Genomic DNA, 71,835 nt, shown 5'->3' with positions numbered 1-71,835 from the left:
TCTCTTTCTCTCTCTAAGTCTGCGCGCGCGTGTGTGTATATGCGTATGTGTGTGTGTGTGTGAGAGAGAGAGAGAGAGAGAGAGAGAGAGAGAGAGAGTATAGTTTGTGTTTTTTGTGTTAGAGAGAGAGAGAGAGAGAGAGAGAGAGAGAGAGAGAGAGAGAGAGAGAGAGATATTGTGTGTGTGTGTGTGTGTCTGTGACTGTGTGTGAGAGAGAGAGAGAGAGAGAGGGAGATATTGTGTGTGTATGTGTGTGTGTGTGTGTGTGTGTGAGAGAGAGAGAGAGAGAGAGAGAGAGAGAGAGAGAGTGTATGTATGTGAATATATGTGTATGTGTGTATATATGTGTGTGTATGTGTGTATGTGCATGTGTCAATTTGGTATCCACAGTGACAGCAGTTAATATACTTTCGAATTCTTTCTTCGGCGCTTTCCCATTTTTTCCCCTGTCAAATATTCATACCTACGTCCGTCAATTTCACATCACAAATTGTTTTCATGATTCAAAATTCACCTGGCAATGTAATTCGCGTTGTATTTAACTCCTGCCAATTCCTAGAGTGGATGAAATTCGCACATATTTCTCCGCCATTTTCAGGAATCGAATTGTCTGAATTTCATTTGTTTTCCACGAATTATTTCCATAATTTGATTTAATTGACGCTAATTGCGATGGTATTGACCTAGTGTTCAGGGTTGCAGGCCTGTTTATCTGCTAGAATGTAAGCATTTTGAAAAAAAAAAATATATATATATTATATATGTATATATATGTAAAGACAAAATCCAAGAGAAACAATGGAGTACTGCAAGGCCTTTCGACTTCTTGTCCTTTACTTTGCAGGCTGAAGAAATATGAAGATAAGTTTACAAAGAAAGCTCGTATAAATGACAGATGGGGATTACAAAGGAAAAAATATGTACCTGGAATCCAACACAATTCCAGGTACACATTTTTTCCTACGAACATTGTCACCCATCTCTCTGCTTCGCCTACTTTTGCAGTCAGATCACTCAGCAGAACCACCTTTTCCAGTTGTCCAATCCCAGACAGGCAGTTTTAGGCTCCATCTTTCTTTATGAGGTATTATGGGTCATGCATTATTTTGTCTCTGTCAGACTCAATTATACCCATTCACTCCATGATCTAACACTACCTACTTTTGCATTCAAGTCATCCAGCGCAGCCACCCTTGCTAGTTCTCTAAACAGTGACTATCACGTACGTTTCTTCTGCCACACTCAGTTCAACTGTATAAGCCTCGACCTATTGGATTATTTCAACATTCTGTAAGCCACGCCCAGGTGCAATCACCCCTTCTCTTTCCAAATCCTGCAGATCTTTCTATTTTACATGTATACTTCTACAAAGGGAAGGGAGGTATTAATTTTATGTTGAGAAACTGCCAAGACTTCAATTCATTCTCATCAGAGTTTCCAATACAAATTAAAAATAACACCTACTGTATGTCACTGGGAATACAAATTGTGCCTTATAGACACAATACATGTTTTCGATGTTACAATTCTCCTTTTATTTTGAATAATTTACTTTCTTTTTTCTATCTATTTATGAATTTCTTAGTTTATTCTTTATTTCCGTGTTTCCTATTACCTACTTTTACTACTTTCTAATGAACACCATTCTTTGGAAGTTCAACTGAATTTCAAGTCAATGGTGGGCTTGTTCCATATGGACAGGGTTCATCTTCTGAATAATAATAATAATAATAATAATAATAATAATAATAATAATAATAATAATAATAATAATAATAATAATAATAATAATAATAATATACTATAGAGCAGAACTATTTTGATTTATCATCAAGGTAAGTAAATATTATTTGCAGTATAAAATGGAGGTCATATAACTCTGAAAATTATGTAACAGATTCCTACTCATGTTTTTATATAAAAAAAATATAAATAAAAGGAACGAATCTTCGCGAAAAATGACAATTCTTTGTCATAGAAGAACTAGTTTAATATATCATCCAGGTAAATAACTAGTATTTGCAATATAAAATGGAGGTCATATAACTCTGAAAATTGTGCAACAGATTCCTACCTGTATTTTTATATGAAAAATTTAAATAAAAATTAAAAATCTTAATGGAGAAATGTGGCAATTCTGTATGGAAATTCTGATCCCTTTTTTGACACCGAATGGCTGGAGATAAGCAAGTCTCGCTTCCACGCCCTTACGGCTTCGGCAAACGAGAGAGAGAGAGAGAGAGAGAGAGAGAGAGAGAGAGAGAGAGAGATCCAGTTAAAATATTGTCACAGAGGCCATTATATCACGTTTCCTGCCTGGGACGACCTGCTAATGTGATGCCTTTTATGGCGCGCGTATCGTGTGTGTTCGGTGTTGCTTTCTGTACCCTTTCTCTCTCTCTCTCTCTCTCTCTCTCTCTCTCTCTCTCTCTCTGTCTGCCTCTCTCTCTCTCTGTCTCCTTCTCCCCGCCCCCTTTCTCTATCACTGTCTCTCTCTCTCTCTCTCTCTCTCTCTCTCTCTCTCTCTCACCCACCCTCCTTTTCTTTCTCACTGTCTCTCTCTCTCTCTCTCTCTCTTATTTCTCTCTCTCTCTCTCTCTCTCTCTCTCTCAGTCAAATTGAATGATTATATCATCACGGATGCTGCTTTTTGTACCATCTCTCTCTCTCTTTCTCTCTCTCTCTCTCTCCCAGTCAAATTGAATGAGCGTATCATAATGGATGTTGCTTTTTGTACCATATCTGTCTCTCTCTCTCTCTCTCTCTCACACACACACACACACACTCTCTCTGTCTCTCTCTCTCTCTCCCTCCCTCCCACTCTCTCTCTCTCTCTCTCTCACACACACTCCTCTCTCTCTCTCTCTCTCAGTGAAGCTGACTGCTTGAATTACGCTACCATTACGTAGAATTTCTGTATCTATCAATCATTTCTAGCATGAGAGATTTGACAATAGTTGAATTATTCATCATATGAAATATGAATATTCAAATGCTATCATTATCATCATCATCATCATCATCATCATCACAATACTTCATAATATGTATTTTGGAGAGTGTTCCTTTTTCATTATTATTATTATTATTATTATTATTATTATTATTATTATTATTATTATTATTATTATTATTATTATTATTATTTGTTTACCTGTTAATAAATTTCGTCTAAGCCCTAATATCGAAGCCCTTGTTAAGATGAATTTACATGACAACAAATATTCCACTCTCTCTCTCTCTCTCACTGTCTCTGTCTATCAATGTCTCTCTCTCTCTCTCTCTCTTTCTCTCTCTCTCTCTCTCTCTCCTTATCTCCCCCACCCCTTTCTCTCTCACTGTCTCAGTCTATCAGTCTCTCTCTCTCTCTCCTTATCTCCCGCCTTTCTCTCTCACTGTCTATGTCTCTCTCTCTCTCTATTTTATCTCTCTCACTCTCTTTCTTTCCTTATCTCCGCCCCTTCTCTCTCTCTCTCTCTCTCTCTCTCTCTCTCTCTCTCTCTCTCTCTCTCTCTCTCTCTCTCTCTCTCTCTCTCTCTCTCTCCTAAATCTGAATCATGAACCAGTGATCAGAAATGTCCGGATATTCGAAAAATCCGGACAGAACGAAAATTGCACCGTACTGTAAAGGTGATTCATGGCCGAATATCACACACCAGAAATACTGTGAATAATATTAATAATCTGGTATGAAAATATCCGGCGTGAAAAACATTCGCTTCAAATGACAAAGCGTAATTATTTTCGTATAGTAATACTTTTTTTTTAATTGGTTTTAACGTGTTTCTGTCTGTAATTCCTGAATTGTGAGTTTTTTTTTTTTTTTTTTTAGTGATCGATTTTTTTTTTTTTTGTCCTGAACTGTGTGGCTTTTTTTAATTGATTTTTTTTGTGTGATCGATTTTTTTTTTGTGTGCGTGATGACAGAACCTGCACTTAGTAGCTTCAATATTTCTGTATAAAACTGTCTACGTACACCCCTAAACACTTTCATTGTATAATTCCGTGTACCACAGTCTATGTACACTTCATCATAGCTTTGATTTCTTCATACACAAAACTTTATGTAGCTTTAATATTCCTATGTACCAGCTCCTATGTAGGCCCTGAACACCTTCAATATATAATTATTTATACCACAGTCTATGTACAGTATACCTCACAATAGCTTTGATATTTTTACATACCATATTCTATGCAGACTCATATGTAGTTTAAAAATTTCTATGTACTAGCGCCTATGTAGACCCCTGAACACCTTAATATATGATTATTTATATCATTGTCTATGTACACCTCGTCATAGCTTTGATTTCTCAATATAACGCATTCTGTGTTTATCCCTTGAGTAGATTCAACGTTTCTATGTAAACAATTACAATATGTAATTCTGAATGCCGTAGTCTATGTACACTTCGCCATAGCTTTCATATCCTTAAAAGCCACATTCCATGTGGACTACAGAAGACCAGAGAAAACATCCTCCAATTCCTTAACATTCCCAGCTTCCAATTCCCATTCCCGATCCGGTGTCTAGACGCCTAAACACCTTCGATATATAATCATGTATACCCCAGTCTGCTGCTACGTACACCTCGCCACAGTTTTGATCTCAAGTGCACCCAAGTCGAAAATATCAAACATTCCCAGCTTTCAATTCCCATTCCCGATCCGCGCGGTGTTGATCATGTTCGCCGAAGCAGCACGGGCCCAATTAACCAAAGTTACCCACTCAAGACCCCTTATTATTATGCCTTCTGAGGCAAACTTCCCGTGTTTGCCCTGTTTGTTTGCAATCTCCCGGGTCGAGGGGGGGAGGTCAATCACCCTCCAGCCTCTCTTGTTTGGCCAAGAGAGGCCGGAGGGTGATTGGGAGAAGAGGGAAGGAGGATTGAATAAGTTTTTTTTTTTTTTTTTTTCCTGGCGAGGTCAACAAGACTCGTTCTGCTAGATGCTTCAAGTGGATGATTGATTGTGTTTGTGTTTGTGTGTGTGTGTGTAGGCGGGTTGTTCATTGTAGCTAGGTTCTTCGTTGTTTATTGGGTTGTGGATCGTTGACTACAAGCTTTGACTTAGTCATTGTGACAAGATTCTTCATTGTTTATTGTGTTGTAGATCAATTATAATCTGTCAAAATCTATACTATTCACTTTGGCAAGATTCTTGATTGTTTATTGGGTTGTGGATCGTTCAGTGTCTGCTAAGTTTTGGGTTGTGCTTTGTGACAAGATTCTTCATTGGTTATTGGTTGTAGATCAATTATTATCTGTTAAAATCTACACTATACTTTGGCAAGATTCTTTATTGTTTATTGGGTTGTGGGTCGTCGACTACAAGCTTTGGCCTAGGCATTGTGACAAGATTCTTAATTGTTTATTGGATTGTGGATCGTTTAATATCTTGTGACAAGATTCTGCACTATTGACTGGGTTATCGTTGACTTGTGTGACAAGATTCTTTATTGTTTATTAGGTTGTGGATCGTCTATTGTCTGTCAAGTTTTGATTGGTCATTGTGACAAGATTCTTCATTGTTTATTAGGTTGTGGATCGTCTATTGTCTGTCAAGTTTTGGATTGGTCATTGTGACAAGATTCTTCATTGTTTATTAGGTTGTGGATCGTCTATTGTCTGTCAAGTTTTGGATTGGTCATTGTGACAAGATTCTTCATTGTTTATTAGGTTGTGGATCGTCTATTGTCTGTCAAGTTTTGGGTTGGTCATTGTGACAAGATTTTTCATTGTTTATTGGGTTGTGGATCGTCTATTATCTGTCAAGTTTTGGCTTAGTTTGTGACAAGATTGTCATTATTTATTGATCAATCTGAAGTTTTGGATTGGTCATTGTGACAACATTCTTCACTGTTTATTGGGTTGTGGATCGTCTATTATCTGTCAAGTTTTGGCTTAGTCATTGTGACAAGATTCGTTATTATTTATTGGGTTGTGGATCGTCTATTATCTGTCAAGTTTTGGATTGGTCATTGTGACAAGATTCTTCATTATCTATTGGGTTGTGGATCGTCTATTATCTGTCAAGTTTTGGATTGGTCATTGTGACAAGATTCTTCACTGTTTATTGGGTTGTAGATCGTCTAGTGTCTGCTAAATTTTGATTAATAATCGTGGCAAGATTCTTCATTATTGACTAATTTGTGGGTGATTTTATATCCACTTTTGTGATTATAGGAAATAATTTTCAGAGTGAAAAATTATATATTAAACGGCTATAATTTTAACTCTCACGTAAAACTATATATGAACAGAAAAACTACATTGCAACGCCAATACGTAAAGATATATAAAAAAAAAAAACAATTTATCCTTAGGGAGTAAAATATGACTTTCCCACACGGAAAAAAACTGCTACTTAATAAATGCAATTCCTTTCATGTCCCCAGAAATACCTTTAGCCACGAAAGGACGTATATTTAATATGTAGTCGAGTTGGGTTTTTTTTTTTTTTTTCAGCACAGGTTTTCCTGGGAAATAATTTTTGGAAAACTCCACTTTCTCTCTCTCTCTCTCTCTCTCTTTCTCGCTCTGTCTTTTTCTCACTCTCTCTTTGCCTTTCTCCCCCTCTTTTTCTCTCTCTCCCTCTCTTTTTTCTCTCTCCTCTCACTCTTTTCTCTCTCTCTCTTTCCCTCCCTCTTTTTCTCTCTCTTTTTCTCTCCCTCTTTTCTCTCTCTCTTCCTCCCACTCTTTTTTTCTCTCTTTCCCCCTCCCTCTCCCTCTTTTTTTCTCCCTCTTCCCTGTTTCTCTCCCTTTCTCTCTCTCTCCCTCTTTTCTCTCTCTTTCCCTCTCTCTCCTCTTTTCTCTCTCTCTTTTCCTCTCTTCCCCCTCCCTCTCTCTCTATCTCTCTCTGGCTGGTTTAGTTTAATCTGGCCTTATGCCAGCACAGGCCAGGCTCAATGGCTGCCCTTAAATGTGGCAAGGTGTGAAATGGAGTAAGATGGCTGGTGTGGACCTTTGAACTCTGATTAACCAGCAGAGACCATGAATATCCCTATCACCTGAGAGTTATTCAATACATGTTTCCTAATTTGGTCAAAGTTTTTTGTTTTATTTTTGGAAATTTCTGTTACATCTATATAACCTTTCCCTGTCTTAACAAAAATATATAATTTGTGTTCAAATGATGGATTTTTTTCAGTACTATTTGAAAGCCAAAACATAACTCTTAGATATTTTCTAATATTTGATAAAACGAAGAATTTTGATACTTATTATGATTAATATTTGAACCCTCAAGCAGGAATTACTATAGATATATTTCAGTTTTTGAAACTAAATTTTTTTTCACCTAACTTCAATAAAATTTTATCACGTGATAAAAATATTCATTTATCACTACTCTACAAATGTCGAGAAATGAATAAATTTTGATATTTTCTAATACTGAAACTTTTCTTTTCCCTACCTTGAGTAAAATTTTATCACTTGTGATAAAAATAGTAATTTTATCAGTACTGTTTGAAGGTCGTGTACGAGAAATGCACCATCTATGATAAAGATAGTAATTTTATCCGTACTCTGCAAATGTCGACATAAATCAATTCAGATATTTTCTAATATTTGAAACTTGACTCTTATATTGAATAAAAATGTATCATCAGTGATAAAAATAAAGTGATTTTATCCGTACTCTACAAATATCGAAAGAAACCAGTTTTGATACTTTCTGAAATTTGAAATTTTATTCTAATTTTTATGTCGACACAGAAATCAGTTTAGATTTTTTAGTAATTGAAATTTTATCATTTTAATATATTTTTTTTTTTGCAATATAAAACTTCGTGTGTACAAGTTTCATCTCCATACAGAAATCAATTTAGATTTTATAGTATTTGAAACTTTATCATTTTAATATTTTTTTGCACTGTTTCTCTCGACACAGAAATCAACTTGGATTTTTTAATATCTGAAATTTTATCATTTCATTTTCATATATTTTTTTGGCACAGTTTAAAACCTCGTGTGCACCCGTGCAACACTGATGAGTTTTCGTCCTTTTCCAGCAATTTTCGGGGTCTGTTTCCCCCCTGCTGGATTCTGCCCAGAGACATAATCATTTCCCCTTCGTCGATCTGTTCTCTGAATCCCGTTTTCCTCATTGGTGCAAAAAATCCACGACCGCTGTTTTTTTTTTTTTGATGTCCTATACTTTCTTACTCAAAATATTTTGTTATTTTGATAACATCCAATATATATATTCTTTCTCTTCTGAAAAGCTTCGTTTTCATTGCTCTTGCCTTTTTGTTAACGTTATTTGTTATTGATTTAATTTACTGGTTCACTGATTGCATTGGCGATGCGTCTGGCCCCTTCTGAAACCACCCCAACCCATAAATTGTAACCTGAAAGTTATTTTTCATTGATTATTAATTTACTGATCCGTCGACTGCACTAGCTGTGCATTTTGGCCAAGAACCTCACCCCAGCCCTTAAAATGTTACCTGACCTTGAGCTCCCTAAAATTTTAATGTCAGTGGCATACACAAGGGTCCATTCCCCAACCCATTCAGTTTTAACATCACGAAATTACATTACATTACATTACATCTGTCAGTTTCTGCCACAAATGAGGGATGGAAATAAGTTAACAATGCATTTTCGACGGATATTAAAACGTGTCATTTTAAATAGCGACGGTGCTTTATGTAACAGAGCAGGGCTGTCCAACCCCGTAATGCCCGTGAGCCAAAAGTGGCCCGCTAGAGAAAAATAAGTAAAAGTAGATTTCTCTTTGTTTTATATCATAAAAATTAGATTTGGCGCTTATCCTGAATAAAAAAAATGTTCCTTGTAAAATCAGTGACTGTATAATATATATATATATATATATACATATATATATATATATATATATATATATATATATATATATATATATATATATATATATACATATACATACACACATATACATACATACGTACACACAGGTGGCCAGCATGACTTTCCCGTTTTTTTTTAAATTGACCCCCAGACTAAACACTTTGGACGACCCTGTTATGGAGCAAAACTATTTTAATATATCAAGGTCAATAACTTTTAGACGCAGTATAACCTGAAGAACATGTAACTGTGAAAATGACATAACAGATTTCTACTTATAAAAAAAATAAATTCTTCATGAAAAATTCCATACATATTAATTGAGCAAGCTGACGATTCTATACGGAAATTCTGATCTTTTGCAACACCTGTGGATTCGAAATAAGCCAGGCCGGCTTTCTCCTTACGTCTTCAACAAACACAAAGAGATATCCGGTCAAAATATTGTCCCAGAGCCCTATAACGCAACCTGACCTCGAGCCCCGTACAATTCAACGTCAGTGGTATACACAAGGACCCGTCCTTACCCCCAAACCAATCTTTTAGCATCGTGAAATGACAAAACATTACATCTACCACATTTGCCACAAATGGCGGGCGGAAATTGGTCGAGAGATAGGGGAGGGGAATGAGTTAACGATGCATTTCCAAGGGAAATTATCGCTAGAATTGTTCGAAGCGCATCAAAAGCTATCGGGGAAACACAACATTCAAGAGATATATTCAGTTACCAATGGCCTGTAAAAAAAATTCCCTATGGGCTGTTAAACCTTACATAACATAGCCTATAACATCTCTGCATTCCTCTACACCAATAACCAAAACGCACTAAAATTATCGTACTTATCATCAACGGCGTTACCATCTAAGCGATCGCCGTATTTTGGTCGTTATGATAATCCGCGAATATTCACTTTTTCACAGTAAAACAGAGACTGAAAACACAATGAAAATATCACCCGATATCAATACAAGGATCTTCAAATGTCAAGGCGACAGTTACGCCACCTAGCAGGCAAAAAAAGGAAAATGAATTATATTACAAAGTAAATGAGTTAATTAAATATCTAACTGGCAACTCGATAGTTGCCAGCACTTTAGATTTGATACAATTTGGGGATGTTTCAGTTATAGCGGTAAAGAGAGAAAATAAAAGGGCTAATAAATCAAGGTAGATGAAAAAGATAAAAGATAAAATGTTGTATTGTTGTAAATTATTATGAGCTGCTTGTATAGAACTATTCGTTGTTTTTAGCTTAACTGTAAATTATCCTATACGACGGCAATATGCTTCCTAACCGGCCTTTCGTTTACAATAAAAGTAAAGAATATTCTCTCTTTCTTTCTTGGAGAAAATAAGAATATTCTGTATTTTAAGTTTGCTGCAGAAGTCACACTATCCTAGATCATCTTTAAGCCAAGACTTCTTATTCTTCTTCTTCTTCTCTCGCAAACTTTTTTTTGTTTTTTGTTTTTAATTTTCTTGAAGCACATTTTATTATTCTCGTATTCAGCCTCTGAGTTGAGAACGATTCTCATGACAATGGAAGTGTGTGCGAAGGTTCTTACTTACCAAATATGTTAAACACATACACAAACACAAATATATGTATATATAATATATACAGTATATATATATATGTATATATATATATATATATATATATATATACCTATATATATATATATATATATATATATACATATATATATATATATATATATATATGTATATATATATATATATATATATATATATATATATATATATATATGTGTACAGGCAATAGCAATGCAATTATATTTGACCCCAGGGCTAGTACTAAACACAACAAAATATATTTGACTCCTCAGGGCTAGTACTAAACACAGGCAAAATACAATTGACCCCCAGGGCTAGTACTAAACACAGCAAAATACATTTGAACCCCACCCAGGGGCTAGTACTAAACACAGCAAAATGCATTCGACACACCCAGGGGCTAGCACTAAACACGGAGAAATACATTTGAGCCCCCAGGGGCTAGTACTAAACACAGCAAAATACATTTGACCCCCATGGCTAGTACTAAACACAGCAAAATACATTCGACCCACCCAGGGGCTAGTACTAAACACGGCGAAATACACTTGACCCCACCCAGGCGAAAGTGTAAGCGAGTCACCGTTTCGCCGTCGTTCAGTACTAGCCCAGTAGCCCCTTGAGGCACTCAAATGTCCCCTAATTGCATATGTATATATCAAAAGGAACTGGGAATCAAATCAACAATAGCTTCAAAGTATTTATAATCATCATTATTATTATAATATAACCTCGTTTTTCACATTTGATTACAGTTTCATGTTTCCGACACGAGAGCACCAAGATCGATATATATATATATTTATATATCTCTCTTTATATTTATATATATATATATTTGTATATTTATATTTAGGCATTTCAGCAGAGCACGACGAAACACACACACACACACACACACTCAGATAGACAGATAGATTTGACAGACAGACAAGTACACAAAGGGCACCACCGAGCTCTATAAAGCACTCTCGCCATTTCTGCTCTGGTCAGGCCCCAGCTGTTTACTCTGCGCCAAGCGGCACAGGTCTAGGAAGCGGCTGTTATGCCCCTCGCTGCCTCCACCGCTAGTCACGTGATTCACTACCCACTTCCACTTCACAAAGCCGGATTTCCTGTTCCCCCCGCCGCCGCCGCCGTCGTCTTCGGCAGCGGCTTTGGCGTCGTTATCCGCGTTCGTTTTCGAACTTTCTAAACCTGCACTAGCAGCAGAAGCGTCCTTGCTGGCTGCGGCGGCCCTCGCCAGGGGCGAGTCCCTCTTCAGCAGGGATAGCTTGCTCTGGAAGCTTGGAGGGTGGTGGTGGGAGTCCGCTGCTTGCTGTTGCTTTTGGTCCTCCTGCTGTTGGTGAGAGCTTGCAGCAGCTACTGACGAAGAATAGACTAGGCCTGGTCCTGCGTTCTCGCCCTGTGAGGGACATGGACCGAAAGTTAGCTCACCGTGACAAGATCTTTTTATGGCAACTTATGACGAAGAAGAGCCGTTACAAAGATATACTTTCCCAAAACTACTAACATTACGCTTCTTCTCGCCTTGTTGAATGGCAGAGACTGAAAGTTAGTACTGTGACAAGATCTATATATATATGACACAGTGCCGTTACAAAGACAAACTCGTCAAACTACTACTAGCACTATTCTCGTTTTCGTTCAGACTAAAATATGAAAATGGGAAGAGTAAAGAGGATTAACTAATTATACTATAATTTTTTTATTTAGATATGTCGTCCAGCTCTGAAAAAGCATTGAAAAATGATGGCATAGGATCATACATACTCAATTATTCGTCCTCAACAATGATGGCATATCACTGAAATGAAATTTATAACTGAAATTAGTACCACTAGGCCTACCTAATCTTCATCTCATTAACAGATCAACAAAAATCGTTTGTCGTTACCTGTTGCATGTAGGCGAAGCCTCGATACCGCCCAGAGGAGTCATATATCGTCTGATGCATCAACCCATTAACGCATAAGCCATCGTTGATGCCTCGTGCCTCACCTGGGGGGGCGAGGGGGCGGGGGTTTGGTAAGACTAAATCAACCTCCATGTTGAAGTTCAATTATTTCGAAAAATGTCCAGCAAGGAAGGTATATTTCTCATCAAAGTGTCAGAGTGTCATTAAAGATGTTGCTGGTGGCCTCATTATAATCATAATGTAAAGATGAAAGGTTACGACATTATATATTTAATTTCTACCATGCATTACGAAAGTAAAGTTTTAATCATGACATTATATATTTATTTCTATAACACTGTACACTGTCAACCCTATGACACTAACTCGATGTCTTTACAAAACCTGTTAGCTTCAAACTCATTCGCACTAAAAAAAAAAAAAATGAGTCTAGCAAAAGTGCGTCCGATTTCCTTAACGGTAGGTTGCCCTATCACGATGATGAAGATTTCAGATTCGTAGACAGCAGCTAAAGAATTCCTACTGCTATTTAGAAATCGTATGGAAGATTGGTAAGCCCTACTATGCTTTTGTTGATGGTATTATTATTACTATTATTATTATTATTATTATTATTATTATTATTATTATTAAAGAAGATAAACCCTATTCATATGGAAACAAGCCCACCTACACAGGGGCCACTGACTTGAAATCCAAGCTTCTAAAAGATAAAAATGCGAGCCAGACTGTACCTGCAATCACCGCGTTGTTTGTCGTTTTGTTCATGTCCAGATCCGGGTTCCTCAGAGTGTGGGAAGACCTCCTACCCCGGGCCAACCACAGGCCCACTAGAAGAGCCACCACGGTCAGGACGATGCCCAGGCCTATGCCCATTATCCAGAGGAACTTCCTTGGTTTGGGCCGCGAGGGTAGGCCTATACGGTAGACCAGGCGAAGGAAAAATTGTGAATTGTGAAAGGCATCAATGATTAAGGTTAGATGAGGTGTCTGAATTGATTCTTTGAAGTCAAGAATATTGTGTAAGTTTCAACAAATAGTTCTGGTCATTAGATTTGTTTAAATAATTAGATGAGGTGTTTAATCTGATTGAAGTCAAGAATACTTTCAAGAGTAGATTTGTTCTATTCCGCAAGTTTTAACAAACAGTTCAGGTCACTACCTATTTAAATAGACATTATAATCGTTAGATGTCATGTTAAAGGTATAAATAAATTACATCTGGATGTTTATATTCTGCAAATGACAAGAATTTTGTCAGATGTCATCGAAAATATTAGACCAGTATCTTTCCATAACCAGGTCACTAAATTTCAATAAACATTACACTCTCTAGACTTCATATAAAAGGCATATATAACTTGCATTTGGATGTTTATATTCTGCAAATGGCAAGAATTTTGTCAGAAGTCATGAAAAAATATCAGGAAAGCATCATTCCAGACTTAAGTAAACATTACGTGCACTGGGATTCACGCTGAAGACCTCAAGGATCTGAACATCAAGCGAAATCTTGACATTTTACTCTGAAAATCAGCAGAATATTCGCCAGAACTTGCAACACTCAGACCACACCACTTCCCTGCAACACTTCTCTACTCACTTATATGCATCTTGGCTTCTGTGGGTCTGTATGTGGAAATTCCGAGGCGCCGGAGCATTCCCTCTGGGGTCGATCGGAGTGACTGAGACGATGTATTGGCTATCTGGCTCCAGGGAAGACAGCTCCACTGAGGCCTCGCTGGAAGACTTGTTCAAGACCAGCTCGCCGGTGGATGCTAGTCGAACCTGTGGAGAATTATTATATTATTATTATTATTATTATTATTATTATTATTATTGATGATTATTATTATTATTAAATTATTATTATGGAAATACATATTAATTATTATTATTATTATTATTATTATTATTATTATTATTATTATTATTATTATTATTATTATTATTATTATTATTATTATTATTATTATTATTAATGCAAATGGGAATGTCTGTCTTACTAAAATGAATTTTTTGGCTACACACATTTCCAGTGAAATTCATTTGATTTAAACAATATTTTACTCTCATGTTCTTCACTGATAATAAATTTTCAGCAGAAATGAAGCTTTTTGACAATTCTATCCTAACTGCTGACCCGACAATACATCTCGATTGGAAAAATGAAATCATACATCCCACCAGCAACATTTTCTAAAAACTTTTGAAACCTCTGAAGGAAAAACTATATGCTTCCACTAGGCTCCAAGGACAATCATTCTTTCCAGTGGCTACCATTCTGTTAATTGGATCTCTCTCTCTCTCTCTCTCTCTCTCTCTCTCTCTCTCTCTCTCTCTCTCTCTCTCTCTCTCTCTGTGTTTTCTAGTTCACGTCTTCAAAAGTGGATGAATTCATCTTTTGAAGAGATTATTTTCTTTTATTGGTTCTAAACTGTAGAATAATTGATGGATATGTATGTATATGTATGTATATGTATAAATATGTATGTGTATAAATATATATATATATATATATATATATTATATTTTTATATATACATATGCATTTATATATATGTATACACACACACACACACACACACACACACATATATATATATATATATATATATATATATATATATATATATATATATATATATATATATATATATATCTGCCTGACCAATTCAATGTATATAAAATTCCCCTTTTTCATTGAATTCAATCATATAAAATCCTAAGTGGTGCCTTTTCGAAATAATGTGTTAAATAAAGGGTCTATTCAAACCCCATTCCCAAGAGAATTCTAAACTGCAGATGAATTAACCGTGCAAAGGATTCATCAACTTATACAAAATTTATCCAATTATCGATATTGCACGTCTAATATAAGAGTTAAAAAATGAAAATAGTTTTGTATAAGTAACGAGTAAAAAATGCGCCGAGGTTTCTCCAGCGCAATCGAGTTTTCTGTACATCGTATAATCAAGGCCACCGAAAATAGATCTATCTTTCGGTGGTCTCGGTATAATGCTGTGTGAGCCGCGACCCATGAAACTTTAAGCACGGCTCGGTGGTGGCCTGGCTTATATCGTTGTCAGACGCACGATTATGGCTAACTTTAATCTTAAATAAAATAAAAACTACTGAGGCTAGAGGGCTGCAATTTGGTATGTAGGATGACTGGAGGGTGGATGATCAACATACCAATTTGCAGCCCTCTAGCCTCAGGAGTTTTGAAGATCTGAGGGGGGACAGAAAAAGGAAATGTTCTCAAGGTCATCAGACAGGATAATCCCGAGAGAAAAATGAAAAATAAAAAAAACATTTTGTTGCTTTCAGTCCTCCTTATTCCGAAGGAAGGACAAAGGAGGTACAGTAAAAATACTTACCTGGTGAATGAATTGTTGGAGGCGCCCTCCATGGAACTTCCCAGGGTGGCAGGATACTGTAATCTGGCGAGAAGACACTTTGGCTATGGAGCAGTTGCCAGATTCTTCTGGTGGGCCTTCGTCAGGAGAAAGGATTCTTTAAGATAGTTTGAATATATATATATATATATATATATATATATATATATATATATATATATATATATATATATATATATATATATATATATATATATATATATATATATAACTTGTTTCAAAATATCTGGGTAACTGTTTACATAAATTGTAATATATTATAATCACAATTCTGTTTTATATCTATTTATATAGATATATATATATATATGTATATGTATATATATATATGTATATATATATACATATATACATACACACATATATATTGTATATCACAAAAAAACTCCGTACAACAAACTTAAAAATAAAACTTTATAAAAACTCTACGGATACCGCGCATAACATTTCAATATCACCACCAACGCAACTCTGCCGACAAAACCCATATATATGTCTCTCTCTTCTCTCTTCTCTCTCCTCTCTCTCTCTCTCTCTCTCTCTCTCTCTCTCTCTCTCTCTACCTGCCGGTACTAGGGCGAATGTACAGGGCTGTTGCTGGATGCCGTTTTTATTGGTCCCGTAGCAGGAAAACACTCCGAAGTCCCTCGGAGACTTCGGAGTCAGATGTAGGGTGCTGGAAAGTCCGTCGCAGGTGTACCTTGGAAAGAAGGGGAGAAACGGTGAGAGAGAGAGAGAGAGAGAGAGAGAGAGAGAGAGAGAGAGAGAGAGAGAGAGAGAGAGAGAGAAACGAGGAAATAAAAAGCGTGGTGTCCAACCGCTAGGGAAAACAATAGACGGCCCTCTTGAGAAATTCATTACTGGTTGGAGGAAAGGAAAGATTTCAGAGCTTGCAATGGGACGGGGAACCTGGTTTGAAAGTGTATATTTATGTGTGTGTGTATGTATGTATATGTATATGTATATGTATATATATGAATATATATATATATATATATATATATATATATATATATATATATATATATATATATATATATATATACATATATATATATATATATATATATATATATATATATATATATATATATATAAATATATATATATATATATAAATATATATATATATATATATATATATATATATATATATATATATATATATATATATATATATATATATATATATATATATATGTATGTATTAGTCAAGAACTTCTTCATCTTAATATTTCACTGTAATAGTAGAACTAATAGTATATAATCGTATTATTAAGCAGCTTCAGGCAAAACATCTTTTACAATTTTCATTTTAAAGTTACAAAAAAAATAACCTACGTACGTAAATAAGCTCTCAAACAGCTGAAATGTCATACGATATATAAAATCAATTACGAATTACAGGGAAATTACGCGAGAGAGCCAATTAAGTTTTTCCGAGCCAGTGAATTCGTAATTGTGTTGAAATAAAATCCTGGAAAAAAAATGTGTTCTGTAATTGGGCATCAATGCCCCGTAAAAGGCAGAATGTCAGTCTAGTCCAGTGGTCCTTAACCTCTTTCAATGGATGCGCCCCTTTTCAAATCAGCTGTCAGTTCTCGCGCCCCCTGAATTGCTGATATTAAAGAAAAATTTTAAAAAAGCTAAAATACAAAGTTGATTTGATGTGTGTTAGGAAATTAGGTGTAGGTTTATCTATAGCTCAGAGCACTGCTGTAGCAATTAATAATAATAATAATATTAATAATAATAATAATAATAATAATACACAATAATAATAATAATAATAATATTATTATTAATAATATTAATAATAATATTATTATTATTATTTATTTATTTATTTTATTTTTATTTTTTGCAGAAAAAATAACAAGCGTATATAAAAAACATATTTTTCTTTAATGATTCATAGGCATCCTCGCACCCCTTTTATTATTATTATTGTTATTATTATTATTATTATTATTATTATTATTATTATTATTATTATTATTATTATTATTATTATTATTTTATTTTTATTTTTTGCAGAAAAAATAACAAGCGTATATAAAAAACATATTTTGCTCTAATTATTCATAGGCATCTTCGCACCCCTTAGGAACCAATTCCGTACCCCCTACGGGGTGCGAGCACCCCTGGTCAAGAACCCACCGGTCTAGCCTCAGAATGACAAACAGGCAGACAGCTAGACAGACATACAGACAGAGAGAAACAGCTCTTCGTAAATCGGCAATCCACCTATTTTCGACTTCCTCTTTTTGTAAGTGGCCCCGTAATTAGTAAGTTTCTATCTAATTAGCTGCAGTTTCCCAGCTCTCCATTCTAACGAGATAGCAGCAGCCTCTCTAGTTCCTGAGAGCCTTTGAAATTTTATATCGTTAAGTCACACTCGTCATTCCTAATTGAAGTTCGTTAAAATATGATTTAATGTTTGAGGGAGAGAGAGAGAGAGAGAGAGAGAGAGAGAGACTCGCCTTTGCCTCAGCTTCTGAGAGAGAGAGAAAATATGAGAGAGAGAGAGAGAGAGAGAGAGAGAGGTGGGTAATGAGGGTGGGAAATGGGAAGGGGGTGTGGGCGTGCGTTTGTAGAGGAGGGGGGACGGGTGGTGGGGGGAGAGGTGTCATCATGGATTTTTTAAAGAGATTTGGATGCTGGGTCTTGGCTGAGTGGAGCCATCCTCAACATATATAATTTATATGTATATATATAAATTTATATATAAAAATGTATATATATATATATATATAAATATATAAAATATATTCAGATATTTTTATATATCTTCCTGCTACCAGACGATGAGGGCAGACAGTCCTTGAAAGCCTGTAACCTTTTTAGCATAAAAACCTCCCTTGAATATACAATCCTCTTTAAATGAAGTTCTGTTAATAAATACATGCTTATAATGCATATACATATATATATATATATATATATATATATATATATATATATATATATATATATATATATATATATATATATATATATATATATATATATATATATATATTGTGTAATAGACCATTTCAATCCTGTGAAGGGTGGCTCCACTCAGTCAAGAACCAGAATTCACATCTCTACAAAGCACATCTAACACTCCCCATCCCCATTTCTCACCCTTATCCACCACCCACCCACGTCTCTCTCTCATCTCTCTCTCTCTCTCTCTCTCTCTCTCTCTCTCTCAAATATCAAATCACATATTTTAACGAACTTCAATTAAGAATGAGAATGACTCAACGAGGCAAAGGCGATGGGATCTCAGAAGCTGCCATCTCATTAGAATGAAGAAGAACTGGGAAACTGCAACTAATTAGAATCCTCTGGTTAGAGACAGAAACTTACCAATTACAGGACCACTTAAAAGGGAAAGAAAGTCGAAAATAGATGAATTGCCAATATACAACCAGCTGATTCTGTCTGTCTGTCATTAACTAGAGTAATAATCTAGCTGTTAGGGAACGATGCTCAATTAACGGAAAGAATTTTTTTTTTCTAAATTTTATTTCCGTGCAATCAGGAATTCACTGCGACGGAAAGACTAATTGAAGCTTGCGTAATGTCTCTGTAGTTTGTAATTAATATAATGCCGTGCGTCGTTTCAGCCGTGAAAGGTTATTCACGCCAGGAGGTGTTGAATAGAATATAGAAATGCATATAGATTTTAGGCCGAAGACCGAGCAAGCGCTGGGCCTATGATGATGATGAGATCATTCAACACTGAATATGAAATTGGCAGTAAAGGGGTTTGAAAGGTGTAACAGGAGAGTAAAAAGGTTTGAGAGGTGCAACAGGAGAATAAAAAGGTCTGAAAGGTGTAACAGGAGAATAAAAAGGTTTGAAAGGTGTAACAGGAGAGTAAAAGGGTTTGAAAGGTGTAACAGGAGAGTAAAAAGGTTTGAAAGATGTAACAGGAGAGTAAAAAGGTCTGAAAGGTGTAACAGGAGAGTAAAAAGGTTTGAAAGGTGTAACAGGAGAGTAAAAAGGTTTGAAAGATGTAACAGGAGAGTAAAAAGGTCTGAAAGGTGTAACAGGAGAATAAAAAGGTTTGAAAGGTGTAACAGGAGAGTAAAAAGGTTTGAAAGATGTAACAGGAGAGTAAAAAGATCTGAAAGGTGTAACAGGAGAGTAAAAAGGTTTGAAAGATGTAACAGGAGAGTAAAAAGGTCTGAAAGGTGTAACAGGAGAGTAAAAAGGTTTGAAAGGTGTAACAGGAGAGTAAAAAGGTTTGAAAGGTGTAAAAGGACAGTAAAAAGGTTTGAAAGGTGTAACAGGAGAGTAAAAAGGTTTGAAAATGGGAGAGTTTTGAAAGGTGCAACAGGAGAGTAAAAATGTTTGAAAGGTGTAACAGGAGAGTAAAAAGGTTTGAAAGTTGTAACAGGAGGAAAATATTTTGCAGTTGCCTATGAATCAATTGTCAGGAGAGGGTTGAGGAAAGTAAGATGGAAGAAAGAGAATATGAACGGAGGTACAGTCAAAGGAATGAAAGGGGCTGTAGCAGCAGCTAGGGGGCCATGGAAGGGACGCTGCAAAGAAGCTTATAAGTAATGCCTACAGTGCACTGCATGAGGTGAAGTTGTGTGGTTATTTAGAAGACAAAAATGACATCAAATCTGTAACTAAAAGATCAATCATTAAGATTTTCCCACAATTGAATCTACTTATTATACTTACTGAAGGGCATCTATGATCCGGGGTATGCCTCCACCACCACCAACAGGTCCTCCAACACTTCCTCCACCACCACCACCACCACCACTTCCTCCAACACTGCCTCCTCCTCCTCCTTCTTCATCTCTCGCGTCACTGATGAACATCCAGGTAAAATTTACGTCACCTGGGTACGCGAATACGACGCAGGTCAGAGATACTGTCTCGCCCACCTGTGCCCCTACGACGCTTTCGTTGACCGCGCAGATTGGCACGTCTGCAGGGGCCATGAGAATGGAAAATATTAAGGAAATTCGAGGTTCTTTGTGACGAGGTTCTAAACAATTCTGTTTTCAGAAAGTGTCATTTTCAGATGGTTAGAATCTCAGGTATTGGATGAATTCCAAAGGTGTCCCTTGTGAGCAGAAAGTGATGGAAAAATATGATGATTTTAGCTCTAAACAGTTCATTTCTAAACATTTCTGTTTTTGGAAAATAATGCTTATTTTCAGATGATTAGATTCTAAGCAATGGATGAATTAAAGCATTTCTTGTGATCAGAAAATTATAGAAAAATATGATGACTAATCAGTTCTAAACAATTCATTTCTAAACAATTCTGTGTTTAGAAAATGATTATCAGTTCTAAACAATTCATTTCTAAACAATTCTGCGTTTAGAAAATAATGATCAGTTCTAAGCAATTCATTTCTACACAATCCGGCGTTTAGAAAATGATTATCAGTCCTAAACAATTCATTTCTAAACAATTCTTTTCTCAGGAAATTATTTTCTCGGTCAAACTATTCATCCTAGAGTTCGCTGATTCAAGTTCATTTGCAATTATACTCTTTGCAAAAGGTACAGGGTAGCAGATGCCTAAATCTCATTTCCCATGACTAACTTGGTTTCTCCCAGAAAGCCATAATGTAAATCTCTCGAGGCTTTGGTCGGTTGGTTGGGTAAGTCCAGAGGTTTACAACAGGCCACTTATTCCCTTTACTGCACCGTTGGGAGAAGGCTAACGCTGACATAAAGTTCTTGGGTCAGTCTCAAACAACCGGATAGCCAGATTTACTTTCTTCTACGCTCCTGCAGAAGGAGAGAGTTTTGAAAGCAATCCTAACTTTCTCCTACGCTTCTGTAGAAGGGAAAAGTTTTCAAAGAAATCCTAACTTTCACCTACGCTCCCGCAGAAGGAGAAAGTCTTACAAAGAAATCGTAACTTTCTTCTATGCTTCTGTAGAAGGAGACAGTTTTAAAAGAAATCTTAGCTTTCTCCGTAGAAGGAGAAAGTCTAAAAAAAATCTTAACTTTCTCTTATGCTTATGTAGAAGGAGAAAGTAAACAAAATCTTAACTTTCTTTATAGAAGGAGAAAGTCTAAAAAGAATATCTTAATTTTCTCCTACGCTTCTGTAGAAGGAGAAAGTAAAAAAAAATCCTACGCTTTGTAGAAGGAGAAAGTCTTAAAATAAATCTTAACTTTCTCCTACGCTTCTGTAGAATGTGAAAGTCTAAAAAAAACATTAACTTTCACTTAATTTCTCATGAAGGAGGGGACAGACACCTTTAAGTTGAAGAAACTCTGGTTTTTATAAAATATACTGAAAAAAACTACTTATATACAAGCTTTTTTTTTATAAAATTATACTTCAAAAACTGGAGATAAAGAGTTTTTTCTTTTATTTAATGTATGAGAAAATGTGAGTTGCATGTTTTTCGACCTACGTATCATCATTTAACAAAATACCAAAGGAAAATAAAAGCATTTTGCCTCATATGAGACTGGAGAATGGTGAGATATTTCTAAAAAACAAAAGAAAAGGCGGTGATCACGATTTGCATAATGCCAAAGGATTAACGAGTTTAGAGAGAGAATCATTTCTGTTGCGAAATCCCTCCCCCCACCAAAAAAAAATGAAAAATAAAATAAAAATCCCTGGTAGCTCTTTACGAAAGCCATTAATTAATCTGCATCATTCATTACAGCGTCTATTTTTAGAAACAAGATCGTTTTCATTAAACACGAGACAAAAAAGTAAGACAAACGAGAAATTGTTTGAGGGAGAGTTCCATCTTTTTTCGGTTTTTATGATAACGTCGGATTAAGGAAGACATTCCTGATTTATGCAATATTTCGGTACACACGAGGCCTTTTTTTATTTTTTAATTTTCAAGACAGGCATATTTATATATTAGCTTCATAAGCACGAGGCTTCCTTTTTTTTAAATTTACAAGACAGGTGTGTGTGTATATATATATATATATATATATATATATATATATATATATATATATATATATATATATATATAAAGAGGAAAAAATATAAGGAAAAAATTGACCATAAATATATACTTTCATAAAAACGAGGCTTCTTTGTTTTTAATTTTCAAGACAGATATATATATATATATATATATATATATATATATATATATATATATATATATATATATATATATATATATATATATATATATATATATAACCTTCATAAAAATAGGAAAAAATATTAATAAAAACTGAAACCTTGAAAAAAAACGTAAAACATAAAACACTTTCTTTTCTCTGGATTACACAACAACAGACTGTCTCACAGTGGTGAAATATCATTCTTTTAGCTTTTCTCTTTTACCTCAAGCTACGCGGAGGAATGAAATCGTTCTTTTAACTTTAGACATTTCACCTTACGGTGTGACGAGCAAAGAAATCTATTTGAGCTGACACGTTACACATTTCCCAAAATGATTTCTACATGATAGAAATGATCTGTTTAACTGGTAAATAAGTTAAAAATTCAAATTTCCCTTTTACATAGAATTTAGATTTTGAAAAACTTATTTCACCTTTTGCAGAAGTTCGAATGAAAATGCTGCTTCCTAAATTCACTACAAGAGTTCACCATCAACAATTTATAGCTTAAAAAATATGTTTCATGTACAAAATCTTGCTTTAGAACGATCAATCAATGACGTATTTAAATTTGCAGATGAGAGAATTTGCAATAGATCAAACTACTACACACACATATCTCTGATAGTAAACTCTTTCACAAAAACAGGCGCACTAGAGACCCAGTTTTAAACATCCAGATCTTATGAATGGAACTACATGTTCCATTCATAAAAGTAAATCACATTCCTTAAGCATGGCCACACCACCTCTGATAGTAAACTCATTCACAAAAACAACCACAAGAGACCCAGATTTATGAATGAACGCGAGGTAGACTGCTCGTAAATCACATTCCCTAAGCGTGGCCACACCACCTACGATATTAACTCATTCACGAAAACAACCACAAGAGAGGCACCTTTATGAATGAACGTGTAGTAGACTGCTCGTAAATCACATTCCCTAACATGGCCACACCACCTATGATATTAACTCATTCACAAAAACAACCGCACAAGAGACACACTAAATGAACATAGACTGTCACATCACATTCCTAAGCGTGGCCACACCACCTATGATATTAACTCATTCACAAAAACAACCGCACAAGAGACACCTTTATGAATGAGCGCGAAGCAGGCTGCTCGTAAATCGCATTCCCTAAGCATGGCCACACCACCTACGATAGTAACTCAGTCACAAAAACAACCGCACAAGAGACACCTTTATGAATGAACGCGAAGTAGACTGCTCATAAATCACATTCCCTAAGCGTGGCCACACCACCTACGATAGTAACTCATTCACAAAAACAACCGCACGAGAGACACCTTTATGAATGAGCGCGAAGCAGGCTGCTCGTAAATCGCATTCCCTAAGCGTGGCCACACCACCTACGATAGTAACTCATTCACAAAAACAACCGCACAAGAGACACCTTTATGAATGAGCGCAGAAGCACTGCTCACGCATTCCCTAAGCATGGCCACACCACCTACGATAGTAACTCAAGTCACAAAAACAACCGCACGAGAGACACCTTTATGAATGACCATCCAGATCTTATGAATGGAACTCGTAGTAATAGTAGTAGCAAACTGATAGCAAATCCTTACTTACACCTGACGTGAACGGAGATGTTCTTGCTGCTGGAGTCTCCCTGGACGTTCGAGGCCTTGCAGTGGTAGTCTCCCGAATGTTCTCTGGTCACGTGCTGGATAGCCAAGGTCGCCTCTTTCAGGATAGTCGTTCCGCTAGTATTTGGGTTCAGTGCCACGCCCTGGTCGGGGGTAAGATTGAGTGGCAGATGGCGTTTAAAGGGTTAATTACTCTTCTTCGACGCGAGTAGGCGTTTTTTTTTTTTTAAAGGGCGTGTTTTGATGTTGGGGAGAGAGAGAGAGAGAGAGAGAGAGAGAGAGAGAGAGAGAGAGAGAGAGAGAGAGAGAGAGAGAGAGAGAGATGTAAATTTGTATTTACAGAAACAACACACAAATATATATATATATATATATATATATATATATATATATATATATATATATATATATATATATATATATATATATATATATATATATATATATATATATATATATATGTGTGTGTGTGTGTATACCTGAAAGTATAAACGTATATTTGTACATCATGACAGACATGCAAGAAACAAGTCAATCATTTTATTCCATTACGAAAGCGTACAAGAGACTGAAAGGTCCAAATGTCTGAATCTACAAAATATAAAAATGAAATAAACTAAATATGAAATTCGCACGAATTAAAACTAAAAAGTCAAATTTTCTTTTCACACGAGAATTAAAGGGAAAACTGTAATATAAAGTCAAAAAATAAGAAAAAAAGATTTAAATCCGAAAGAATCAGCCATTTTTACGACAAACTTTCAGGCGAAAAAATACCGCAGAATCGCAGATTTGAAGAGAGAGAGAGAGAGAGAGAGAGAGAGAGAGAGAGAGAGAGAGAGAGAGAGAGAGAGAGAGAGGCGAGATTAAAAAGTTTTTATTATTGTTTTTTCGAGAGAGACATTTGAGGAGAAACAGCTTCACAAGTCCATGAAGATGGGGAAAGAAGAGTGGGGGGAGATGTGGGTGGGAGGGTTGGCTGGAATGGGGGTAGGGGTGGGGGTGACTTTCCAGAACAATAACGATCATCATTTTTTTCTTGACAATAAAAATTTAAGGAGGACATTTCCAAGAAAAAAAAAGGAGTGGGGGGGGAGATTAGCGCATGGGTGGGTGGGGTGGGTGGGGGTCTTTAGAAGACGGGGTGGGGGAGGGGGTGGCGTTTCCAGAACACTAACGATCATGTTTTTTTTCTGGCGGTAAAAAAATTTTTGAGGAGGAAACGACCAAGAAAAAAAACAGGGGAGAGGGGGTGGGGTTTGCTGGAAGGCTAGGGGGGTAAGGGGAGGGGGAAAAGGGGGTGGAAGTCCCCACACAACACTAACGACCATCAGCTTTTTTCCCCTGACAATAAAAAGCAAGAAGAAAATTCCCAAGAAGAAAAAACCAAAATATAAATGACTTTTTTCCCTGACAATAAAAAAAAAGTTACAGAAAAATTCCCCAAAAAAAAAAAAACCAATATATAAAACTTTAGGTTCTTACATTCTGGAAGAATTCGATTTTATATGGAGGGGGGTTCGAGTCCACGATGCATTCCAGGAACAAGTCGCTTCCCTCCGTTAGGAGTTCAGACATACCTTGGCCATCCGAGGCTGATTCTTACGTGGGGCCGATCTGGAGAGAGAGAGAGAGAGGAAGATATATATATATATATATATATATATATATATATATATATATATATATATATATATATATATATATATAAATATAATCAACACACAAACACGTGTGGAACAGAAATAAATCTCTGATTCACGTCAGGATCGAACCCAGGTTCCAACTTCTTTTATGACTTGCATGGCCTAGTAGGCAGCGTCCTTGCCTTTCATTTGAAAGACCTGGGTTCGATCTTGATATGAGTCAGAAATTTATATATATATATATATATATATATATATATATATATATATATATATATATATATATATATATATATATATATATATATATAGAGAGAGAGAGAGAGAGAGAGAGAGAGAGAGAGAGAGAGAGAGAGAGAGAGAGAGAAAGAGAGAGAAAACATTAGTCTTTAATATGCCCTTTTCCCAAAATAACGGGGTGGGCCAAGTTTTAAACAGACAACAGTCACCAAAACCTTCAAATTTCATCTAAAATATACACTTACCACTCCACTTCCCTAATATCCCCATGACATTCAAAAGAACCATTCTATAACCCCTTCGTCAGGAAAAACCTCCCGCGCGGGTATATTTAGGGAAAAACCCCCCCTCACGGGTATTTTTAGGAAAAAATCTCCCGCGCGGGTATTTTTAGACTCCTTCGTCAGCGCTCTCCTTCGGAGTATCTCCACATTTGCCGCGAGGACGCGAGAGTGTGTGGTATAATGTGCCTCCTTATTTTCCCCCGAGGTAATGGCGGTGACAAAGCTTTCCCCAGGAAAAATTTGTCAAGACATACTCTCGGTTTAAGGTAAAAAAAAAAAAAGATAAGAAGAGATTTACGAGAGATTCAGTAAGCGCAGGTTAAACTTTTTTTTTTTCTCTTGCTTAGTAAAAAAAAAAAGGTTTGCTTGAATATCTTCTATCTTGTTGCATGAATCTAAGAATATATCTTTAGACGTATTTAGATAAATGTCCTTCCTAGATAATTAGTAAAAAAAAAAATAATTTGCTTGAATATCTAATAATATCTTGTTGCATGAATCAAGAATATATCTTTAGACGTATTTAGATAAATTCTCCTTCTGAATAATAATAATAATAATAATAATAATAACAATAATAATAATAATAATAATAATAATAATAATAATAATAATAATATTTCTTTCTAATGAACACCAAGCTTGAATAATCATTCTTTGAGATTCCATATGATTTCATCTTCTGAATAATAATAATAATAATAATAATAATAATAATAATAATAATAATAATAATAATAATGTAATTCTTTCTAATGAATATTCTTTGAAGTCAAGTCAATGGCCCTGTGGAGAGATTGTTCCATATGCATGGGGTTCTTCATCTTCTGAATAATAATAATAATAATAATAATAATAATAATAATAATAATAATAACAGCGACACCTTGAAATGAACGACGAGCGAAAGTAATCCCACAACGCGCCTCATTTGCATAAATTCAATATGGCAGCCATCGGGCCTGTGAAATGATGCATATTGTTTCAGATAATCAACACAAAAACTGTAGTTTGGCTGTTTACTCGCTCGCAAAATTCCTCTCGTAATACGATCCTCATTATCATAACTTTATTGTTGTTCTACCATCCACTTTCCCAACCCCTTCCCCCACTTTCTTCCACCCCGCCCCGCAAAGGTGAATAAGTGCCGGCGTAATTTTTTGTTTACCTGCGTAAAATTATATATTTTTTTTTGGTGGTGTTTTGTTGGGGGGTTTTCAGGACCCTTCTCCCCAGATAATCATACTGTAGGTAATTTGTTGTTTAGAGTGACTTGTTTTGAGGTGATAACTTTGCATAACGTTTTGGAGTGTTTTTCCCGATGGAAATGGCAACAAGAGAAAAGCAAATTTTCAATAACATCAAAATGAAGACTCTAGAGTTGTTGTTTGCCTGAGGCAACATGTTTTTGATGAGCCAACTGTTGTTTTAGGGCAGAAATGATTAACTGGAGCACAAACAGGATGTCTAGGCCAGTGGCCCAGTGTTGGGACCTATGAGGTCATTCAGCACTGAGAGTAATAGTTTTCCCAAAACTGTGTCCCAGAAGAAAACCTGGGTTGCTCATTGCCAATTGTCAGGAGAGGGTTGATGAAAGTAAGAACTCTGAAGTAAACTAGAATCACCTCAATGAACATTTGTAAAAAGTAAAAAAAACTTTGGAGAAGTTTCATAAAATTATCAGAGATCATTCATAGCAATAAACAATCACACAAATCTGCATATGTAATATGTTGCTGATTTTGGTCTGAGAATGGATATATTTTATATATATATATATATATTAATTCATATATATATATATATATATATAGATATATGTAACCACTGCAATTTGCATCCACTTACCATCACTAAAAATCTTTTTACAGAGCAAAACTTAATCACCATAATGAAAAAACTCCCATCCTGAAACAGGAAAAAACTCTAACAAGCCCCTGTAAAACAAATCCTCCTTTGAAAGAAAAAAAAACCACATCAAAAATCCTAAAGGAAAACCCGGTTAATCCTACGTAATCTTCCATAATCCAAACACTCTCCTTCCACGTTCAAACTCGGAAAAAACCCTAGATCCTAGAGAATCCTGCTTCCTTCATAACACCTTATAACAACTCCCCATAATCCTAGCGCTATCCTTCCACGCACGGGACTCGGGAAAAACATCCTATGCCCGGAGGGCATCCTTCAATAACATCAAAAGTAACTCTACAGGCCATCTTCAGCACGATGTCCTCTAGAGTCTCCAAAGGCAGGATAGGATTCTCCGCTCGGCACAGGAGTTGTCTCATGTGATGGTGACGTCCTGGTTGCAGGTGTAGGATGCTGACGGTCTCGGAGCCCCTCGTCGTTACCTGTCCGTGGACGGGAGGAGGATGGGAGGTGATTGGACAGGTGAGATTGGGGGTTAGATTTTGCAGGAAGATTTTTTTTTTGTAGTTTTTAGTTTGGTTGATTGACAGACAGAGATGATAAACTATGATTGACAGGTGAGACAGGGAAGATTTTTTTGCAGTTTTCAGTTTGATTGACAGACAGACAGAGAGATATGCTAAACTATGACTGACAGATGAGACAGGGGAAGATTTTTTTGCAGTTTTCAGTTTGATTGACAGACAGACAGACAGATATGCTAAACTATGATTGACAGATGAGACAGGGGAAGATTTTTTGCAAACCCAGTTTAATCCTATTGACAGACAGACAGAGAGATATACTAAACTATGACTGATAGATGAGACAGGAAGATTTTTTTGCAAACACCTTTATTTTAGTCTGATTGACAGACAGACAGACAGACAGACAGGCATGGCAAACTCCTACGCCCCATGGGATTTATAGATGAGACAGGGAAGATTTTTTGAATTTTTAGTTTGATTGACAAACATAATAAACTATGATTGACAGATAGACATGGGAAGATTTTTTAGTTTTTAGTCTGACTGACTGACAGACAGACAGACAAGCTAAACTATCATTGGCAGCTGGGACAGGGGAAGATTTTTTGCAATTTTATTTTAGTCTGATTGACAGAGAGGCGTTTGACAGGTGAGACGGGCGAAGATTTTTGCAATTTTATTTTAGTTAGATAGAACGACAGACAGTCAGATGAGACAGGATAAATTGTGTGTGTTTATTTTTGGTAGACTGACAGAAAGACAGATTTGAGTCTTTTTCTCTTAGTTAGACAGATTGACAGAGAGACGTTTGACAGATGAGACAGGGGAGATTCTGTCTTTTTTTTAGTCAGACTGATAGACAGACAAGGTAGAATCTGCAATCTTTACATCAGCTAGATAAACTGACAGAGAAATGAGGTAGATTCCAAAATCTCTTTTTGAGTTAGACAGATTGACAGAAAGGGTAGATTTTGGAATGTTTCTAAGTTAGACAAAATGACAGACAAACAAGTTGACAGACGGACAGATGAATGAAGAGAACACTGAAGTATATAAAAAAAAAAAAGGTTAATGACTTAAGCTACAACCCAGTATATAATTTTGATGAGATTCGTCAAACAAACAATATTTTCAAACGTATTACTTCTAAAAAGTCAGTCATAATTAGATGCTAATGTATTCAAATTCTCTTTTTAGATAATGGCTCCTGAAAGGTTTATGATGGCATTTTAAATTAATTATAGAGCCCAGGTTAATGTTTCATCAATAGATAATTAACGATGGTATAATTATTATGGTTTTCGTTCGCTGGGTCACAAACATTCCGTCAGTCCGTCAGTCTCTCTCTCTCTCTCTCTCTCTCTCTCTCTCTCTCTCTCTCTTCTATCTTATCTTCCAGTTTACAATTCTCTCTCTTCCTAACTTTCTCTCTCTCTCTCTCTCTCTCTCTCTCTCTCTCTCTCTCTCTCTCTCTCTTCCTCTCTTAGTTTACAATTCTCTCTCTTCCTAACTTTCTCTCTCTCTCTCTCTCTCTCTCTCTCTCATCTTGCAGTTTATCTCTCTCTTTCATTTACTCTCTCTCTCTCTTTCTCATCTTGCAGTTTACTCTCTCTCTCTCTCTCTCTCTTTCTCATCTTGCAGTTTACTCTCTCTCTTTTTCTCTCTCTCACTACCTCCTCTCTCTCTCTCTCTCTCTCTCTCTTATCTTGCAGTTTACAATTCTCTCTCTCTCTCTCTCATCTTGTAGTTTACTCTCTCTCTCATCTTGCAGTTTATTCTCTCTCTCTCTCTCTCTCTCTCTCTCTCTCTCTCTCTCTCTCTCTCTCTCTCTCCTTACGTTAATGATCAGCTTCTGAATGAGCTTTCCCTGGTGGTACCACGTGACTCTGGCGGGCGGATTGCTGTCGAAGGCCTTGCAGGTGATCTGAGCCGCCCTTCCGACTATCAGGGGATTGTCTGACACCTCCAGGAGAATCCGCGTCGGCCCACCTGCAGGAGTAACAAGAAGGAGGTGTTCTGTCACTGAATGATCAAGGGAGGTATATAATTCGGGTCGCAGGTGGAATATATAATCATACGTGTATGTGTATATATGTGTATGTGTATTTATGTGTGTGTATGTGTGTGTATATATATAAACACATTTATGTATATATATACATGTATATGCATATATATATATAATTATGCATATATGTATATATATAAACACATTTATGTATATATACATGTATGTATATATGTGTGTGTACGTGTGTATTATCACGTGTTTGCTTCTGTGTGTGTGTCTATGCCTCTCTCTCTCTCTCTCTCTCTCTCTCTCTCTCTCTCTCTCTCTCTCTCTCTCTCTAATTCCTTCCAAGCGGCTTGCCGTGAAATCCCAAGGATCGCAGTACATGATGATTATGAAGCGAGAGAGAGAGAGAGAGAGAGAGAGAGAGAGAGAGAGAGAGAGAGAGAGAGATTAGAGCATTCCGGGCCGGATTCTGATTGGGAATAAGCAGGCGATCTCACGCGGTACCATTTCACTCGTGAAGCTTCGGATTCAGTGCTGACAGATTCTGGGATCAACGCAAAACAAAGGCAGTTGGTTATGAGAGAGAGAGAGAGAGAGAGAGAGAGAGAGAGAGAGAGAGAGAGAGAGAGAGAGAGAGCAGAAAAACTGAAGAGCAGGGAAGGGAGAAACAGGAATGCAAAGTTAATTATCAGAGGAGGCAATGAGAGAGAGAGAGAGAGAGAGAGAGAGAGAGAGAGAGAGAGAGAGAGAGAGAGAGAGAAACAAGACCAGACAAAGAGAGAGACGTAAAGAACAAGATCAAACAGAGAGGGGAGAAAGGGATAAACGGAGAGGCAGAGAGACAGACAGACAAAGACAAAGAGAAGAAGTCAGAAGCAATATCGCCACTAACAGATACAGAGAGAGAGAGAGAGAGAGAGAGAGAGAGAGAGAGAGAGAGAGAGAGAGAGAGAGAGAGAGAGAGGAGAGATCAATGGGAGTTATACACAAACACACACCTGCTGCTCGCCCTCAGATACAGAGAGAGAGAGAGAGAGAGAGAGAGAGAGAGAGAGAGAAAGTGGAGGAAACGTCAGATATAACAGGAGCAAGGGGGTGGGATGGGGGTGTGGGGTGGGGGTATTGGGCTGGGGGGACACGTCTGTAAGAGAAGGTGCCGGAACACACGACGCAATTTGCATATCCAGATCAAAAGGTGGGAAGTCCGTTTGCTTTCTTCCTTCCACCTAGAGTGATGTAATCGCCTCTAAAAAAAAAGGTTTTATAAAAAAAAAAAAAAATATAAGGAGGGGTTTATGGGGGAAGGGGAGGGGGGAAGGGGGGTTCAGGGTACCCCGGGGGCATAAGCGCTGGATGTGTAAAAGGTTTCTCTCTTTTTTTTTTTTGGAGTGGGGGAGAGGGAGAGGGCGAGAGGGAGTCAGAGCCTAGATTTAAGCTGTCTTCTACAACATCTCTCGCAGGATGGTTTATCTCTCTCTCTCTCTCTCTCTCTCTCTCTCTCTCTCTCTCTCCTCTCTCCATACATGTATATATATATTAAGATTTCCTGTTTATATGTGTATTCTGTATTTAATGGTACAGGTTTACCAATATAACATAATTAATTCTGCTTGTCAAGATTCATCTATGTACTTTCATAAGGAAGGCCCAGGTTTATCTACATAATCTCAGTAAGAAGGCCCAGGTTTATCTACACAATCTCATTAAGAAGGCCCAGATTCATCTACATAATCTCATCAAGAAGACTCAGGTTTATCTACATATTCTCATCAAAAAGGCTCAGGTTTATCTACATAATCTCATTAAGAACGCTCAGGTTTATGTACCAAATCTCATTAAGAAGGCCCAGGTTTATCTACATAATCTCATTAAGAAGGCCCAGGTTTATATACAAAATCTAATTAAGAAGTCTAAGTTTATCTACATAATCTCATTAAGAAGGCTCAGGTTTATCTACAAAATCCCATTAAGAAGGCCCAGGTTTATCTACAAAATCTAATTAAGAAGGCCCAGTTTTATCTACATAAAATAATCTCATCAAGAAGGTCCACGTTTATCTACAAAATCTAATTTAAGAAGGTTCAGATTTATCTACAAAATCTAATCAAGAATTCCAAGTTTATCAACAGAATATCATCAAGAATCCCCAGATTTACCTACAAAACATCACCAAAACGGCCAGGTTTGTGTAAATGCCTGTGTGTGTAAATGTCTGTGTGTTTGAGTGTGTATTTGTGTCAGTGTATTGTGCGTGCTTTCAGGAACCTGACCACAGCGAGCTGGGTCCTTCTGGCTATTGTGCGCACTATTGTTGCTGGCCCTCCACAGTTGCTTTGCGCCATGCAACTGTGCAAAACCATTTGTGGTTATTGCAGGCGGGGGTCTGCTGAGAATAGACGTCTCAGTGAAGTTGAACTTCTTTTACATATTCATTTGTTTGTTTATCCTTTGCTCGCTCGCTCTCTCTCTCTCTCTCTCTCTCTCTCTCTCTCTCTCTCTCTCTCTCTCTCTCTCTCTGTTCCGAGGTTGATACGTGACGAGGGTCAAGCTAGTTTTTTTTTTTTAGTTTTCTATAAAAGGAAACTATTTTGTGCCGGCTTTGTCTGTCCGTCCGCACTTTATTCTGTCCGCCCTCAGATCTTAAAAACTACTGGGGCTACAGGGCTGCAAATTGGTACGTTGATCATCCACCCACCAGTCATCAAACATACCAAATTGCAGCCCTCTAGCCTCAGTAGTTTTTATTTTATTCAAGGTTAAAGTTAGCCATAATCGTGCGTCTGGCAACGATATAAGATATGCCACCACCGGGCCTTGGTTAAAGTTTCATGGGCCGCGGCTCATACAGCATTATACCGAGACCACCAAAAGATAGATCTATTTTCGGTGGCCTTGATTATGCGCTGTAGCGGCTGTACAGAAAACTCGATTGCGCCGAAGTTTCTCCGGCGCATTTTTTACTTGTTTATTTTCTCTACCAGTTTGTGTGTTCATGGTAATGGAAAGGTGTAAAGGGTTTCCTATGTGTAACCCGTCCACGTACTGACCAGACGGAACGTCGCTTAGGCTCAGGCAAAAGTTACTGTTGCGAAAACATCATAATCTCTTCAATATTCCACCCTTTTTCACTAATGGCAGACGGAATTAGATTTATAAGCTTGCTAAAACGTTCAGACATTTTATCGTAACAGACAGAAGTGCTTTATCAAAATAGCTATATTGATTGCTATGTATATCTTTCGTAGAAGCTTTTAGAGACGAGTAATAGTGCACACAAAGAGAGAGAGAGAGAGAGAGAGAGAGAGAGAAAGAAAGAGAGAGAGAGAGAGAGAGAGAGAGAGAGAGTTACAAGGATTAGGATGTCTCGAAGGATATCTCTAAGAGCAGGCCTTACTGTTCATTCACATTGTTCTAATGGCATTATTAATAGGAAAACGTCCCACAGACAGAGAGAGAGAGAGAGAGAGAGAGAGAGAGAGAGAGAGAGAGAGAGAGAGAGAGATTAGTCTTCAGTATTAAGGAAAAGTCCCACAGAGAGAGAGAGAGAGAGAGGAGAGAGAGAGAGAGAATTAGTCTCCAGTGTCAAGAACAAGTCCCTCAGAGAGACAGAGATAGAGAAGCTTTACCAGTGCAATTTTAACATCAACAAGGACCACTCCTCATACTCACACGTGACATTCCTGACGTAAACGGCAAACACGGGGGGCGTGAGGTTATTGTTGGAGGCCTGGCAGGTGAAGGGCGCCTTCAGGTCCCCTCTGGAGGCGGGAATCTCCAGCCTGTTGAAGCTGCCACTCTGTCCTACGGTGCTGTTCGGGTCGACTGTTACCCCGTTCTGTAGCCAGACCACACTGGGCGGTGGGTTACCTGCCTCGGGAACAGAGATGTCGATGGTATTTCAGATTATCTACAAAGTTGGGGGCAAGTTCCTAAAGTTTAACACCCTTCCCTCAAGCAGACTGCTCTGGGCTGAAGGTCTCGGTTAGACTGTTCACTGGCAAACTACTTTAGAAAAACTGGGCCTGAAGATTTTGGGGCTAGACCGCTCTGTACAATCTTACTTTAAGCAAAATGGCCCAGACTGCCCTTCCCTCAAGCAGAGTGTCCTGGGCTGAAGGTCTGGGATAGACTGTTCACTAGCAAACTACTTTTAGAAAACTGGGCCTGAAGATTTTGGGGCTAGGCCGCTCTGTACAATCTTACTTTAAGCAAATTGGCCCAGACTGAAGATTTGGGCTAGGTTCTTCTGCAGAATTATTTTAAGTAAACTGGCTCAAAATTAAGGCCTGGGCTAGGCTGTTCAGTAGAGTCCTGCTTTTAAGAAACTGGGCCAGACTGAAGGTCTGGGCTATGGGCTAGACTGTTCAGTAAAATTACTTTAAGTAAACTGGCCCAGACTAAAGGCTTGGGTCAGGCTGTTCAGTAGAATGTCACTTTTAAGAAAACTGGGCCATACTGATGATCTGGGCTAGACTGTTCAATATTATCTTACTTTAACTAAACTGGCCAAGACTGAAGGTTGGGGCTAGACTGTTTTGGAGAATTACTTTAAGGGCACTGGCCCAGACTGAAGGTTTGGCCATATACATTATTGGCATTAAATTAAAAACTGATCAGTAATAACAGAATCAGCAGTTGAGATATAGATTAAAATACCAATATAAGTTGATAAATTCTACTACAAATATATATATATATATATATATATATATATATATATATATATATATATATATACTTGTGATTTAGGTGACGTTATGTCTGGGCCTTCGAAACGTAAAAACATGAGTATCTCTAATGATAATAATAATAATAATAATAATAATAATAATAATAATAATAATAATAATATTGACAAAAGCAACCTCCACCTGGGAGAGAAATTTCAACATGACATATATATTTACCTTCTCCCCTGCCCCCTGCCCCTGTCCCAGACGAAGCAGAAACAGCCATAAGGGAAAAACATCGGCCGTAACAATAATAAGATTATCTCGGATTTTCATTTCCATTTGGGGGAATCTCGTATCTTAGCGGGGAAACTTTGTCGTTGGATAAGAGGTTTTTTTATTTAGTTTTTTTTTTTTTTTTTTTTTGGGGTGAGTCTGGGAAAACAAATGCTGTTAAGTATTTTCGACGGGAAAAATACTCCCCGTCCTTTTCATATGTTTGTTGTCGTGTTTTTTTTTTTTTTTTTTTTTTTTTTTTTTTGCGAATTCTCTTTCAGAAAGGATTAGGTTTTTTTTCTGTAAGTGAAAGCTATTGTGCCGGATTTGTCTGTCCGTCGGCGCTCTTTCTCTCCGCCCTCAGATCTTAAAAACTACTGAGGCTAGAGGGCTGCAAATTGGTATGTTGATCATCCACCCTCCAGTCATCAAACATACCAAATTGCAGCCCTCTAGCCTCAGTAGTTTTTATTCTATTTAAGGTTGAAATTAGCTATAATCGTGCTTCTTGCACCACCGAGCCGTGGTTAAAGTTTCATGGGCCGCGGCTCATACAGCATTATGCCGACCACACCGAAAGATAGATCTGTTTTCTGTGGCCTTGATTGTCGCTGTAGCGGCTGTACAGAAAACTCGATTGCATGAAGAACTTCGGCGCATTTTTTGCTAGTTACTTATTACTTTGCTTTTTGAAACATTATATATATATATATATATATATATATATATATATATATATATATATATATATATATATATATAATACAATCTTATCCATACTGACAACAATTAATAATATATATCTACCTTACATGTATTTACTGAGGAACTCAAATGTGTATACACTTGCATGTGTGCTTATTTGCAATTATTCCTAAACTACAGAGAAGTATTAAATCAAAGTATTAAATATACCCAGCTGATATCGCCAAGTTCATCATGATTGGCCAAAGCTCACATACTTCACACATGATTGGTTACAATGATATCGGTTATTGATATTTACCGCCAGCTCAAGAAAATAAATAAACTGATCAATAAAATAGATTTCAGATTTATAGCAAAACTAAAATTTAAAGTTTAGATGCATGAATCAGGTTTCTGGACAGCAAAAGTTCACTGACTGAGGGAATATATTAATCTGGAGAAAAGGGATTAGGTATGGTCAGTGATTTTGCCCAAAAAGGAAACAGAATTATGGGTCAGATTATCCTGGTAATGCCGTCGCTCATTAAATAAGAAATATTCGAGTGAAATTTATCATAAGATTTTACTAAAAAGTGATAAACTACAGGAGAACACGAGAGGAATGAGAGGAACACAGAGATATTGATGGAATGAGCAAAATGACTTGGGATTTTACCCAAATGCCATCCTCAACCCCACCCCTCCCACCCCCTTACAGTTGAGGTTGAGTCTGGGGGTGCCTACCCCTTACCTAAATCCCGCCCTCAACCACTTACCTCTTCCCCTACCCATGTAAGGTAAGATACAGCTCCCTAGGTTGGGTTAGGTAAGGTTAGGTTAGAAATGTGGGCTACACTAAGCAGTATTTAGGCAACATCTTGGTATTTTATCTATATTATTTCGTTGCCTTGAGAGTTTGGGGTGTCTACCCCTTACCCAAATCCCTCCTCAACCACCTGCCCCTTCCCCTACCCATGTAAGGTATAAGATATAGCTCCCTAGGTTAGGTTAGGTAAGGTTAGGTTAGTGTTTGGTTAGTTAGGTAGTATTAGAATAGTATCTTGGTATATTATCTAAGAGAATATTAGGAAGGAAAATACAGGAAGAACAAGGGTAACTCCTTGCGGAAGAACAGGTTTCCTCACCTCCTAAGGTAAGATATAGTTCCTAGGTTAGTTAGGTTAGGTTAGGTAAGGTTAGGTTAGTGTTTAGTTAAATTAGGTAGCATTAGAAAAGCATCTTGGTATATTATCTAAGAGAATATTAGGATGGAAATACAGGAAGAACAAGGGTAACTCCTTGAGGGAGAACAGATTCCTCACCTCCTATCGCAGTGCAGACAACGTCATCACGCTGACCTAATCTAACCGGAGAGATCTGGGGAGTGATTTCAACTCTTTCAGGTGGAACTGTGGAGTAAAATAAAAAATAAATATGTTAGAAGTATATATATGTATATATGTGTGTGTATATGCATTAAGATTTTGAAAAGGAGTATTTAAAAGATGTGAAATTATATTACATAATGGTACGATTTTTTTAAAAGCAATATTCTCTGTAAAGATCTTTTGTAATGATATGTATAAGTAAAATTTTATCTAATCTAATGCTTATAGCTGAATAAAGGATGCAATTAAATTGAATCAATATAGATACATATTTACATATAATATATATATATATATATATATATATATATATATATATGTATATATATATATATATATATATATATATATATATATATATATATATATATATATAAGAGAGAGAGAGAGAGAGAGAGAGAGAGAGAGAGAGAGACGATAGTCAACTAACAGAAACAACATATTATGACCCTTGAAAGATGACCTCCTCATCCTTGACCTACCTATGACCTTGAGTCTGACCCAAGTCACCCTTGAATTGGAATTGTGGAAGTCGATCCTGCAACGGTACAGCCTCGCATCTCTGATGTTGACCCTCATAATCAGCATGACAGGTGGGCTCAGGTGGGCCAAGTAGTGGGCTCGGCCGCCGAAAACACGCGGGTCCGCCCACGAGGTTCCGCTGACGCCCGTCCTTTGGTCGTAGCTGGTATATAAAGAGAAATAGGAAGGTATATTTGTTATTGAGTTTTAGTTTTTTTATACTTTTTAAAATGTTTTGTTTTATAAAACCTGAATGATTTATTGATGAGATTTAATACCTGTAGATAATTCTTAAACTTATAATCTCTGAATGTTTGTTATCTAAATTTTAGTATTTTATAGTTTTTTTCAATTTTTTGTTTGATAAAACCTGAATGATTTTATTGATGAGATTAAATACTTGTAGGTAATTCTTAAACTTCTTAAAAAATCTATTGATAACTGACTGTCTGAGATACATAGGTATTAGTAATTCATTTGAGACATCTCTCTCTCTCTCTCTCTCTCTCTCTCTCTCTCTCTCTCTCTCTCTCTCTCTCTCTCTCTCTCTCTCTCTCTCTATATATATATATATATATATATATATATATATATATATATATATATATATATATATATATATATACATACATACGCAATACGCACTGCTTATCCAACCAACGATGAATAATCTAAATATGTGGATTCTCTATCCCCACACCAATCGAACGCTTGCAATGCGTGATCAAAACACCATCCCATTACATTATCATAAAAATAATAATATAAATATATCAGTAATAACATCATCCAAAAAAAAAAAAATAATAAAACCGTCCTTTTGCACGGAACACACAAAACAGTAATTCAGTTTAATGCCATTACATATTGATCACAGGATGAGATAATTGCATTGGTATTGAAACTTGTTTGACCTGTTTCAGGGAGACCATGTATCTATTCGCCTCGATCTAGTAGGAATTAAAGAGACGCTGCTGCTTTTATAAGTTATCTAGGAAAGGAGGTTGTCTAGGGAAATGGAAATCTAGGTTATCTGGGAATTTGAATGGATGAAGGAGGAGAGTGTCACGTGACAATTGATTTGTTGGGGAATGAACACAGTCTGAGTTTTGCTAGTGGATTGGTGTAATTCATTTTACACGTAAAAGCCAAGCATATACTGTTTTTTACACAAACAAACACACACACACATATGTATATGTGCATGTATATACATATGTATATGCATATACAATATATATATATATATATATATATATATATATATATATATACATACATACATACATACATACATATACATACATACATACATGTACGTATGTGTGTGTGTGCGTCCCCCACCAAAACGCACATCCTGAAAGATGACAGGAAACATTCCATCTATCAATCTCTCTCCCTGACGGCTTCAATATCGCTCCTGGCTCTCACGAACCAGGGCGGGTGTAGGTTGCGAAAGTGGTCTGGATTGCTTACACTTTAATAATATAACTTTTTCCAATAGAGAGAGAGAGAGAGAGAGAGAGAGAGAGAGAGAGAGAGAGAGAGAGAGAGAGAGAGAGAGAGAGAGAGAGAGAGAACTTTCAAAAGATAACTTACATATCTATATGTTATGGAATCTAATTAAATGTGTCAATCCTCCCACACTGATCAAAATTATCAAGTGACGCTCTCCAAATTCCTAGATAACCTAGATTTCCATTTCCCTAGATAACCCCTTTCCTAGATAACTTAATAAAGCAGCGTCTCTTTAATGCCTACTAGATCGAGGCGAATAAATACGCAGTTTACCTGAAATGTGAAAACAGGTCAGACACGTTTTAATACCAACGCAATTATTTCATCCTGTGATCAGTACGAAATCGCATCAAAACTGAATTACTGTTGTGTGTGTTCCGTGCAAAAGGACATATTTTTAAATTTTTTTTTATTTGGATGATGTTATTAACTGATAGGTTTTGTTTTACTATTTTTTATGATAATGTAATGGGATGATCTTTTAATTACGCATTACGGGCGTTCGACGCTTGTCTGAATTTGGTGTGAGGACAGAAAATCAGAGATTTCAAATTTCCATCCCTTGATGAATACCTGATGTGGATTGTGTATTGTGTGTGTGTGTGTATATATATATATATATATATATATATATATATATATATATATATATATATATATATATATATACATATACATATATACACACAACTCACACATGAATTCACTATACTTTCAAATTACCAAACCGCTAATACCCATTCATACAGAATTCTCTTTAATCTCGGGAATAACAGGTACCCAGAAAGGTATTAATCATATTAAGTGGATCTCTTTAAACCATATTGGTTTATCTTTCCATAATTCTCTTTGGGTTTATTTATTCCCAAGATAAAGGGAATTCTATATTAAGGGGGGCTTTGTGGTTTATTGACAGGATTCTTCACCTAGCACATTTTTCATCTTTGTAAGTGAGTAATAGAATAAATTGTCAAGTATATAATGGATTATTTTTTATCACTGGACACAGAATGAGGGATGGGCTCTCTCTCTCTCTCTCTCTCTCTCTCTCTCTCTCTCTCTCTCTCTCTCTCTCTCTCGAAATAAAGCGGATAAACCCAATGAATGATCCATACGTATGTTAGAACACTCCTCTCTCTCTCTCTCTCTCTCTCTCTCTCTCTCTCTCTCTCTCTCTCTCTCAGAAGTATAATGAAAGACAAACACAATGAATGATCCACATGTAAGAGATGTAATGCACTCTCTCTCTCTCTCTCTCTCTCTCTCTCTCTCTGATATACTCTCCCGATTACAAACACGAAGCTGAAAGCATGGAATTATCCATTCCCTATTATCATTCGCTCTTCCTCTGTTCTTTATTACCACTTTTATCTGTTTCTTTACTTTCCTCTTGAATCATATTTGCTATATTTTTTTTTATCACTCCTACCATCTATTTTCCTTTCCCGTCATTCCGTGGTTCCACTTTTTTTATTCCCCTTTTTCCCGCTCTCCCTTTCTCGCTGACTGACCCACCGTCGTTTGCAAGCAACGTATCGGTGCTTGCAGAAGGCAATTTGCAATTAGGAGCAGATCTCGCATGCTAGTTCGTTGCTTCTGAAGCAGATACATTGAAACGGCTTCTCCATTATCTTAAGCGGGATAAGAGCTGGTTGCTCTGGTGGCCTGTGGTCTGTTCTGGTCCCTGGGATAAGACCCGAGGTCTGAGGTGGTCTGTGGTCTGTTCTGGTCCCTGGGATAAGACCTGAGGTCTGTGGTGGTCTATCTCAGTCCCTAAGATTAGCTGGGCTTCTGAGGAAGAACTGGAATGGACTCTGCTGTCTCATAGAGGGTTAAATCCTGCCGTGTCAATTCCAGTTTCTGTGGAATTGTGGTCTTTCATGACAGATTCAGTCTGGATTTCAGGCTACACCAAACTCCTGGTATATATCTCCACAATTTTAGCTGGACATTCTTACTAAAAAATGGTAGAATAGAATAGAATTGAATACAGAATTTAGGTCAACGCAGTTACCTGTATATGGGTGTTTCGTTCTCCTCCTGGTACCAGAGTGTCAGGAGGGGGGCGTCGTTTGCCGGGATTCGAATCGTGCACGGGAGAGAGGCGTTGAAGCCCGACACCACTTCCACTACTGATATTTCGTTATCGCTTCCTGCAAAAAAAAAATATAATGACGTATAATATAATGAAAATGTATAATGATGTATAATATTAGTGTATAATGATGTATAATGACAATGCATAATGATGTATAATGATAATGTATAATGATGCATAATTTTGCTCGTGTGAAAATACCGCTTAGTTTGGTCCATTAAACTGTAGCTAATTATAATGAACTTTCCCAACTTTGTATAATAATAATAATAATAATAATAATAATAATAATAATAATAATAATAATAATAATGACCCATTTCTTCTCTTCCAGCAGACTCCATCTCTCAATATTTGCCTTCGATTCAGCCCACCACCGGAGCAAATATGATGATGAAGAATCAATGTTGGTTCCTAAGACAATCTTTCTGTCTCTAACCGGCCCCCCCACCCCACGCCCCCAAACATGATTGCGACGGTAGATAAAAGAATCGGTCGCATATCACCGGAATGATGATTCTTATTTTCTCTCTCTCTCTCTCTCTCTCTCTCTCTCTCTCTCTCTCTCTCTCTCTCTCTCTCTCTCTCTCTTTATATCCGATGTTGGAAACAGATTAATATCTCGTAAGATTCAAGATGTGGACTTGATTTCTAATTACTTATTTGTTTGTCTTTTTTTTGTTTTTTAATTATTTATTTGTTTGTTTTTTTGACGAGTGAATTTATTTTTTCGTCTTCTTTTCGAATTTTTGTTTTTTAAATTTTTTATTGATATCTGGTTTTGACTTTTTTTTTGGCTTAGCAAGAATTTTTTTAGTTTACATATTTAGAATTTTTTAATACGAAATCAAGATACAGTTTATTATTATTATTATTATTATTATTATTATTATTATTATTATTATTATTATTATTATTATTATTATTACTGAATGCATATTTTCAATATAAAAAAATGTTTGCTAAGAATTCATTAAATGTATATTTTTAATATAATAATTTTAATAAAAAATTGTTTGCTAAGAATTCATAAGAATTAAACCCATTATTTTCAGTATAAAAAAACTGCTTGCAAAGAATTCACTAAATGACATTTTTAATACCAAAAAATTGTTTGCTAAGAACTCATTTTAAAGTCAAACGCTTCTCTTTAATATAAACATACAAACATCAAACAGAGTTTGTTAAAAAGAAACAAACAAAACAGAGAGAGAGAGAGAGAGAGAGAGAGAGAGAGAGAGAGAGAGAGAGAGAGAGAGAGAGCATCTAACGAAGTATCATTACTCCTCTAATGAAGATTCCTGTTTACAATTAAAAAAAAAAACCCTTATTCCACCATTATGCAAATCAGGTATATATCTGGAATAACGCATTGGTAATCGATTCGCCAGTCCTGCAGAAATAATCAGGGGATGGATTCACAGGCCGGTCTCAGTCTGTTATTTCGTTTTTAATTTTTGCCCTTTGTTTTTTATTTTCTATTTTTTCTTTGATTTTTTATTTGATTTTTTAATTTTTTATTTTTATTTTTATTTTTTTTTTGTTTTTCTTTTTTATTTTTCTTTTATTTTATCTTTTTATTTTATTTTTTTTTTATTTCTTTATTTTTATTTTAGTTTTTGTTTTTATTTTATTCTTATTTTTTTATTTTTTATTTTTTATTTTATTTTTTTTTATTACTTTATTTTTTTAATTTTTTTATACATTTCCTTTTATTTTCCTTTAATCGCTTACTTCATTTATTCCTGAACAATTTACGTACGAAATTACCTGTCGATGGAATCACAATCCGATCACAATCCGATCATATTCTGTTATTTCCTATTTACTTTCTCCTTCTATTTCATCTTTTTTCTTTTATTTCTTATCTTTTTTTGCGTTGTGCAAACTCCCCGAAAGTTAATTAATTGCTTTATTTGTTCCTGATCAATTTACGAAGAGCGATCCTTCATTCGCGAGTATTTGAGCGGAAGGCAAAAAAAAAAAAAAAATGAATTTTTCATTACCTGAACAAAGTCAACAGAGAGTTTTTTGATGTGTGGAAAGTATAACAAGACCACTCTTTCTTTTTTTATCCTTCTTTTTTATCATTCTTTTTCTTTCGTTTATTTTAATCATTCTCTTTCTTTTTTTTATCATTATTTTGACTGATGCTCTGAAATGCTGTTGATAAATGTATTAATGGTATATGTTTGTATATTCTCAATCATCTTAAGGGTTATAGATTGATCCAAAGAATATGAATACAATTATATATATGTATATATACATAATATATATATATATATATATATATATATATATATATATATATATATATATATATTATTTATATAGTTTGTATCACATCCCCAATATTTCATATACGCAAATATTAAGCTACAAATGTCGTTTAATATTTAATTCACTCTACTTCGGGAATATCGCCGAAGGGGAATTACAATTAATTAAAAATTTAGTAAAATATTGGGAAAATAGAAAATAAAACATATTGGAAAAAAACACTTTAAAATAAATTGACAACAAACAATTTTAAATAAAATAGACAAAAACAGTTGTGAATAGATTCCAAAGCTTGTCAGGACAGGAAGTAGGAAGTTACGAAAAAAGTAACAAGCGCCCCCAAAAGTCCCCTCTTCCCCAACAAAAAAAGGAACAACTGATCTTCACAGAGCTTTCAAAAACTGTGGACACTTTGTCCAAACCGAAGTGTCTCTTTACACTTAAAACGAGTTTTAGTGTGGATTCTCGGTTGGAGCTATGAAATCCAACTATAGACAGTGACTGACGTAAGTCTCTCGAGTTGAAGGAAGGAGGGAAAACCTGGATGATGGTGGGAGATGGGGAAGAGACAGAGAAACGTGATAAAAAGGAACAGGACGATACAGAAAAACGTGACGGAAAGGAATGAGAAAAAACTGAGAAACATGACAAAACGGAACAAGAAGATAGAGAGAAACATTACAAAAAGGAGCAAGATGGAACAGAGAAACAATACAAAAAAATGAAAAATGAAGATATAGAGAAACGTGAAAATTCAAACATTCTCCCACTAAAGAATGAAGGATCAAACATTCCCCCACTAAAGGATGAAGGTTCAAACATTCCTCCACTAAAGAATGAAGGATCAAACATTCAGAAAGATCGAATGTTTTCTCTCTCGAAGGAACGTGTGGTGTGGTGTGATTCAATTTATGTAAATGTGTTATTTCCGAGGTACAGGGAGAATATCAAAGAAGCTGGATGGTTTTGTTGGGGAATAAATAAAATAAAGGCTAGGTTTGCTGTGTGATTTGAATGCAAAAGTAGGCATGGGTGTGTGTATATGTAAGTATGTATATATGTATGTATGTATGTATGTATGTATATATATATATATATATATATATATATATATATATATATATATATATATATATATATATATATATATATATATATACACACACAAGCAAACCTAGCGAGTCAAGAAATACTCAACTCAGTCCAACCTGTTTCAAAAAAAAAGAATAAAAAAAATCAGGTCCTTTCAGAGACGACTTCGCCCAATAATGACACGACTGATTTCCGTAGAGAGCGCTTCTTCAAGACCTACAAAGTTTAGTGGTCTCTGAAAAAAGTCCCGTTGAGTTAGGCTCTATTCAGCCGTTATCTGATTCGTCTGCGGTGGATTCATTCGTCGTTTTTTGTGATTTTCCAATAAATATATTCGACGCTGCCGATTGCAATGTTGTGAACTGACGAAGGCTGATTTGGTTCATGAAACTCTGGCTATAGAATAGAATAGAATATAGAATTTAGGCCAAAGGCCCAAGCAAGCACTGGGATCTGTGATGATGAGGTCATTCTGCCTGAAACGGAAATTTAGAGCAAAAAAAAAGATTTATTGAAAGGTGTAACAGGAGAGTAAAAAGGTTTGAAAGGCATAACAGGAGAGTAAAAAGGTTTGAAGGCGTAACAGGAGAGTTAAAAGGTTTGAAAGGTGTAACAGGACTGTAAAAAGGTTTGAAAGGTGTAACAGGACTGCACAGTAAAAAGGTTTGAAAGGTGTAACAGGAGAGTAAAAAAGGTTTGAAAGGTGTAACAGGAGAGTAAAAGGTTTGAAAGGTGTAACAGGATAGTAAAAAGATTTGGAAGGTGTAACAGGAGAGTAAAAAGGTTTGAAAGGTGCAACAGGAGAGTAAAAAGGTGTGAAAGGTGTAACAGGAGAGTAAAAAAGGTTTGAAAGGTGTAACAGGTGAGTAAAAAAGGTTTGAAAGGTGTAACAGGAGAGTTAAAAGGTTTGAAAGGTGTAACGGGAGGGTAAAAAGATTGGAAAGGTGTAACGGGAGAGTAAAAAGATTGGAAAGATGTAACAGAAGAATAAAAAGGTTTGAGAGATGTACCACTCCACAAAGAACCTTAAAAGTCATGCCTACAGTGAATCACGTGAGGTTTACTGATGGCACTAACTTCTCACCTAGGCGAACACCACAACATGAGACGAGGTCTATTACCTCTCTTACCTCTTTTTTACCTCTTTTTACCTCATTTTACCTCGAAGCCACAGATCCGTTTGTGAATATTCGGCGAATGAGTATGAAAACGGGGTCAGATTTGCATCCGGGAAGACAGTAAGTCTCGCCGTGGACGTGTTTGACCCAAAATCGAAACGATTATGGACCTATATTTGGGGGTGAAGGTGACTGAGGCTCCATTAGGCGTATTTTATGGTTCCTCCCTCTGTGAATTCGGGGTTTCTGGTGTTTTCAGAATGCACGTTTCAAGGGGCGTTTTAGTTTTTTTTTTAGGTTTTAGTTTGGTTTTGAGGTTTTTTTAAGGGGTTTAGTTTGTTTTTTTTTTGCCTTTTTTGTGGTTGATACGTTTATCTCGGGATGGATTTCTTTGATGCTCTATTTCCAGTTTTTCGTATAAATACATAAATGAATATACTTTATGTATGTATGTATGAATGCATAGACACACGCATACATATATACATATATATATAAATATATATGTATGTATGTATATATATATATATATATATATATATATATATATATATATATATATATATATATATATATATATATATATATATATACATACATATGATTCAGTTTACTAGTCTTGCATAAAACACAGAATAATAACGATAAAAAAATATTCCGAAAAACCTCCTCCAATATATTCCTTTCACTTGCAACCCGATTAAGCTTTTGAATTCGCAATATATAATCCATCGCACATAAGCCTGGCAAATCCAGGCCTGTAAAGGTTCTGCCAAAAAGGTTTAGGCCCACCCTGAAAATTCTACCCCCCCAAAAAATTTCCCCTGGGTACCACGGAAATTCTGACCCGAAAAGCATCAGGATCAGAAATAGAACTATTAATGTGAATTGTCATTATGTTAAATAGTATTAAATAGTATTTTGGTAATGCAATTAGGGGTCCCAGCCCCCCTCGCACTTCGAATTATTTAATGGGTCTCTGTTGAGATATTTAATAAGCGTACGTTACCTGACACGCTTGATATACTTAGAGAGAGAAAAGTAATTAGCATAAGCGACCACAAACATATATAATGTCCAGCGGTTATTTTTGATTGTAATGCGATGTATGGAATTAATGTCGATATGTATATAATTATATATATATATATATATATATATATATATTTATATATATATATGTATGTATATATAATTTTTAAATATAATATATATATATATATATATATATATATATATATATATATATATAATGTGTGCGTATGTATATATAATTATATATATATATGTGTGTGTGTGTCGTCTAATCCACCTAGTTTTAAATAAAAAAAATTATATGATAATTCCTAATGAAACTTACATTCCCACATAAAAATAATAAACGGTGTACAGTCACACACAAAAGTTACACCCAAACTTTGCTATTTTTTTTTTTTTGACCTTTCATTTCAGATCTAAAGTTTTCCATGAAACACTGCAAATATCTCAGCTCAAGGAATATATATATATATATTACCCGAGACTTTTTCCATAGACCCACCAAACTTTGAGAGAGTGTCTCTAAGCGCTCTCTATGGAAATCAGCTGGACCCATTTCTGGAAAGTTTTAGTCACTGAAACGGCCTCATTTGAACGAGCCGAATCGATTTTCCTGGCTATTTCACCCTACGTTATAGAGCCATATTGGCTTTGATTTTATCTCTCTCTCCACTCCCTCTCTCTCTCTTCTCTTCTCTCTCTCTCTTCTCTTCTCTATATATATATATATATATATATATATATATATATATATATTATATATATATATATACACATATAGATAGAGAGAGAGAGAGAGAGAGAGAGAGAGAGAGAGAGAGAGAGAGAGAGAGAGAGAGAATAAAGGCAAAATGGAAATGATATATATATATATATACATATATATATATATATATATATATATATATATATATATATATTCACAACTATCAAAACCCAACATATATATATGTGTGTGAGTGAGTCTAGCAACCTCATCTCCCCCCAAAAAAAATAAAAACCACCCAATAACCCTAAGTCAATACAAAAACCTCGGAAACAATCCCTACAAAGCCAAAGCTCTAATAAAAAAAAAAAAAAAAAGCAGATACATGCATAATAACTTTCCGGGCTCTTATTAGCCTAACGAGTTACCTGAGGGAGAGAACAAGAGTAATTAATCAGCAGAGAAGGATCCGACTCACCTGAGACTTCGCCGACGGCTCCAGTCATTAAGCCCACGTGATTATGAAGGAGGAAAAACAGCAGGAGGGGGAGGAGGCGGCTGGGGGAGCGAGAGGGGGGCGGGAGAGGGTTAGGGAGGAGGGTGGAGAGGGGTGGGACAAGATTCAGGAACTTAGGGAGGGTCTGGGTTGTCTTGTGCTGGAAAGGACGGGTGGTGGGGCCTTCGAGGTCCGTGCTGGAATTGGTGGGACTATAGCAGTGTCCCTTGACTTCTTCTGATGGAGGCCTGGATTCTGGAACTGGGTTTCTTCAGGCCTATGGAATATCCTCCGGAAAGGACTGGTGGCCCTCAGAGTCAGTGCTGGAATTGGTGGAACTCCACTAGTATCCCTCGACTTCTGATGGAGGCCTGGATTCTGGAACTGGGTTTCTCCAGGCCTATGGAATATCCTCCGGAAAGGACTGGTGGCCATCAGAGTCGGTGCTGGAATTGGTGGAACTCCACTAGTACCCCTCGAATTCTGCTGGAGGCCTGGATTCTGGAACTGCGTTTCTCCAGGCCTATGGAATATCCCCTGGAAAGGACTTGTGGCCTTCAAGGTCGGTGCTGGAATTGGTCTAAGTCCACCAGTGGGCCTGGATTTCTGGGGGTGGCCTGGATTCTGGAACTGGGTTTCTTCAGACCTATGGAATATCCTCTGGAAAGGAGGAGTGGCCTTCAAAGTCGGTGCTGGAATTGGTGGGACTATACCAGTATCCGCCGACTTCTGCCGGAGGCCTGGATTCTGGGAATGGGTTACTTTAGGCCTAAGGTCGTCTCCTTCCTTTTTCCTCTTCTTCCTGTGGCCTCTGTGTCTCTTGGCCTCCTCGAGGGGCTGCTCTGTCATTCCCTCCGAGGAGAGTGTCCTGTCACAGAGTTTGTCGACACTGATCATCACTGTCATATTCCAGAGGTAGATTATTATTCACTTAATTCTTCTACTTCATAATCCAAAAATAGCTCATTTCCTCATTCTGCTCACACACTTTCACGACTGTTCCTTCATCCTCTTTTCTTAACGTCTTTACTTATCCAGTTTACTATTCACTGTCTTTAATTATTCATTTTATTGCTCCTGATTTTACTGCAGTCTTACTAAGTAATCAAACACAGTCCATTTACCTGAAACGCAAGGACATCACAAAGCGTCAATTCCACCAATCTCACATGATCAAGGGAGAATGATTAATAGCCTTTTTAGATACACTTCGCAATAATTGGGCGAAATAAGGATCTAAAGACGACTGGTTAATGACCACCCCGTTTTTAATTACGCTCCGTCGATCAGGAGGTCTATTCTGTAACCCACTTGCTCCTAATTACTGTTCATTAGTGAATTTTATGACGCCGAGTTAAAATTCTCACCGTTGTTGAGTGTCACTGAACTTCGCCCTGGAATAAGTGGCACTGCATTTTTATATTCTCTCTCTCTCTCTCTGTCTCTCTCTCTCTCAGCCTCTCTCTCTCTCTCTCTCTCTCAGCCCATGAAGAAACTGTAACAATATTCATTCCTTCTACTACAAGTGGACAAAATACTAAATGCTGTTAGAACTATTATGTCATAAGTAAGATTTTTGGTAGATTTTAACACCTTCCAATAAATATAGATAGAGAAACTCGCCTTTCTCTCTGTCTCCCCACTCTCTCTTTTTCTCTCTCTCTCTCTCTCTCTCTCTCTCTCTCACACTTGTGGTCCAAACACTATTTAGACCATCGACCCCTTTCGTGGAATCTTGACCTCTAGTGGACTCCGAGTCACGTACAGAATAAAGTGATATCAGTGACAATTACTCTTTAGAGAGAGAGAGAGAGAGAGAGAGAGAGAGAGAGAGAGAGAGAGAGAGAGAGAGAGAGAGAGAGAGAGAGAGAGAGAGGTTAAGTGAGTGGGTAATTAAATTCCAAGTCACTTCATCGGTGCGTCATTGTCTTGTCATTGAAATCAATGAGATGATATCATAACTTAATCAAATGTAATTTGGTATTGAATATAATATCATAATAACTAAAGAGTTTAATATTATTTTATATTTAAATCTAGACTAGAATCCATCACTTATATCAGACTGTATTATTAGACTATTTTCCCTTTCTTATATAAAAAATATTCATCTTTTGATCCGAAATGATCAATTGACCCGAGCTGTGTATTGACCCATTTTGACCCCACATGGAATTTATCGACCTTTGGATTTTACTGTCGACTAACAGAGGTCGATTCGCCTAAATTGTATAGTGTGTGTAGATAAATAATGGGTTAGCAAGAACGATAAGAGAGGTATAGTGTATATGTATATGTATGTATATGTGTGTATGTATATTTTATATATATACATGTATATATAAATATATTTATATATATATTTATATACACGATATATATATATATATATATATATATATATATATATATATATATATATATATATATAAACACAATGAATATATATAACCTTCCTTTCCTCTATAACCCATTTTAGCTCAATCACTTAATGAACACATATACCTCCAGCCACATTTCTCCTTCCCATCCCATGCACCAACTTGTGAAGACAAGCTTTAATGGATCACTGTTTACCTTAACCACCCACGTTCTCTACCCCAAAAAATACCTTTTATTTTCACTTTAGCTGCAACCAGGTAATGAACTCTTGTACCTCCAGCTACACTTCTCCTTTCCAAAGTGTACGCATGAATATTCCTGTTTGGAAATCAAGCATTCTTAACAATTAAAGCCTTTTGAGAAAACTCTCTCCGTCTTCATTCGGTATGCCCTTTGGTTGAGGAAACAGAGAGAGAGAGAGAGAGAGAGAGAGAGAGAGAGAGAGAGAGAGAGAGAGAGAGAGAGAGATTTTGTGACTTAAGGAGAACCTTTTGGGTGAAGGACTACCAGGACCAGATAAGAGAGAGAGAGAGAGAGAGAGAGAGAGAGAGAGAGAGAGAGAGAGAGAGAGAGAGAGAGAGAAAGTCTTTTGCGTGAAAGACTACCAGGACCAGATAAGCAAGAGAGAGAGAGAGAGAGAGAGAGAGAGAGAGAGAGCTCTCACAAGTAGTAGTCACGTGTAGCCAATCAGCAATCGTAAATTTAATCAAGTATCTCACTTCAGTATCCTAAGACCCAGGGTGGCTTCCCCCGCCCCCCTTCCCCTGGGACACATCCGAACAGACGAACTGCCGTTTATAAAGTTTTCAAAGTCTCGAACTTATTTTAGGGATTAAATTCTTGATACCTGAAGGTAGGAGGAAGGCACTCGGAGGAAATTAGAATTGAATAATCAGTGCTGAAGATCAATGATTTTATATATATATATATATAATATATATATATATATATATATATATATATATATATATATATACATATATATATATATATATATATATATATATATATATACATACAGTAAAGAATATAAAGGGGTTTTATGTATTTTCTGAATTTGTAAAATTTTTCTAATTCTTTATATCAACAAGTAAAGAAAGGTTGTGGATCCCTTGGGAGAAGGTAATCTACCATTAATAATGGTAGATGAATATATATAATGTATATAATTATTCATCTACTAGTATTACTGGTAGATAATGGTAGATTTATGGTAGATTACCTTCTACCAAGGGATCCACAACCATTCATTACCCATCAGTGTAAAGAGTTTCATACTGATTTAAGAAAAATCAGGAAAAATTAAAAAAATTCAGAAAATATAAAGCCCCTTAAATTTCTCATTGTAAACTCTTAACTCCACAACAAAATATAATTCATTCCGTGAACTTTGCTGAAGTTTCTTCAGCTCAATCGAGTTTTCTGTACAGCGTATAATCAAGGCTACAGAAAATAGATCTATCTTTCGGTGGTCTCGGTATAATGCTGTATGAGCCATGCCCTATGAAACTTTAATCAAAGCAGCCAGTGGTGGCCTGTCCTATATCGTTGCCAGACGCACGATTAATGCTATATTTAACCTTAAATAAAATAAAAACTACCGAGGCTAGAGGGCTGCAATTTGGTAAGTTTGATGACTGGAGGGTGATTGATCAACATACCAATTTGCAGCCCTCTAGCCTCAGTAGTTTTTAAGTTCTGAGGACGAACAGAAAAAGTGCGGACAGAATAAAGTGCGGCTGGACAGACAATAGTTTTCTTTTACAGAAAACTGAAAACCACAAATTTCCAGAAATCCTGATTCAAAACCAGAAAAATAAAAATAGCCACAGTTTGGCATGCAAGTATGACATACAATATTTCTAATGGCGCTTGTACAGGGCACTTTAGACCCCAGGGGGGGAGAGAACGGGTCTCTTGGAAAATAAAAACCGTGGGTACAAACGTTCACCAGAAAGCAAATATATATAAACCTTTTACTAGTCTGAACGATTTTTCCTCTTTATTTTTTATCTTTTCTCTCTTTCTTTCTATTAGTGGTATGAAATAGAATTAGAACAGAATATAGAATTAGAATATAGAATTTAGATCTAAGGCCAAGCACTGGGACCTATGATCTGAGGTCATTCAGCGCTGAAAGGAGAATTGTGAGTGGAAAGGTTTGAAAGGTGTAACAGGAGGAAACCTTTTTTTAGTTGTACTATGAAACATTTGTTAGAAGGTGGAAAGTATAAGATGGAAGAAAGAGAACATGAATGGAGGTACAGTAAAATGAAATGAAAGGGATTGTAGCAGCTAGGGCCTAAGGAAAGCTGAAAAGAACCTTAAGTAATGCCTACATCGAACCGCATGAGGCGGACTGACGGCGCTACCCACCTACGGGATATACATTTCAGCATCGCTTGTCAATTCATACCAAAACGATTATATATCGCAACTATCGCACGTATCGTACGCCCTAGAGCCCCATTCATCAGTGAGAGCTATTTTTTACAATCGGTCGTAACTGCTCCATTCACAGACTGCCAAATGGATTCCTGTATCGCGAGTTAATTGAACGGCAATTCATTTCCCATAGGCTCGTTGCTGACTTGGAAGTCTTCGTTGGACAAGTGGCGTGTTGCATTTTGCAGGCTTTACTTTATATCGGGGTAATTAATTAGCTTTTGTTAACCCGGCAGGCTTTTTAAAACATTAGCATAACTGGGGTGGTTTTCATTAGGAGGGACAGCCATTGGGGAAAACCAGTTTGTCATGATCAGTGTTTTTTTATTTTACTATATGCTTAGTTTTACTCTTTGGGGCATAGCTGTTTTTGGGATGGGTTTGCTAGGCCTATACTCCTTCACGGAGGTTCTTTTGGGATATATATATATATATATATATATATATATATATATATATATATATATATATATATATATATATATATATATATATATATATGAATTTTGGAACTAATTTTTGCCATCATATAATTTGGAAAGTAACTGTTTCCTGAGTCTAATTATAGAAAAAAAAATGGCACTGAGAAGTTTAAGCTTAAGAAAACTCATTTTCTACTTTCAAACTGTAGGCCTCGCAGTCTCACTTCCTATAAATTCTATTGGTTAGGCAATTATGATACTGAAATACATCACTTCTCTTCTAATATCTGTGGTCCTTCCACGATTTGTTTTAAATTCTATGACAGTTCTCTGCTATCCATGTCCTTGTTTCTTCGATTGTAACCTACACTGCTCTTCCCCTATCAGTCCTTCTGCGATCTGCGTCATTCTTTTATCACCACAATACATATTCCCAGCCATACTCTGCGTTGTTCCAAGGCTCCATAAACCTTGCTGTCACCTGTGTCCCCCCATCCCCATACCATCCCGCCACAGCCCCCTACAAAGGACCATTAATTTACTCCCAACCACTCTTCTCAGATCCTTCCTCTCGCGAGAGAACCATCCCACTTGTAATCCTATCCCATCCTTTCCTGGCGCATTTCCCAATCCTTATCTTTGCAAGAACCTCGACATCAAAGCATGAGCATTCCACTTGTAATCTCATCCATTCTTGACGGATTCCCATTCCTTATTTTTGCAAGAGCCTCGACATCAAAGCATGAACATTCCACTTGTAATCTCATCCATTCTTGACGGATTCCCATTCCTTATTTTTGCAAGAACCTCGACACCAAAGCATCAGCATTCCACTTGAAGTCACATCCCATCATTCCTGGCTCATTCCGACTCCTTATTTTCATAATGGATGTTCATGCAATGCATATGCAGTCTCATCCGCACGCATTCTCTCGAATTTACTTGACCCAACTCCCTGTCTGGGTACCAATTCAGAGAGGAGTCCTTTTCCGCGTTCTCTTAATCCTGTCATGTACAACATGCATCTATTCATCTGATCTATTCAGTTCGTCTATTCAGTTTGTCTATTCAGTCTCTCTCTCTCTTTCTCTCTCCACTGGTGCGGAATTATGTTATCTCCCGGAAGCATCATTCTATTTGCAGCCATAACTTTGGCAGCCAAATGTTTATTCAGTTTCTTCTTCTTCTTCTTCTTCTTCTTCTTCTTCTTCTTCTTCTTCTTCTTCTTCTTCTTCTTCTTCTTATTTAGTTTTTACTTTTCTCCAGCACGCAATCTTACTATGCATCTTGGAAGTTCTCGCCCAAATGCTCAGAATTTCATCAGCGCTCTCTCTCTCTCTCTCTCTCTCTCTCTCTCTCTCTCTCTCTCTCTCTCTCTCTCTCTCTCTCTCTTTCTCATTCGTCCAACACAGCAGCTTCAGATATGCTTAGTACAGCTCTCTGTGCATATTCATCTTACTACATTTTCTCTCGGAGTTAATAACCTATCTGTTGTGACGCCAGTTTCAGTAGCTATAAATCAATCAGATCAATCAATTCTGCATTTCCTCAGTGTCTTCATACGCCAGCACTCCCTGCTGACCCGGTGGGGTGAGGTGAGGTGACTTGGGGTGAGGTGAGGTGACTTGGGGTGAGGTGAAGGTGGGGTAGGGTGAGGTGGGGTGGGGTGAGGTGATGCGGGGTGAGGTGGGAATGGGTTGGGGGTGGGTGGGGTGAGGTGGGGTGAAGTGGGGTGAGGTGAGGTTGACTTGGGGTGAGGTGAAGGTGGGGTAGGGTGAGGTTGGGGTGGGGTGAGGTGATGCGGGGTGAGGTGGAAGTGGGTTGGGGTGAGGTGGGGTGACATGGGGTGACTTAGGGAGGGTGGGGTGAGGTGGGAATGAGGACTCATTCTTTTACAAACTGACTATCTGATTCTATAAGTTTTGTAGCCTAAGTTCTGGTCAGTTTTTCTTTTTTGGGAGGGTTGGGGTGGGGTGGGGTGAGGTGGGGTGAGAGGCTAATTGTTTTCCATTGAAAAGTCACTGACCTTAAACACCATCAGAGTCACAATTGGAAAACACGACCTCAAATTGAAATTACTACTTTATACAGTCACCTTCACTTCAGGAGAGCAATGATTAAATATGAATAAATACAAAAAATTAAATCATTAGATGTGAATTAATTCAATAAAAATAACAATTAAATGCGAATAAATAAAAAGTAAAAAAATAAAATGTGAATAAAAAAATAAATTATGTGAATAAATTATAAAAATAAAAATTAAGTGTGAATAAATAAGAAAGACAAATAACAATTAAATGTGAATGAATAAAAAAATAAAAAAATAATAATTAAATGTGAATAAATTTTAAAGAAACAAATAAAATAATTAAATATAAATTAAAAATAAAAAGGACAATAATTAAATATAAATATATTAATTACAAATAAATAAAAAAACAAATAGAATAACAATAATTAAATATAATTAAATAAAAAAACAAAAATAAAATAACAATCAAATGTGAATAAATTAAAGTAAAATAAAATAACTAAAAATTGAATATAAATAAATTCAGAAAACTAATAAAATAAAAAAATTAAATAAAATGAATTAAGAAAACAACTAAAATAATAACAATATTAAATATAAATAAATTAAAAAAACAAATAAAATAATAATTAAATCAAATAAATTCAGAAAACAAGTAAAATAAAAATAAAATAAAATAAATTTAGAAAACAAATAAAATAATAAAAATTAAATATAAATAAATTAAAACAAATAAATAACAAAAATTAATACAAATAAATTCAGAAACCCTATAAAATAACAAAAATTAAATAAAATATATTCAGAAAAATAAAATAACAAAAATTAATTATAAATAAATTAAGAAAACACATAAAATAACAATTAAATAAAATAAATTAAGAAAGATAAAATAAATACAATTAAATATAAATAATTTCATAAAACATTAAAATAACAAACAAATACCAAGAAATTCAGAAAACAAATAAAAATAACAACAAATAAAGTAAATGCTTCAATTTAATCCTTCATCAGAGCGATTTAAAAAAAAAAGGTAGATCTAACACTGAGCTTCTTAATGACCTCGGGGGTAGCATAGGTCAGCACAGGTCACGTGACGTCAGCACTACGTGAGCTGTGACGTAACTAGTGATGACGTATGTGATGACGTAATCACCGGCGCGCTAATGTGAAAATGACGTCACGTGAAACAAACGTAATTAAATTTTTTTTTTACTCTCTCTCTCTCTCTCTCTCTCTCTCTCTCTCTCTCTCTCTCTCTCTCTTTTGATTCTTTTACATTTTTTTTACTTCATTTCCCTGGTAGGAAAACTTATATAATACAATGCTGTTTCATATTTTCTCAATGAATTTATCCTCTCTCTCTCTCTCTCTCTCTCTCTCTCTCTCTCCTCTCTCTCTCTCTCTCTCTCTCTCTCTCTCATTTTTTGTAATTTTTTTTACTTAATTTCCCTGACTGTAAAATATTTAATAAGATGCTCGGTTCCCTTATTCTCAACAGAATTTATCCTCTCTCTCTCTCTCTCTCTCTCTCTCTCTCTCTCTCTCTCTCTCTCTCTCTCTCTCTCTCTCTCTCTCTCGATTTTTTTGTAATTTTTTTTTACTTAATTTCCCTGACAGGAAAACTTATATAATATGATGTCGTTTCACTATATTCTCAGCAGAATTTGCCCTCTCTCTCTCTCTCTCTCTTTTTTGTACTCTCTTTTCTCTTATTTTTGTAATTTTTACTTAATTTCCCTGACAGAAAACTATATAATATGACGTCGATTTCATATATTCTCAACAGAATTTATCCTCTCTCTCTCTCTCTCTCTCTCTCTCTCTCTCTCTCTCTCTCTCTCTCAAGAAAGTATTCTATTTGGTAAGCAAACAACTTTTGAGGGCACCTTTCCAAGAAATTGAAAACTTCTTTTGGGGTACAATTCTGCTAAAAAATCTCGTCTCTTTTCGGGGACAAATTTCATATACTGTAATAATAATAATAATAATAATAATAATAATAATAATAATAATAATAATAATAATAATAATAATAATAATAATAATTTCTACATATACACCTCGTCATGGTACTTTCGCATTTAATGAATGTGAATTAATTAATTAAATGGATGAAAATAGGCATAAAAACACAAAAAAAAAAAACACTTTGAAAAAAGTAGCTACTTAAATCTTGGCTGATGTAAGCAACCGTATACAGTTCATGTATAAATTAGCCCTTAACCCCACCCCCCAAAACTTGAAGAAATTGATAAAAAAAATCAGTACATGAATTAATAAAAAAATGTCTAATAAACAGAAAAAACTACTTTAAAAAGGCTACAATAAATGAATGAATAAAAGTAAGCTTCATAAACAGGAAAAAACTACTTTAAAAAATAGGCTTATTTGGCTTAGTTAGAGTAAGCAAGTATACATTCATGTATAAATTAAGCCTTGGTTAGTGTAAGCAACCGTATACATTCATGTATAAATTTATGTATACATTAAGCCTTAGTTAATATAAGCAACGGTATACATTCATGTTTAAATTTATGTATAAATTAACCTCGGTTAGAGTAAGCAGCAGTATACATTCATGTATAAATTAACGTATAAATTAAGCCCTTGGTTAGTGTGAGCAACCGTATACCTTCATGTATAATTCAAGCCCTGGTTAAGTGTAAGCAACCGTATACATTCATGTATAAATTAAGCCTTGGTGAATGTAAGTAACCATATACATTCCTCTATAATTATTCAAGCTTTGATTAATGTAAGCAACGGTATACATTCATGTATAAATTAATGTATACATTAAACATTGGTCAATGTACGCAACCATATACATTCATGTATAATTATTCAAGCTTTGGTTAATGTACGCAACCGTATACATTCATGTATAATTGAAGCCTTGGCTAAGTAAGCAACGGTATACATTCACGTATAAAAATTAGCCACCCCTCCCCTTTACGCGCCCCCCCCCCTTAAAAAACCCCAACAAAACTTGGAATTCAAAGCGTTCATATTCCAGCATAAATTTGTGACTCGGTCACAGCAAAAGTTAAGGAATTCTCTCCCACATTTTGTTTAAACACCCCCCCCCTCCTCTCCCCCACCCCTTCCCCTACACAAAGAAAGACACTTTAGAAGTATTCTCGGACTTGCGAGAAACGACTTTCATTCAAAACCAGTCGGAATGGACCGTTTAAAACGACTGGAATGAGTCGTTTCGTCGACGACTGTTGGCCTGACATTTTACTTTCTTTTTCAGCGTTACGGAAACGAGATAAGATTTGGCGTAAATATTATCTATATATAAACTGAGAGATTTTGACTCTGTTTCTCCTCGTTTTGAAATGACAGAACGGACCATTCAACAGCGCTTGTTTTAACGCAAGGCGACGCTAAAGCACGGACACACAAACACGAACAAAAACACGTACGCACACAACAAGGCGACGCCGAATATGGACGAGCGCGTATAACACTTCTCAGCCCCACCACAGTCCATCGACTACTGACTCACTCACACGACGACGGGGCATAGTTGGAGTGATGAGGGGTAAAGAGAGAGAGAGAGAGAGAGAGAGAGAGAGAGAGAGAGAAGAACTATACGAGTGTTTGTGCGCGTGTGTATGTTTTTGAGTGTGTGCGGTGTGTGTATGTGTGTCTCTCCACCTCTCCCTCCCCCCCTCTCTCTCTCTCTCTCTCTCTCTCTCTCTCTCTCTCTCTCTCTCTCCGTTTTACCTTTTCTGCCCTACAGCTGCTCTCTCTCTCTCTCTCTCTCTCTCTCTCCCCGTTCTATCAGAGCTCGACACAACCTACTATCACCTAGACGCGGTCCGCCTCCACCTCACCACGCCTTCGGGGACCACGCCCCTCCTCCTCCTCCTCCCTCCTCCCTCCTACATCCTCCTCCATCCTCCCTCTCTCTCCCCTGGCCTCCTCCCCTCCTCCTCTCACTCTCTCCTTCCCACCTAAATTGAAATACGCAGCCACGAATGAGATAACAGCAAAAAAAATAAGCTTTTTAAAGAATACATCGGTCTATTCCGGCTTCCGTTTCTCGTGAAAGGGGAAATTTGATGATTTTCGCGGCTGCTATGGTCGTGGAGCCGTTTATAAACGTTTTAACCTCTCTCTTTCTCTCTCTCACTCTCTCTCTCACTCTCTTTCGCTCTCCCTCCGTCAGCAGGAATTATCGTGAGGGAGAGAGAGAGAGAGAGAGAGAGAGAGAGAGATTTCGTGATACTCAGCAAGAATCCAGTTTGCTAAATGTAATCACACCTGAATCCAGAGTGAGGGAGAGAGAAAGAGAAAGTGTGGGAGTGAGAGAGAGACAGAGAAACAGAGAGAGAGAAAGAGAGAGAGACAGAGAACTCAAAGGCTTGCTCAGACTGCCCGCAGGCCTCTTTAGACCAGCCTTGTCCATTGAACCAGGCTGAATTTGTGTCTTAATTATGCAATACATATTTGGTCCTGTGTCATTCCAGACTTAATGACTTTCGCCCTGCTCTTGTTGACACTTGAGTCGAGACACAGTAATTAAATTAATGACAAAGGTAACTAATAGTATTTAGCAATATATATATATATATATATATATATATATATATATGTATATATATATATATATAATCAAATATGTTATTGTTGTCAAATGATTGTGAACAGCAAGAATCTATAGGCCTAGTGCATCAGACCCCGAACTAGTACTAGTAGCAGTAACTATTAATAAATAGTTACACTCTATCATTGAATTCTATAAAGCATATTCTATAAAATCAAAAAGAAAAAGGAAAAATAAAAGGCTTAAAAGCTCTTGTACCCTAGGAGAGAGAGAGAGAGAGAGAGAGAGAGAGAGAGAGAGAGAGAGAGAGAGAGAGAGAGAGAGAGAGAGTGGCACTTGGGAACATCCGGATAGCCATAACCTGATCTCATCTTTTGTAAAAAGCAACGTAGCACCTCTTAAAGACTAGTACTCGAGGAGGTTACATCAAATATGAAATTAATTTTTGATGGAGAGCTACAAAACCCTCTAAATTACATCACAGCAATTCTGTGAGGGCGTCTATCAAGAGGCAGAACCACAGACGTCCACAGCAGGAGTATTGGAGGATCAACCAGAATCGTCTACGGTGAGCTATTGAAGCCATCTTGATTAATATCAAAATATGAATTTATTTTTGACGGAGGACTACAAATGCCTCTAAATTTCATCACAGCAATTCTGTGAGGACGTCTGTCAAGAGGTAGAACCACAGACATCCACAGCAGGAGGCCTGGAGTTAGAAGACTTTTGTTCGAGGACTAATCAACCAGAATCGTCTATAGTGAGCTATTGATGTAGTCTCACTGTAGGAGAAGCCACCTTGATTGCTATTCATTAACTATAGATTGATGCGATATATATTCATATTCCCTTCGGCTCAGATATGTACTGAGATGAGAGAGAGACAATTAACTAGCTAACAGCAATAATCAAGGGGAAAAAATAGTTTGACTTCAAATGAATTGCATAGAAATGATGAATTATCGTGAAAAGTGTAATATAGGTCTATAGAGTTCTCTCTCTCTCTCTCTCTCTCTCTCTCTCTCTCTCTCTCTCAAGATATTAAGTCTTACTTCCAATGAATTTTATAAGGATGATCAATAGACGCATCATGAATAGTGTTATATAGGTCTAGAGATTTTTCACCTCTCTCTCTCTCTCTCTCTCTCTCTCTCTCTCTCTCTCTCTCTCTCTCTCTCTCTCGTTCGTCTTCGCCCTCGTCCCAGCCATAACTACAACTGAAACATAAATCATAACTCAAATGCCTCTAAACCACATAACGAACAACAATAGAAAGGAATTGAAGAACAACGCGAAGAGAAATCAGATAAAGCTACAAAAAAAAAAAAAGGGAAGGAGGAGAGATAAATAAATAAATCTTCCACACAATTCCAAGAAAGGTTCTCCTGTATTCTCACTTAAGTAGGATTGGATATTCAAAAGGAATTAGGAGTAAGCTTTAGTATTCTCTTTGGGGAATGAGAATCAATACGGGGAGGATTCTTCTTCAAGGCGGAACAGGGTGAAACCATTAAGTTTGTATTGTAAATTAAAAGTTAGGGAGGTGGAACAATCAATTCAACTTACCAGACAGACAGTGCAAGCTCTTACCACTATTCCCATCCTTTGCAAAGTTGATTCCAATATCAAATCTACGTTTTTCACAGCAGGCTAAATTTGTTGTCACCTAGGCCTATGTGACTAAACGTATGGATTTCGGGATATTAAGTACTTCAATATATATTATTATACTTAAATATACTTAAACATATTGAATATACTTAAAAAAACCATATTTCCTCATTACGTCAGGACAAAGTCACAAAAAGCAAAAAATAATTTGACTATTACGTAATACTTTTAGAGACTTGATTTTGTAGTCACTAGGCCTATGTGAGCTACATGCATGGATTTCCGATCCTCAAGTACTGAATATACTTAAATATATTGAATATACTTCAAAAACCACATTTCCTCATTAGCAAAACGTCAGGACAAAGTCACAAGAAGCAAAAAATTAATAAAACTATATAAAAAAAACCTTTGGATTCTTCACGATGAAAAAATATACCCTTCCTCTTGAAGGCATCATTAACATCAGAAACTATTTTTCTTTTTATCAAAAAAGAGCTTCACGTTAAATGGTGATTGATGAGACCTCTCTCAGGACAAAGGTAATTTGTTGGGAAGAAAAGTTTGCTTATGAAAAATGTTTCGCCAGAACTATCTTAATGACAGTTGAAAGTTTTCAGAACTTGCCGCCGCGCCATGATTGATTTCCCAAATTGCTATTGTCGTGTAGACACGAGTTATATACCTTCATTATCATTATTAAAACGATTTCATTATCCTCCTTCGGCTTTTAGGAAAACCTTGTAACACTTAAAACACTTTTCTAGGAGACGTTTTGCGAAAGCAGTTTCTCTCACTCGGTCTAGGTTTACAAATGCGCAGTGAAATTGCTTGTCAAAATGGTCTCATAACCTTCTATATAATATTTATTATGTCTTTTAACGCATGTTCGTTCGATGTGTTTATCTTATAGATTTCCATTATCAATTTACCATGAAATTCCTTTTGCCGTTTTATATAATTTGTCTGATCAATGTTAAGTATTTGAGCATCGGATTTCTGGGAAAATATTTCTTTTTCATTCACGAATGTAAACACACACATATACATATATAAAACGTAACTCTTGTTACATTATAATTTTTCTTATTCCAGATTATAAAATATATTTTTATCCCATAGTAAACAAAGCTTGTCTAAGAGTAGGCTGCCAGTGACACAATTCAGTGGTAACACTCAAAGGAATGATTGACAGCCCTTAGCGTAATATTTAGCTAATTTATTACCATTCAAACATTAATAAGTAGAAACGAATCTGTCACACTACAAATTAATTCTCTCACATAATTACAACTAGGCTAAACTTATTTATAATTGGGCTAAAACTATTTTTTTTTCGCTTAGGACTTAGGTAATCATACCGAAAGCGGTGTTGCCACATTTCCACACCATGGCTCCCACGCTCGCTTAAAGTAAATTTTTTAAAAATCATTCAGCGATCGTTAACATCTAACGTATGTAAAACGATATATGCTTTCCTTCACTGTCTAAAAGATCGTTTCCCGTCAGCTTCCCTTATCAACCTAATCACGATCACTTTTTAACATTTATTAAAACAAATTTTAGGTAGATTTAAGTAGCCTTAATTAGATGGAAACTCAAAGCTGTCACTGCTGTCGTCTGCATTCGTCTACTTTCATTGCTCTTTATTCAGTCATTATTATATAAACGTATTTATAAATATGCAAATGACCGAGAATAAAGATCAATGAAGCATATAATATAATTAAATAATATATCTGACCACAATAAACCCCCCTAAAAAGAGTGTGGAAATTTTTTCCACGCTTGGTGTGGCAGACCGTACAATGGAGATGCCACTTCTGCAATCTGCACCCGATTACAGTGGGTAGGGAGGCGTTGTGCAGCAAAGAGGCGGTACAGCAGAGAGGCGGTACAGCACAGCAGCGGATAGAGAGACGGTGCAGCAGATAGGGAGTACAGCAGACGGCCGGACGCCCCTCACCAATACCCACAGATGTATGTATCTCAGGGGATATCAAAGATAACAGGATGGCTTCTCGATGTGGTATCTTCACAAAATTAAACAGTTTATATTAGATATATATATATATATATATATATATATATATATATATATATATATATATATATATATATATATATATATCCGTTAAATAAATCGGCTTCATACACTTTAGTGAATAATTGATGGATAGTATACTATCATAGGCTGCCCGAAAGATAATGAAATGCTGAAAAAACTATTTTAAATGAGTTTACAGTGCAATACAGTGCAATACAATGCACGTTTACCAGCAACGAGGGGAAACTATCTACTCGAATAGTGCATTGAAATAAGCAGCAGGTTCCTATTTAGGTAGGATGTGCGCGCGCGCAAAGCCGGTGGCGTAAAAATTGATGTGGAAAGCAGTTTAGCTTCAGTTTTGTTCAGTACCGTAACACCTCTTATCTCGTCTGTGATCCTGTGTTCTAGTGCTTTAGATTAAGTGTTTTTTTTTAAATATATATTTTTATATCCATGACATCGTGCGCTCTCGTGCTTTCAGCTTGTATGATAGCAGGAGCTTTGTAGTACTAAAAAGCTGATATGTATTGCCAATGTTATAAAGACTACGAGAACTTAAATCGACTGTCAGGAATCACAGTAAAATGCATATTATTATTACAATAAAAAAGCACAATGAATAGAAGGATGAAAGCAAAGACTATGTGAGGCATTTTGATATCAAGCAATGCGGATCGAACATTGGTGAATTGGCCCAAATTAGTCAAACTAGCTGTCTTCAGCCGGCCTCGTTTGCCTGTTGTCAAAAGTGTTGGCAGTGCAGTATGTTGGAAGACCTGGTTTTGATAATCTGAAGAAGTGAACAGTTAAATAAAAACAGGCTGAAGAGCTTTGGTTTTCGATTAAAGTGAAATTTTGTCAGAAAAAATGTGGATCTTAATTTGAAAATGAGCCAAGGGTCATTTAGGCCGAAGAAGAAGCCAGTTTTCGATATAACGAAGTTCATGGCTGAAATTATACTCTGTCAGGGACAGCCTGATATTTATAAAATGATAAACTATTAAAATTAATGGCCACTGTGCCAGTTACAAGCACAACCACAGAAATGTTAGTTGTTTTTTCTGCTGTGAAGAGATTCAAAACCTGTTATAGGTCTACAGTCGTTCAAGACAGTTTGTCATCTGTAGCACTGATGCCCGTTAAAAAAAAAAAAAACTGTTTTTTTGAGCATTTGAAAATGAAACAAGTTTAACGATGAAGTAACGAAGGTATTTATTGAAAAAAGGAGATTAGAATTCAGTCATGAAGAAATTTTGAAGAGGTAGAAGGGTGGGAGAACCACGTAACAAGAAGGTAAGTAACAATGTTCATTCTTTAAACGGTATTACTGTTACTTAGCATTTTAGAAACAGTGTAGTGATGCAACGCCATTAGTCATTCTTTATTTATTCAATTTCACTGTTTCAAATATGTCGTGACTGTTTGTACGCCATTTTGAATTTATATGACAGATTAGGATAGTAAGCTAACTATTAGTAGTACGATGAACCGCATAGGTCTAATTGAATAATATGGTTTAAACTGTATTTATTCTCCTGTTCACCATATTATATATATATATATATATATATATATATATATATATATATATATATATATATATATACATACATTAAATTTAACGTGAAGCTCAAAAGCAAAACTAATTGCTTGCTGATGTTAAAAGGGCTTAGTGAAATCAAAATAATTGCCTTTGCTTTGTAGCTTGCGTGTTATCGCGTGTGCTTTTGTTAGGCCCAGGAGCTATTATTATTTGTCCTGTCTGTTGTTGCTTATTTTGAATATTAGTTTACGACAATATTCATTTGTTTTTCCTGTCTACTTTTGTTATAGATATTCGTGTGATTGTATTCTTGGAATACGTAAATATCACAGGTGTCTTCGTCTACCCCGTTAGGGCGGGGTAGCGCTGTCAGTGAGCCTCGTGCGGTGCACTGTAGGCATTGCCACTTAAGGTTCTTTGTAGCGTGCCTTCCAAGGCCCCCTTCGTTCCTTTTACTGTACCTCCTTTCATATTCTCTTTCTTCCAATCCTCTCCCAGTAATTGGTTCATAGGAAACTGCAAAATGGCTTTAATCCTGTTACACCTTTCAAACCTTTTTACTGTCAATTGCCATTTCAGCGCTGAGTGACCTCATAGGTCCCAATGCTTGGCCTTGGCCTATTATTCAGTTCAGTTCTGTCTCGCTTCTGATTGGCTGGAGCTTCCACCAATCACGGTTCGCGTCAGTGATATCGGGTCCACAACAGGCTTATCCATTCTTAGTAGGCCTACACTCTATGCGCTGCCTTTAGGTATTGTTTGCGATATGTTGTCGACGTGTTTATGACATGTTTTGTTCAATAACGCAACGAGAATTTTAGGGATTGATTGACTGAATAATGGCTGCTAAAACTGGCGTCGCAGCGTCTAGGGTATGAGTGATATTTTTCAAATTAAATGTATGACTGATAGAATTATATCTTTGGGACATTGAAATATAATGTATTGTCACTTCCTTAGACCTATTCTCTCTCTCTCTCTCTCTCTCTCTCTCTCTCTCTCTCTCTCTCTCTCTCTCTCTCTCTCTCTCTCTTTACCTTCGCCAAATATGCAATAAATTTCCAAGCCATTTTATCGGTCATTATGGAAGGTAATATTCATGCGTCATTTGCGACATATTTGCAAAAAAAATGGGGCTTTTAGGTGTATTAGTATCATATCCAGAATTTTATATATATATATAAAATTCAAACCTTATTTACTCTCCTGTTACACCTTTCAGACCTTTTTACTCTCCTGTTACACCTTTCAGACCTTTTTACTCTCCTGTTACACCTTTCAGACCTTTTTACTCTCCTGTTACACCTTTCAGACCTTTTTACTCTCCTGTTACACCTTTCAGACCATTTTATTCTCCTGTTACACCTTTCAAACCTTTTTACTCTCCTGTTACAGCTTTCAGACCTTTTTACTCTCCTGTTACACCCTTCAGACCTTTTTACTCTCCTGTTACACCTTTCAAACCTTTTTACTCTCCTGTTACAACTTTCAGACCTTTTTACTCTCCTGTTACACCTTTCAGACCTTTTTACTCTCCTGTTACACCTTTCAGACCTTTTTACTCTCCTGTTACACATTTCAGACCTTTTTATTCTCCTGTTACAGCTTTCAGACCATTTTACTCTCCTGTTACACCTTTCAAGCCTTTTTACTCTCCTGTTACACCTTTCAAACCTTTTTACTCTCCTGTTGCACCTTTCAGACCTTTTTACTCTCCTGTTACACCTTTCAGACCTTTTTACTCTCCTGTTACACCTTTCAGACCTTTTTACTCTCCTGTTACACATTTCAGACCTTTTTATTCTCCTGTTACAGCTTTCAGACCATTTTACTCTCCTGTTACACCTTTCAAGCCTTTTTACTCCCCTGTTACACCTTTCAGACCTTTTTACTCTCCTGTTACACCTTTCAAGCCTTTTTACTCCCCTATTACACCTTTCAATGAACCATTTTTACTCTCTGCTTCCGTTTCAGAGCTGAATGACCTCATCATCATTTGAGAAAAATGAGTCGAATGATTAATCAAAATTTTATAACATTCCAATTCCATTTCCGACAAAAGAAGTCAGATAACGAACATATGTAAAAATGTCTTCAGAATTCCATTATTATTATTATTATTATTATTATTATTATTATTATTATTATTATTATTATTATTATTATTATTATTATTATTATGTAAGCCAGCTCTCGAACAGGTGCTGACAATATGACGTCTGTCCCTACATGGTTTCTATGTCTGAGTCTCACACCTTCTGACTCGAAATCATTTTGGTTTGACAACAAGGGTGGGCGTCCAATTTAACTTTCCGCCCTTTCATCTGGGGGCGTCTCTCCTTTGGCAAACCGAAGGGCGCGACCCTTCCTCCTCCTCCTCCTCCTCCTCCTCCTTCCTTTGTTGGCAAGGCAATGTATGTTTCCAAGACGCGTTCTTCTGTCAAACAAGAGACTGGGTTTCCTCTGAAGTGGTTTTATGGCTTCGTTCAGGGTGGTTTTAATTTCACATTATCGCCGCTTGTTTTGATTTGGTTTTAAAATTCAAGCTTTTGATTCCTTGGTGAAAATAGGTTAAGGAGAGAGAGAGAGAGAGAGAGAGAGAGAGGGAGGGAGGGAGAGAGAGAGAGAGAGAAGGTGCTTGTACCATATCACCTGCACAGGTCTGGAGTCGAATATCGTCAAAATTTCACTGACTGAATCAGGGTAGTTATTCGCAAGAGAAGAACCAACCAACCCCCCCAAAAAAACACACACACACAATATCAACAGAAATAGAACATACCAAGAATAGTAAGATAACAAAAATAAAAACAACAAAGAATAACAAAGAGCTATTATATTCTTCTCCGTTACTGAACTAGATAACTGATGCAGTATTAATCCCGCGTAATCTTGGCAAACTGCCGAAATTGAACAATTTTTTCCCTGTCGATATAAAAAAAAAAGTGCATTGTTTCCTTAATCCGTGGGCTTCCAGATTGTTTGATAATCCTACAGCGTTCTAAAGGAGAGAGAGAGAGAGAGAGAGAGAGAGAGAGAGAGAGAGAGAGAGAGAGAGAGAGAGACAGCGTTTCCCCAACCGCCATAGCAGCAATTGTTGTGAATTGTTATCGTGGAATCCACTCTTTGGGTTAAATCTGATAGAGAACCGTATTGCGTCTCAACCATTTTTGTGTTTGAATTGTGTTATTTTTGTGTTTGCGTTTTGCTTTCGCAAGCATGGAATGTTGGTCCCAGGTGTCATTTTTCAGTGTCTCTTGAAAAGCAATGTGTACAGAAGCAGCGTGCGTTTGCTGCAGAGAGAGAGAGAGAGAGAGAGAGAGAGATTGAACAGATGGATCTAAATTTTTGGCTTTGTCGTTTGTATCTTGACGAAGTAATGAAAGAGAGAGAGAGAGAGAGAGAGAGAGAGAGAGAGAGAGAGGAGAGAGAGAGAATTACCTGTAGGTTGGACCCATACCTCTAGAAGGCGCTAGATATTACCTCGTCGAGGCAATTTTTGTGTACGATAGACTTTTTTTTTTGTTGCAGGAGAGAGAGAGAGAGAGAGAGAATTTAAGGTCATATTATTACTGTAGTTATGATTGGCTTATATATATATGTATGTATATATATATATATATATATATATATATATATATATATATATATATATATATATAACCTAGGAACCCTTGTAACATTCACAAACGAAGGCCAGAGCTCATTTGCATCCAGTTAGCTAATTGATGCGCAACAGTGCATATAAATTACCTGGAACCTGAAGTGCAGATCCTGTAGATTTTGTAGATTTCTACAAAACTTCTTTGTCGAAAGGACAGTAGTAATTAGGGCAATACTTTTAACGTTTCTGTGAAAAACGTTATAAAGCAAGTAAAAAATGCGCCGAAGTTTCTTCGGCGCTCTCGAGTTTTCTGTACAGCCGCTACAGCGCATAATCAAGGCCACCGAAAATAGAGCTACCTTTCCGTGGTCTCGGTATAATGCTGTATGAGCCGCGGCCCGTAAAACTCTCAGCCGGCCGTGGTGTGGCCTGTGTTGTTGCGTTGCCAGAAGCACAACTGTGGCTAACTTTAACCTTAAATAAAATAAAAACTATTGAGGCTAGAGGGCTGCAATTTGGTATGTTTGATGATTGGAGGGTGGATGATCAACATACCAATTTTCAGCCCTCTAGCCCCAGTGGTTTTTAACATCTGAGGGCGGACAGAAAAAGTGGACAGAAAAAGTGCGGACAGAAAAAGTGTGGATCAGCAGACAAAGCCGGCACAATAGTTTTCTTTTACAGAAAACTAAAAGTAATGTGAGATTTGTTTAATAATTCAGATTTTAAACATATTTGTTATAAACAGCTGCCATTACTAGTCCAGTAATACTTAGGCTTAAAAAAAAAGATTTAGAGAAAATATTTAGAAAAAAAAAGATGTAGAAAAAAAAGATATAGACAAAAAATTATAAAAAAAATTAGAAAAATATTTTTAGAAAAAAGATTTTAAAAAAATATATAGGAAAAAAGATTCAGGAAAAAAGGCTTTATAAAAGAAAGATTTATAGACCTGTTTCCCTCAGACTATCTGAAAAGAAGAAAGATATATTTAAAAAAAAATCGAAAAGCATTTCGAAAACTCACAACACTCGTAGAAAAACTTATAGATTTTCATTTCTGATACAGTCGAATATGAACGACGGAAATGAATTTCGAATATGAACCAAATTCATACGTGTTCTGAACAGGGTAATAGCTTTCCTAAATCAAAATATATTAACCAATTTGTCAACGAGAGCTGGAAAAAATGTATCGGCTAATCCGGTGACAAAAAATATATGGGTGACATATACTATTTAAATCGAATCGATTTGTCCGGCAGCGAGTCAGTTCGTTTCAATTGCTTTTGCAAATTACAATTTCATATTATATATATATATATATATATATATATATATATATATATATATATATATATATATATATATATATATATATATATATATATATATATATATATATATATAGATGTCTGGATTTTATTGTGGATAAAATTGATTTTTAAAAAAATGGATAATCCGAATTGTGAATTTTCTCTCTCTCTCTCTCTCTCTCTCTCTCTCTCTCTCCTCTCTCTCTCTCTCTCTCTCTCTCTCTCTTCTTCTCTCTCTCTCTCTCTCTCTGCTGCAGGCAAACAAAAATTCTACTTGTGCACAAATGGACCTGTTGTGGGCCTCATCTAAAGAGAGAGAGAGGAGAGAGAGAGAGAGAGAGAGAGAGAGAGAGAGAGAGAGAGAGACAATTGTGAGAGATAAGTGTCGCAATCACACCACAATTTTAACAAGTGAGTTCATTCCTGTGTAATGTCCACTCATAAAACATTCTCTCTCTCTCTCTCTCTCTCTCTCTCTCTCTCTCTCTCTCTCTCTCTCTCTCAAGGTACTCAGATATTCAGTCCCGGGTTACAAAAGGGGGGGGGCAATCTCCCCCGGCTGGCGGTATAACACTTCCACTGGAGGAATCATTAGTTCACAATAATGATTTTCTTTACTTGAAGAGGACCCGCGCCTAAAATCTTAATGGGTTTCCATTCTTGAAGTTTTCTCGGGAGAGAGAGAGAGAGAGAGAGAGAGAGAGAGAGAGAGAGAGAGAGAGAGAGAGAGAGAGAGAGAGAGGGAGAGAGAGAGAGAGAGAGGTTGTCCCGTGGAGAGAGTGTTGCACAATAACATCCAGGAGAGAGAGAGAGAGAGAGAGAGAGAGAGAGAGAGAGCGAAAGAGAAGATTAGGAGGTATATTTTGAATGGTGGATATGTTATTTTGTCATTGTGTGGGTATTATATGTATATATATATGTATATATGTAC

General features: G+C 36.3%; 3 protein-coding genes across 4 annotated transcripts; all 3 read right to left on the bottom strand.

The window, feature by feature from the left end:
• Positions 1 to 11,106: 11,106 nt before the first annotated feature.
• LOC136854887 (opioid-binding protein/cell adhesion molecule homolog) lies at positions 11,107 to 26,075 on the bottom strand. Of its 2 annotated transcripts, XM_067131419.1 has the most exons (8): positions 25,944 to 26,075; positions 24,442 to 24,601; positions 20,443 to 20,695; positions 16,320 to 16,456; positions 15,718 to 15,833; positions 13,941 to 14,125; positions 13,072 to 13,254; positions 12,317 to 12,420 (listed from the first exon to the last, which is right to left on the bottom strand). In XM_067131419.1, exons 1-7 carry the CDS (start codon positions 26,034 to 26,036, stop codon positions 13,143 to 13,145), a joined length of 1,056 nt encoding a protein of 351 aa, XP_066987520.1. In that variant the 5' UTR covers positions 26,037 to 26,075; the 3' UTR covers positions 12,317 to 12,420; positions 13,072 to 13,142. The 2 variants fall into 2 exon arrangements, with proteins under 2 accessions (XP_066987521.1, XP_066987520.1); XM_067131420.1 differs by lacking the exons at positions 13,941 to 14,125; positions 15,718 to 15,833; positions 16,320 to 16,456; ... (1 more) ...; positions 24,442 to 24,601; positions 25,944 to 26,075 and adding an exon at positions 11,107 to 11,824 and having other exon boundaries at positions 13,072 to 13,253.
• Positions 26,076 to 28,757: 2,682 nt separating this feature from the next.
• LOC136854708 (synaptogenesis protein syg-2-like) lies at positions 28,758 to 59,859 on the bottom strand. Its single transcript, XM_067131293.1, has 8 exons — positions 59,652 to 59,859; positions 48,916 to 50,057; positions 42,117 to 42,255; positions 38,545 to 38,747; positions 37,997 to 38,083; positions 34,711 to 34,908; positions 30,862 to 31,013; positions 28,758 to 28,979 (listed from the first exon to the last, which is right to left on the bottom strand). Exons 2-8 carry the CDS (start codon positions 48,941 to 48,943, stop codon positions 28,758 to 28,760), a joined length of 1,029 nt encoding a protein of 342 aa, XP_066987394.1. The 5' UTR covers positions 48,944 to 50,057; positions 59,652 to 59,859.
• On the bottom strand, positions 55,349 to 56,070 carry LOC136854707 (uncharacterized). The gene is made up of 2 exons (XM_067131292.1): positions 55,746 to 56,070; positions 55,349 to 55,422 (listed from the first exon to the last, which is right to left on the bottom strand). The coding sequence occupies exons 1-2, from the start codon at positions 56,068 to 56,070 to the stop codon at positions 55,349 to 55,351; spliced, it is 399 nt and encodes a 132-aa protein (XP_066987393.1).
• Positions 59,860 to 71,835: the final 11,976 nt, after the last annotated feature.

Source organism: Macrobrachium rosenbergii, chromosome 30 (genome assembly GCF_040412425.1).
Source record: "Macrobrachium rosenbergii isolate ZJJX-2024 chromosome 30, ASM4041242v1, whole genome shotgun sequence".
In the NCBI taxonomy this organism is placed as follows: Eukaryota; Metazoa; Arthropoda; class Malacostraca; order Decapoda; family Palaemonidae; genus Macrobrachium; species Macrobrachium rosenbergii.
Note: the sequence above shows the minus strand (reverse complement) of the source record. Positions and strands in the feature narration are given on the sequence as shown.

What these genes read in the sequence shown, in the direction of transcription:
- LOC136854887 (XM_067131419.1), bottom strand. Translation starts at nt 26,036, where the DNA reads ATGTCTGAACTCCTAACGGAGGGAAGCGACTTGTTCCTGGAATGCATC. An exon ending in CGGATCATAGATGCCCTTCA is followed by an intron (nt 16,457 to 20,442) that starts GTAAGTATAATA and finishes CTTCTTTCCAAG; the next exon opens with GTACACCTGCGACGGACTTT. An exon ending in ATTCGCCCTAGTACCGGCAG is followed by an intron (nt 15,834 to 16,319) that starts GTAGAGAGAGAG and finishes CTCCTGACGAAG; the next exon opens with GCCCACCAGAAGAATCTGGC.
- LOC136854708 (XM_067131293.1), bottom strand. Translation starts at nt 48,943, where the DNA reads ATGACTGGAGCCGTCGGCGAAGTCTCAG. An exon ending in TGTCTGCACTGCGATAGGAG is followed by an intron (nt 34,909 to 37,996) that starts GTGAGGAATCTG and finishes TTCCCGAGGCAG; the next exon opens with GTAACCCACCGCCCAGTGTG. An exon ending in TTCAGAAGCTGATCATTAAC is followed by an intron (nt 28,980 to 30,861) that starts GTAAGGAGAGAG and finishes GTCCACGGACAG; the next exon opens with GTAACGACGAGGGGCTCCGA.
- LOC136854707 (XM_067131292.1), bottom strand. Translation starts at nt 56,070, where the DNA reads ATGAGTCCTCATTCCCACCTCACCCCACCCTCCCTAAGTCACCCCATG. An exon ending in GGTCAGCAGGGAGTGCTGGC is followed by an intron (nt 55,423 to 55,745) that starts GTATGAAGACAC and finishes AAACTAAATAAG; the next exon opens with AAGAAGAAGAAGAAGAAGAA.